Genomic DNA, 63,833 nt, shown 5'->3' with positions numbered 1-63,833 from the left:
CCAGGTGTCTGTAAATGTGTTTGAGCACCATCTTACAACTAAATTGCAGACAAGTGTGTGCAGGTGGACTAGAACTCACCAAGGATGGGTGGAAAGCTCTACTTATGTGGAGAACAGTCACCTGGTGAATTCAAGGGGATGAGTTACTATTCTGGGCTTGTCACAGGCTGAACATGTGTCAACAGCGCCAGGCAGAAGGAGCTGTACACCCATTAGGTGAACATTCTATTATATAAGAGATTATGCCAAGTTGTACTAAACAGATGTGCCACCTGGAAGACAGTAGGGAAATGTGATCTCTGAGGAAAGACAGGTTTGTCATGTCTCTTCCAAGTCATCTCTTTTCTGAACAAAACAGTCCCCAATTGCATAAAAGGCAACTGCGAAGATAAAGGGAACTATGTGTCCTTCACAGTAATGTAGGACAGATTTCGTTACTTCATAGTAATGTAGGACAGGAAGCACTGGAAAGGCTTCCACAATAGCTAGAAAAGGCTTGCACCCTATCTTAGATACCCCTAGAATCAGAGACACCATCTTTTTTCCCAGAGAACACCTTTTGTCAGAAGTGATACACATGTAATGATGCCAGCCTGCTCGAAGTGTTATGGATAAACAACTTCTTATAGCTGGAGGAAAACTCATTTTCCTGTGGGTCTAGCCACCTACAGTCCACAGCCTCACTGGCCAGTTATGTGTGAGGAAACCATTGCTTAGACACACAGGAAAAGCTTCATTTGCGGCAGTGTAAACCTGCCAGGTGGGAATAATGTTATTGATGATTGGTGTGCAGTGGAAGCCAGAGGCATCCTACTGCTTTCCAAGGCCTCCACCCCAGTATCAACCTGGGCCCTTCCACCGTGCTGTAAAGTACAAGTCTTGTTTCATCCCTCAGTGATGGAGAGGAAAAAGGACTGGGTAAAAGTAAAACCATTAAAAATCTTGCTAGTCAACTAACACATTTTGGATGCTGGTGTCCTAAAGCAATCGAGTTTCCTGTACGTGGAGTTTGAAGAATGTCTGACGTGAAATGTAGCTCCTCTTACAGTCTAGCATACTGTGGTCTGGTAGTTTTCTAATCTAGTGGACTTCCCTTGTGCCAGGTTGGATTTGTGGAAGGAGAGAAGTTCTCCTGGGAGCTCATGGTCACTTCCCTGAATTATTTCAATGTCCAGGAATCAGGCTGTGTATGAAAAGAATATTATAGCACAGAGCTATACAGTTGGAAGACCTACTCAGGATGCCTTATGTCTGAACAGAAGGTCCTTTTGGCTTGGTAGCATATGGTGTTTTCCAGGCTGTATTGCTTCACTGTTTATGTGTAAGCTGACATAAACAGGTATGGTGGCTGTATTAAAGGGTATGGAAAATGTATATGCTTTTGGGTTGTGATTTGGGAGCAGAAAAATTGCAAATGGGTGAAATATTCATATTGAATGGAAGCTGGCACTCTTCTGGATCCAGACCTCCCAAACACTCGCACTTGCATGAAATGTTCAAGATAAATGTTTTTGTTTGAAACATTTGTATGAAGACAAAGCAGTGTCCAACAGTGACACTCCAGGCTCAAAATATGAAAGATCCAAGCTCTGTTCTTTCCTCTGCATGCATGGTTTGAACCTTAACAAGCATATTTCCCCTTAACAAGGGGAAAGAATAAAGGATCCAAGTACTGAAGTTTATAGACGCAGAAGTGGAGAAATTGAGATAATATTGGTTAAGCAAAGCCAGGGCTGTGTAACTGCAGTGCAATTGAAACCACATAGGAATAGTGCATGGAAATCTACATCGTCTGTGCAAAGGGAGCCAGCAGTGTCAGAGCAGATCCCTTGGAAAAGGGTGATGTCCTGACGTACCCAGAATTTCAAGTGTGGTGCTGCAGGTGTTCCCCAGACATTCAGGGAAACACAGGTGGCATCATGAAAGCCATTGCTGGCATAACAATGATAACTGAGGTGGGTACAGTCTAAGCTTGCAATAGGATAATGTTCTTTGATTGGACTTAGGCAGACAATGGAGGATTTTGGAGGAGGATGAGGCTGCTATTTTAAGAAACTTGCACTAGGCTGTCACACAGCATAACATCTGAGCACGTGTGGTTGCACACATTTGGTTTTAATAGCTTTAAAACTGAATTGCAAAGTTGGCATAAGACCTCTGCCTTGTTGGGTGCTGGTGGACGTCCTTTAAACTGGGTTTGACATGGAAACCTCAGATGCTTAAACTGAATTGAAGGCTTGGCTCGTGGCTGGGGAGATGAGCTGGGATGTCTGAGACAAAATTCCTCCTCTCTCAATAACTCATGTCACAGCCTCTCCCCACTTCCATGACAAACACTACTGAAAATCTATCTGTGAAGTAAAGCCATCCAGCTAATGTCATGCAAAATATACTGCCCAAGAGAAGCAGTGCTGTTAGAGTCATTTATGTGTCCAAAGCAGATGGTGCAGATATTACCTTGCAAAGCAGAAAGGATGATGGCAAGCACTGGGGATGTGAGGTCTGAAGATGCTTCTGCCCCTCCTTCATGGGAACAATGTTTTCCTCCTAACCAAGAGGCTGTGGGGAGGGCAGCTGCAAGGGACTAATTTGATTAGACATTATCCGTACAGGATGCTGTATTGACAGCTACACTCAAACCTTTCTGGCCCACTCATCCGTTGGCATAACAAGATTGCAGCTTATCTGATTTGCTAAGTAATATTGTCATGCCACCTGCTTGTATCCACGAATAAGCTTTCCTGCCTGGAGCCATAGAAGCCCAGTGAGGATCAGAGCTGTGTCCCTCACTCCTCCTGGGACAGGGTCTTTTGCCCCTGATGTTCAGCTCACTCCTTCAGCCTCACAACAATTATTTCTTGCCATGCAGTAAACTAGTGTGCAAAAACTCAGGGCTCTGTCTCAGCACCCTCCGTTGGCTTTTCCTTCTTCTCCATGGCTGTCCAGGGGCCTTTAGATGGCACCACGGCATGACTGCATCTGGGCCTATCGCCCCCTGTGCCAGGCAGTTGGGACCCATTCCTGCCTGTGGTCCTGGCTAGCAGAGCTACCAGCGAGTGGCAAGCTGCAGCAGTTTCCTGCAGGCACCTGTGGGCAACGAGGTTGGAGATGGATGAGGGGTGAAGGGCACTAGGGAAGCTGTGGCTGTCCCCATCCCTGGCAGTGTTCAAGGCCAGGATGGACAGGGCTTTGAGCAACCCTGTCTAGTGTGAGGTGTTCCTGCCCATGTCAAGGGAGTTGGAACTGGATGAGCTTTAGGTTCTTTCCAACACAAACCATTCCATGATCTATAAGTCTGGGGATGGTTCAAACTGGGAGAGCAGAGGGCCCAGCTGCCTTTCAGAGGGACCTCAGGATGTAGAGAAATGGATCCTACAGCCCACCCTGGGCAAGCGCTGAGTCCTGCCCCTAGTGCAGGATGGCAGCAAGGAGACATGTGTCAGCTGGGGGATGTGCATGGGCACGGCCTGAGCTGCACCCTTGTTTTAATGAAATCTGTCTGTTACACAGGAATACAGCAGTGGAGCATAGGAGCACAGCTTAGTGACAATCCTAAGTTTGAAGAAGTCATAGCTTGAGCAGCAGCTTCTTATGCTAGAGCTCTGTTTTCTTGTTGGTTGGATAGGGGATATCTCAATTGTAGCAGGATCATTAAATGTTTATAATGAAGTATAAATCCCATGCACTACTGTGAACAGGGGAAAGCATGCTGCTGGCAGTTTGACTGCAAACTTTGAGTAATGTTTTAGAGTCAAAATTAGTACCTCGACACCCCTCATAAAATTTTGCTTGCATTTTGGCCAGAATGTTGTCTCCATCTTCTCATGACCATTAGCCCTCACCTTACTGATCCTTTTGGAGAATTACTTTTAAATTAGCACACTAATTTAAGTATTGCATTGGTGAGTTGCAGTAAACGGTCAAAGATTTGAACCTAAATGGTACTCACAGAGAGGAGGTGGTGCTATGGACACATGCATGAATACAGATTTTTACTTTATATAGTAGTGTGTTCAGAGTAAGCAACAATCAATAGGTATACTGGGTTAGCTTGCCAAATGGTTTTAAGCTCCATAACTTGACAAAACCCAGAAAGTACCTTTTCATGTTAACACTAGGCTAGTTCTCAGTTAACTGATTGATTTTATTTCTGAAATAAAAACCCCAAACAAAACAAAACCACCCCAAACCCAGCCCCTCCCTAAATGCAGAATCTTGCAAGCTTTAAAAATAAATGCATTTTTTGTTTGTGTGGTTTTTTATAAATAATCGCTGAGTGGTGTAACAGCACCTGCCATAATGGAGGTACTTCACTCAAGGAAATGGTACTGTGTGAGAGGCCGGTCCCTGCACTGCCCAGGGAAACTCCAGGATGAGTTCTGAGTTTCTGAAAGCGGCAATGCTTCCCTTGCACTCTAGCACGTAAGTCAGATTTGGATTTGGCAAGTCTGGCTGTTGCTTTTTAAGAGACATGTGAGAGAAAAGGCATCTATCTTTGCAATGACAGAAGACTGGAAATGTACTTAAGTAGCATTGAGGAAGTCCACCAGACCTGACATGGTGACGTGCCTTCTTGTCTTTATCCTCCTTATACACATTGTAAACATGGACAGATTCTCTTTCTTTTAATTTTATGGAGAGCTGCCTCAGTTAAAAAAACTATCACTGTACAGCAGCAATGACAATTTCTGCAGTAAGACTACATAAGTTTATTATCTTGCAACTGACAGATTGTATCCAAAGCTCTTAGCACAAATCACTGAACCTTGAATAAGAAGATTACTTAGCTGGTCAAATGTCCTGTGAAGCTGAAGAACAAAAAAGATCATTAAACTCTTCCCAAACTCTACCATGTGCAGTCCTTGTGAAGCCATCTTCCCACATACTGTGGGCATGGAATTAAGGAAAACATGATAGCAGGAGAGATGAAACTTTAATAAGGAGCATTAATAACACAATTATAGGTGCTCATATCTTCCCAGAAGTAGGTTTGCTCATGCAGTTACAGTGAGAAATGATAGAGAGAAAAGGCTCTGAAAAGGCTCTAAGAAAAGGTTTGCAGATGTCTGAAGAACAAAAGGGCAGCATCCAAAATTAGTGATTTATGGGAAACATGGCCACAATGGAAAAAAAAGAAGGCAGAGAATAGGATTGTTGAGCAGAAAAGAAATGGAACAGAGAAACTCACTCTAACTTCAAGAGTAAAGAAAGAGCAGAAGACATTATAAAGTAATGAGGAAGAAGAAAAGGGATATTGAGTCTATATGAAGCAGTGGAAACAGCCAAGTATTGAAACACATGAAGGAATATGGAAAGCATGGATAGTACAGTGACTAAAAAGAATGGTGATGAGCCATGAAGGCCATGAGGCAAATGCCAACAGAAAATGCCCTTCCATACTTTTGAAACTGAATATTGAGGAAAATCTTTGAGCCTCTCATTAGGGAAGATCCAGGGTACAGAAGCATTTCTGAAAGCCACGGGAGCTATTGGGTAGGGGGAAATCAAGGCTGAAAGGGTCCCATGGGAAGGATTTCAGTGTTTGCTTTTGGTTATTGAGATATGAACAGGTAGATGCCAAGTGATTCTCAACATAACTGCTCCACAACAACTAAACCAGGATGGGAAGGTACTCAGAGAAATACGTGTTCAAGTGAGTTTAGAAAGAGGCTGATGGCTTGCTGAGAATCATAGAACCATAGAATTATAGAATAATTAGGGTTGGAAAGGACCTTAAGATAATCTAGTTCCAAGCCCCCTGCCATGGGCAGGGACACCTCACACTAAACCATGCCACCCAAGGCCTCATCCAACCTGGCCTTGAACACCGCCAGGGATGGAGCATTCACAACCTCCCTGGGAAACCCATTCACAGTATCACAGTATCACAGTATGTTAGAGATTGGAAGGGACCTCAAGAGATCATCTAGTCCAATCCCCCTGCCAGAGCAGGAACACCTAGATAAGGTTACACAGGAATGTGTCCAGGCGGGTTTTGAATGTCTCCAGAGAAGGAGACTCCACAAACCCCCTGGGCAGCCTGTTCCAGTGTTCTGTCACCCTCACTGAGAAGAAGTTTCTTCTCAAGTTTAAGTGGAACCTCTTGTGTTCCAGTTTATACCCATTACCCCTTGTCTTATCATAGTTTGCCATTGAGAAGAGCTTGGCTCCATCCTCATGACACTCCCCCTTTATATATTTATATACACTAATAAGGTCCCCCCGCAGTCTCCTCTTCTCCAAACTATAGAGACCCAGCTCCCTCAGCCTTTCCTCATAAGGGAGATGCTCCACTCCCTTAATCATCTTAGTTGCCCTGCGCTGGACTCTCTCCAGCGGGTCCCTGTCCTTCTTGAACTGAGGGGCCCAGAACTGGACACAATATTCCAGATGCGGTCTCACCAGGGCAGAGTAGAGGGGAAGGAGGACCTCTCTCGACCTACTGATCACCCCCCTTCTAATACGCCCCAGGATGCCATTGGCCTTCTTGGCCACAAGGGCACAGTGTTGGCTCATGGTCATCCTGCTGTCCACTAGGACCCCCAGGTCCCTCTCCCCTACACTACTCTCTAACAGGTCGTTCCCCAACCTATACTGGAACCTGGGGTTGTTCCTGCCCAGATGCAGGACTCTACACTTTCCCTTGTTATATTTCATCAAGTTTCTCCCTGCCAACTCTCCAGCCTGTCCAGGTCCCGCTGGATGGCAGCACAGCCTTCTGGCGTGTCAGCCACTCCTCCCAGCTTAGTGTCATCAGCAAACTTGCTGACAGTACACTCAATTCCCTCATCTAAATCGTTGATGAATATATTAAATAATACTGGTCCCAATACTGACCCTTGAGGCACTCCACTAGATACAGGCCTCCAACTGGACTCCGCCCCATAGACTACATTCCAGTGCCTCACCACCCTCTCAGTAAAGAATTTCTTCCTTATATCCAATACAAACTTCCCCTGTTTCAGTTTTAACCCATTACCCCTCGTCCTGTCACTACAGTCCCTAATGAAGAGTCCATCTCCAGCATCCTTGTAGGCTCCCTTCAGATACTAGAAGGCTGCTATGAGGTCTCCACGCAGCCTTCTCTTCTCCAGGCTGAACAGCCCCAACTTTCTCAGCCTGTCTCCATACGGGAGGTGCTCCAGTCCCCTGATCATCCTCGTGGCCCTCCTCTGCACTTGTTCCAACAGTTCCATGTCCTTTTTATGTTGAGGACACCAGAACTGCACACAATACTCCAAGTGAGGTCTCACGAGAGCAGAGTAGAGGGGCAGGATCACCTCCTTCGACCTGCTGGTCACGCTCCTTTTGATGCAGCCCAGGATACGGTTGGCTTTCTGGGCTGCGAGCGCACACTGAAGCCGGCTCGTATTCATTTTCTCATCGACCAACACCCCCAAGTCCTTCTCTGCAGGGCTGCTCTGAATCTCTTCTCTGCCCAACCTGTAGCTGTGCCTGGGATTGCCCCAACCCAGGTGTAGGACCTTGCACTTGGCATGGTTAAACTTCATCAGGTTGGCATCAGCCCACCTCACAAGTGTGTTGAGGTCCCTCTGGATGGCATCCCTTCCCTCCAGTGTATCAACTGAACCACACAGCTTGGTGTCATCAGCAAACTTGCTGAGGGCGCACTCAATCCCCACTGTCCATGTCACCGACAAAGATGTTGAACAAGACCGGTCCCAACACCGATCCCTGAGGGACACCACTCATTACCGGTCTCCAGCCAGTAGAAGATGGAGGGGGCTCAGGGATAGCCCTTGACTGGATGTTGTTACAGTGCTGGGCACAGGGATGCACACACAGAAAGTGGCTTTAAATCAAAGAACAGACTACTGTGGAAAACTGGAGAACAAGAAGTGTGAGACTGAGCATAGCGGCCATGGGTAAGAAGAGATCAGGCCAAGAAATCATGAGAAGAAGCTGGGAGAGACTGGGTAGTCTCAGTGTACACAGCAGAACAGTGTAAAGAGGGGTGCAACATCGGCAGGTACAAGGCTGCAGCTTAGAGGAAGCAAGTACTCGTATTCCAGAAACCAGCAACAAGTTGGGTCATACAGGTGTTTACTGGTCATAAAGGGAGCAGCTGTAGCTCTTCACTTTGCTAAAGCGCCCTTAGCTGATGAGAAGCATGCCATGGTAAAAATAAGGAAGTTTCCTATCAATGGAAGATTTGTTCTATTGCAGTTTCAAAGAAAAAGAGCTGTTTAAAGCATAAAACAAACAAAACCCTTCATGAAATAAGTAGTAATAACTTAATCGTCTTTGATAGGTTAGAAACTTCATGGTTCTTTTCCCATTTGCAAAGCAATATAATGAAGTCCATCCTATTCCCCCACAGAGAAAGCTGAAATGCAGTAGTACGTGAGAGCCTTTGGCTTATTCCCTAGCTCTGTGACTCTCTAATAAGCTTCACATTCTCAACTGCCCTCTTCTTGAAGTTCAAAGAGCACTGACCTAAACCCTTCCTCCTTAGTCTGTTTCCGCCTTCTGTTGCAGATGGAAACTGTGTCCTCTAATGCTCAGAAAGGCTAGGCGCCTGACTAATGGCCTTTGGCTGTATGCGCATAAGATCCTCCTGGCTTTGTTAATTTGTGCTTCTGGTTTTAGCTTTTAAATCCATCATCAGGACTGGCAGGGGCAGCCTGGCTTACCCAGAACTACTCAAGCTCTGTGCTAGCAGTATCACTTTTGTAAAGCACCTTGAGATGCATGCCATGTGAAGGGCTGTAAACACCCCACTGAAGTAATCTGGAGCAATAATCTGGAGGCAGCACTTACTGTCTGCAATATGTAATGGAGGACACATATTCTACTGTTACATCATGCTTTGCAACAAGTTAGAACCTACAGATTTATTCCTGAGTATTTGGTGTTAAGATGCTTCTGTTGCATCAACGGAAAAGGAACCAGACTTAGACTACTACAAGCATTACTTACATCTTCAGGGATATTCACCTACCTTCTGTGCCTCTCGGTTTTTGAAGGCATCCTGGGAATAACACCAGGGATTAAATAAACTCCAGCCTGCTACCTCACTGCAAAACGTGTCAGGGAATACTGTCTGCCTCAAGGGAACAACACCCTTGCTCCTGCCTTCCCCAAAGAGTAGGATCAGCCCTTGGAAATACTCCGCAGCTGTCTTCACGTGCAAAGACCTTAGCTCCAGACAGCTGAACCCCTCTCATGTTTGCAGATGCCACCCTCCTTTCCCACTTGATAAAGGCAGGCTCTCCAGCCTGATCTCTGCCCTCCAGGAGCAGGTGGGTAGGCATGAAAAGACGAATACTGGATCTTTAACCAAATGCTGCAACTAAAATTAATAAACCTGCCAATGTCTGCAAATGGACCAGGCCAGTAGCAGTGAATGCTAGGTATGTATATAGATACAGCAACAGTACGCCTAGTAGTATGTACTAGAAAACAACCACCAAAATGTCCATCTCTTTATTTGATAGTCAAAAAAGGTCTTTTTTTCATCAGGTTGCCTCAGGCCTGGATGGTCTTGGTACAGAGGAGCAACAGGCCATTAGGGAAACTGTCATGGCTTGGAGAGGGATATCCAGCAGCTCACTGATCATTCTGCAACCATTGTCCATACAGTTGTGCAGATAACAGGAGGTGGCACAAAAGATGATCTTCCTTTTTGTCTGATGGGTCCCAGCATGCTAAAATCCCACTTCAGAAGAGATTTTAGTCAGCTTTGCATTCACCCTGTGCTGAATGGGAGAGAGACTAGAAGTTTTTTTTGCTGCCAGGCTCTTGTCAATGGCCCTGAGAAAATCATTTCTCCCTGTGCTGGCTACCCATAACAGCAGAGGCCCTGAGGCTCCTTGACTCTTCCATGCTTTGAGCAGCCTCACACTTTCGCTTGTGAGCTGGGGGGGACATGTGTGTCTGTCTGAGATGTGTTGTGTGCACGCATATGAGCCCTTGCTCTACCAATTGTCAGTCAAAGCATTGAGCAAGAAAGACACTATCACACTTCAGATGGGAAAGGTGCCTTTCAGTTTTTGTTATTTAAAGCTGTGAGGTATTTGAATGGCACCTTGAAAGCAATAAGGCAGTGATTTATGATACTTTCTTATCTAATAATGTAGCACACCCAAGAACCTTACCCTTGAACCACAGAGGAACAAACTGCAAATGATTTCCTCTTCATCTGTATTGAGTCACTCCCTTCACTGGGAAAGATCAGTATTTCTGAGCAGAAGTCGCAGAAACCCAGAACCTCTTAGTCAGTGACCTTCGAGTGGTGTGCAAGTCTTTTTGAGAAAGCCTTATTTCTCCTGCCTCCCATCCTCGTAAGGAAGTAGAACAGACTATTGCTGTCCTCTCAGTCCATGGGACGGGGACATAGGTCCTCCAGCAACACAGGCACATGTGTGTGACACCCCAGAAGGAAGCCCTGCATCCTCAGCCTCACAAATTAGATCTAAAGCTGGAGCAGGAAATCCTCCCAACTTACAGTGCAATAACCCCTACAAGAGATGCCAAAGGTGACTCAAAATGCACCTACACGTAGTTGTTCTCCAGCACCCTGGCAAACAAGCCCACAACTTGAGTGCCTACTGGACAGCAGGGAACTTAATGCCTAGTGCAGGAGGCTATTTAGTGTCCTGATACTGTGCCATCGGCTGCTGAGCTAGCACAGCTGAGTTGCCAGCAGTGCAATTGCAGTAATTCCCAGAGCAGTTTACCCATGCTTATTCCAATAATAAGGCAGAAGGGGAAGAGCTGCTGGGGGTAGGAAACCCAGAACTGCTGCTGCTGAATTTCGTATGTTAGAGCAGGTGATAAGATTAATTGTCTCGTCTGCATACCTGTTTTATTGCAGGCCATTGAAACTACCAGTTACTTTGATGCTGAGTCCAGTGCACTGAATACGTGCTTTATTTGGTCAGGACAAATCTTCTATTGAAAAACATCCAGTTTTGATAAGCAGGTCCAGAAAAGGCCCTTGGATACCTTCTTTGACAACTGGATCCTGCAGTGTACCTTTGTTTTTATACGATCTGTTTCACGTTACACCAAATTTAACAGGCCCACGAATATCCTTCAGTGCTTTTACACCTCCCTTTCTTTTTCTATGTGCAGCACAAATTACCATAATACTGTGAAAATGAAGATTAGTTTTATAGCTTTTTTGTTATTCCAAACAGCATATAATGCAGTGACAGATGTTATGGTCACCAACCAAAATCTTGTGTTGTGATTAGCTATTATTAGCATGCCTCTAATCCCCAGGGGATTAAGTAGTCACCTAAGCATGGCTTCCAGTGTCACCTATGTCTCACACGGACATAAACTAATCTGTCTTGTTGGAAACAGACAAAGCGATGAGTGTTTTGAAGCCCTTCAAATTCACAGAAAAGACTGCACTTCTTTCTCTCTCAAATCCCTGTGCCATTCTGCAAAAGCACACTTCTGCACTCAGATTCAGTGTCAGCAGGAAGATCTTTGAAAATATAGAGGGCATCTGGCATGCAAAAGCCAGTTTAAGAATTCATGTTTTAGGTCATTCTTTGAGTGGCCAAGTACTGTAAAGAAATCAAGTAGGCTTTCTGTTAGTTTCCTTTCACTAACTAAATAAACACTGTATATGTAAGTATAATATTAAATAAGTAAATGCTCTGGTGATGAAGACACAGTTCCAAGGAGTGAGTGCCAAGGGAGCTGAAAGTAGGCTGCACAGTGTGTGCTTAAGGCCATAGGGAATGAGCAGTGCTTGCATTGACAGAGCTGGTTATCTTCACACTCAGTGCAGGAGGCCACGAGCCCTGTTCAGTCCTTTCAGGGACCCTGCTCCCCACCGGAGCACGGTACATATGGTGAGCAGACAGCTGCAGCCCAAGGATTAGTCTGGCAAAAGGCTGTTTGGCATCCTTTCAGAAAATCAGGCCAAGGCAGGACGAGGTAGATCCACACTGCCCAGGACACAAAGCAGCTGGTACCTCTCCCCAGACCTCCAGGTCTGAGTGTTCCTGGATAAACCCAGACAAAACACCCAGGGGAAGAAGGGTCTTTGTGCATGACACTGGCCAGCCCAAAAGTGATCCACCTGCCCCAAAGCAAGCTACTCATAAAAGGACAAGAGCACAGGGTGTGGTGGTGTGGCCCCACCATGGCTGGAGAGGTGATGGAGACCTCATGCAGCCACTCCATCAGGCAGAGCAGGGCATGATGTGGCACTTGCTCCTGGTTTCCCCCAGCCTGGGATGGGTGCTGTCACCTTCTCATCCCAGTTACCAGCAGGTCACTCCCCTGTGAAGTTGCCCAGGTTGCCTTTGAAGCTGCAGATGGCATGAACAGGGTACGCTCAGTTTCTCTGCTAGACTTGTGCCTGCGAAGTGTCATTGCCCCATCTGAAGTGTAAGTAGAAGCTGTACACAGGCCAAATCAAAGTTTCCTCTGGCAGCAGGCAAGGACTGTCTTTCCATAATAATGGGCAACCCTAAACAAGTTGCCTGGAAAGCAACACAGTTCACACTAGTTACGGGGCAAGGTTGTGTGCTTCTGGTCAGGAATTCCTGGGCAAGTGGTTGCAAGTGATCTCTGCAGCAAGTCAAACACATCCAGAAGACTTCAGCCTTACTCTGAATGCCCAGATTGTTGGATCAGTACCAGCAGGTTCAGGACTCCCCGGGCTTACTCCATAGGAACTACAGGATCATGCCTAGTGGGTATGCCCAAGGCTCCCCAACACCCAGGAGCCTCATGGGAGAAGTAACTGCTAGTGCTGGCAACTGCTAGATGAGTGTCTGAAGTCTCAAATCCCTCAGGTGAGCCTGGGCAGAAAGAGTACATGAGCAGCCTTTGCAGTTGAGGAAATTACTTGGGCACCTGGGGAAATGCTAAGAATGGCAGGCACAGTTTCCCAGCAAAAATGTTTTTCTAGCCATTTCTGCCTTCTCATCCTTTTGTGCTTTATTGCATCCCCATTGAAGGCTTCTAGGAAGAACATACTGGGAACAAGAGAGCTACAGTATTTATGTAACTGGAAATGTTGACAGGATGAACTGGGAAGAATGTGTATTTCAGTGCACAGGAGAACTGGGGATTCCAAGATTTTGATGTCAACATGAAGACAAAATCTTTATTCTCTCGTCTTCACACCCCACACACGCACCTTGCCCTATAGATAATGCATAACGTCTTTCCGCTCTTTCAAGGATTACCTTAATTTGACAACGCAGATATTGGAGGAGCTAATTACATATCTACCCCATGTGAATTGTCAAATATGAACACGTGCTTATGCAGATGAGTACGTACAGTCCATGAGTTTCTCTGGTTAATGCTCTGTGCTTATTCTCGTAACACGTGTTAGTAGCAGAAAGACTTCAATGAGACAAAGGTGTGTTTCAATCACATCAGCAGATTTATTAGCTTTCTGGACAGCTTTTTTCCATTATGTAAAGCTGTGTTTGTATTAGGGTGGCAGTCAGACCCACCAGTGTGAGGATTACAGTTGGTTTTTACATAATGGATTATCCAAGATTAAGCGTTTTATTCAGGCACACGAGCAAAAATAACCAATTAGTGACTTTACAGATTCATTATTTAAAGGCAGCTGGAGGGCATTTGACACAAAACTCTCCTGCTGACTGCAACCCAAAGAAAGAAGCAGAGTGGTCTCAGGGATCTTGAGCACCTCTACTCCAACAGGTAGGTCTCTCTTCAGCAGAGGTGGGCCAGATTAGCATCTCTTGCAGCAGGGAAGTGCAGGCTGCAAGACAGCAGCTATAACAGAGTAGCTGCTTGGGTATTTGAAAGTCCTGGGTTGGTAGCTCACCTTGGATGCTGCAGGCAAGTTTCAGGTAACTGTGTTTTATCTTGGCATCAGAACAGATATTCAGGGTCAAATACTTTCCAAGAACCTATAATGCATATGCTCTCTCCTCAAAATGTGAGAAACACAAATATGCTGGGATACAGATGAGCTAGGATACCTGAGAAAAGCCATGGCCACCTTGTGGCTGTGCTGCAACGGCAGATCAAGCCTCTAGAAACTGAATATCATGTCATGTGTGTACAGGGAATGGTCTGAGGGCAAACAATACTCAGATGTATTCTGCCATTAGGGTAGGCAGCTAGGAAGAGCCTGTTTCGGTGATGAGAACTGGTCATAAGGAACACAGCTTTGCTAACTTACAAGCAAAGTGTACGCTCACGATCCTTTCAACCTGCAGTGCTTTACCAGAGCTCATTGCAACATCACTCTTCTTCTGACAAAAAAACCTAAAAAAAAATTAATTTTTTATCAATTCTTACCAACCTCATCCAGAGTCTGGTTTGATCTGCAATGTAAAAATATAACGAGCCACAATGCTATTACTGGCAAGCAAAACACTCTTATGAAGTAATCGCCACTGATGTCCAATTTTGGCTGGATTTAGGTACCACAATGCCCTAGCAGTTTCTCAGGGGATGAGTTGGTAGTCTACTCAGCATGGCAAAAACCTAGTTTTAAAATGAGAGGAATCTGTATCTGTAGGCACAGCACTAGCGACTCCACATCTGCTAGCTACATCTATTGCATGGAATAAACCCCCATGTTTGCTTTTGTCTTGCAGAATGAAATACACACAATACGTTTTCCTGGCCTCGATCTTTTCCACTGTTGAATACAGCCTGGCTCAGACCTGTGCAGTGGAGTCTTTTGCTGTGAAAGACAATTTTGATCCAAAAAGGGTAAGTATGGTTACTTCAACCATATATGTAAAGAAGCTCCATATATTAACTGGTTTTCCAGGTTGTTGTTGATGCTAATCTAAAGGAGTTCCTCACCAAGAAGTTAACTTCTTTTGTGTGGTGTCTCTCAAAGTTCCTGTAGTTCGTTTCTCTTACTACCGTTTAACTTTCTGAGCATACTAGTAAATTCAGCCTTGAAAGTCAGGGACACTATTCTGTTAGATGTCACCTTCTGTTAGCTCAAAGCTTGGTGCAGATCTCATCTTTGAGCGGTCCCATGAATGAAACAATTTAGACCAGAGAGAAAGCCCCAACACATGCCCAGGGGACTTGCATCCACCACCAGCCATTCCTGGGAGTCACAGCAAACTGCTGATTTAACTAGCTGGGTATCCTGAACATAGACAGACTCTTGTTTAAACACAGCATTTAATCTGCCTGCCTGCGAGGAGGAAATCAGGGCTACCTTAGTGTTGGAAAGGTCCAGAACAGTCCCTCAGGAAACACCGCTTGCAGCTGCAGCTGGAAAGGGGTCAGCACTTCCTGTATACAAGATTGGCTTTGCTGGAAACAAGCCCATCTCTGAGGACAGCTTTGGGAACAGCCGGGTTTTAAGAAGTCAGAGTGTTTCTCAGGCTCCCGTATTTGGGAATTTTGGAGCCTGTTTCAAGCTTAAGCACGTAACTTGCCGAGCATCTTTCATTAGCTTCTCTGGAGAATCAAATTTAACACAGCTAAGTTCTACTTTCCTCAGTATTTCTACTAATGATGTTAACTTTCAAGAGCCTCACTGTCTGTCAAGTGACCTGGTTGAATCTTGTTTTCATTTTACTAGATGCTGCTTGTGCATTTTCAGGGATTTGTGTTTTTCCTAGAGGTTTTCTTCCCCTTAATTCCATTTTATTTCCCCTGCTGCTAACCTCCCCAGCGCATCCTTTCCTCTTCAAAACGCAGAGTCGCTGCTTTCTGCTTTGCTGGTTTTTCATCATCAGCTGGTGAAAAGATCAACTGTGGCCCCTAGCAGCCACAAGAGTGTCTCCAGACTGCTTGCTGAGGTCTTCGTGGCTGCAGTTTGGCATCATTGATTGCATCTTCCATGGAAAAGCAGGGGCCTGAATGGGAAGAGGGAAGAACCAGCCTGACTCCCAAGCAGGCATCTCAGGATGGGAGAAGCTCTCAGCGTGGGGTCCCTTTTGATGGGGAACATCTCACACACCAATGAGTACATGCACACAGTAGTGCAGAGCTGCTACACCCACTCCTGGCACAGAAGCAAGGGTTCATCAGACAGCATAGCAGGACCTGTGTGCTACATACCCACCCAAACTCAGACTTTCTCCATAGGCTAGGCAATGGGTAGTTACAAAAATGGTGATTAATCCAGATATTTACAGTCTTTCATTTTAGTATGCAGGGAAATGGTATGCCCTGGCCAAGAAGGATCCAGAAGGCCTTTTCCTTCAGGACAACATCTCTGCTGAATACACCGTGGAGGAAGATGGCACAATGACAGCATCATCCAAAGGCCGAGTCAAGCTTTTTGGGTGAGTTATCTTGACTTTTAGCTCTGGTTGCTGCCATGAGGTACTAGAGGAGGGGGACATGGATGGTGTTCTACCCTGAGTACACAACATAGAATCGCAGAATCGTAGGATAGTTAGGGTTGGAAAGGACCTTAAGATCATCTAATTCTGGGCTTTACTCACCAGAAACGGAAGCTCAAACAAGGTAATGTATTATGGGCCAGAGGTTAGACACTTTTGAGTCCTGGTTACTTCTCAGCCTGGCTCTGGTCTGGGTCCATCACAGAATTACTGCATAAAGTCAATTATAAAGTCAAATCTTGAATGATGGAGTGGTTAGCTAAATAAATTGCAACCAAATGAGAAGAGCTAGCAAAGCCTGTGAGGCTGCAAGGTCAGGACAGCTCTCACTCCATTGAGAGGTTCAGAGGAAAGAAAGGAGTGTAAGTAGGCACTACTTTCACAGACCCTTCAACACAGTGTTGGATAGATTGCTGGGGAAAACACAGGGTTATAACTCTTGGATGCCACTGTGATGCCTGAATAGACAGATGTAAGGAAGCTTAAGAGTTTTGCCTGTTGGCCATGGTTACTATAGCAAATTACTGCATGTAAAAGGATTAAATAGCTTTCTGCGTGTGGAAAAGAAAATCTGGGGCTTCCAGTGGGCTAGCACCAGTGCTGTTGTGCATTAACTACCAAAAACTGTCTAACTGCATGAATAATGGAATAGAAGAGTGTCTGTGAAGGTCTCAACAGCACAGCAGTTCAGGATGTCTTGGAATGGGGCAAATTAAGGTCTGCAGGCATGCCATGCATTGTGGGTGGGAAGATTCCCGAAAGAACTCTTCAGAAACCAAGTGGGGTCTCAAAGCTGCCAGGGGTTTATTTCTGCAGCATCAGGGTAAAGGGGAAGCGTGGCCTGTGCAAGGAAGGTAATGCAGACCCTTCCACTGTTCCACATATCCAGGTAACACTTGACAAACAGTGCTAAGGCGCAGGTGGTATTCAAAGCAAACAGAGAAGGGCATTAGAAGAAATGGACGGCTAAGATAAGCACAGGATTCCCATAGCCTGTGTGAAGGCTTTTACCTAGCTTGGGCAGCGGAGTGGCTGCAATTATTTCTATGCTTGTAACAGGCATCCCTGTGCCAATAGAGCTAAGAAGGATTAGAGAGAGGATAGAAAACTTGCCACCTCCACCCGGGGACACAGCAAATGAGCCCAAATGCAGGTTAGCTCATGCTGCAAACTGCTAGCAGGGAGCCAAGAAATTATCTCCATCACATTGCTTGGTGGCTCTTTGCTTGTACAGAAATGGGCGGTAAAAAGCCTGCTGAGCTGAAGTGGGGTCAGGGCACTGCCCCAGCCACAGCATGCTTGCACGGCAGAGGAGGGGACCATATAGCAGCAATGCACTGTCACTGATGAGGGTATGTCATTACTTAGTGACAGTGACTGCAGCAAGAAAGGCCATGCCCATGCCTGAGGCAGTTGTGATGAACCATAGCCTGGTTCTTGCCCAAGTCCTGAGTGACTCTTGTTAGAAGCTCACATGCCACAGGGTTTTACCTCCAGTCTCATGGTTCTCGTTGCAGGTTCTGGGTGATCTGTGCTGACATGGCTGCTCAGTATACCGTACCTGACCCAGCCACTCCAGCAAAGATGTACATGACCTACCAGGGACTGGCCAGCTACCTCTCCAGCGGTGGTGAGTGAACTTCTCCAGCCCACCAGTGCTGGGCAATGGCTTACAGCTTCCTGAGCCTCACAGTGCTGAGGTGCTGTGAGGCAGTCATCCTTATACTCCTCATAGCTAATGGAGGCAACATGTGAACCCACATCTGCACTCCAGCAGCAAGGTTCAGTTCTTCTCAGGGAGACACAGCTGGAATGAACAAAATGGAGCTGTGAAATTAAGTCCTCCTTGCAGAAACTGCTGAACCTCACTTACGTACTCTGCATAACTCATACTTTGTGCCTGAGTCTCCATAGCTGTGGGACTTCAGCTGTGGAGGCTGGGCAGGATTCGGCACGTTAGTGCATAGGAAAGAAGTATATTCACCTAGTATTGGCAGATAAGCCACACCAAAACACACCTAGGTGAGCAAGGCTGCAAAACAGAAGGCATGTTTTGCTGAGGCTGCTTGTGTGGGAAATGCAATCTGTACGGCAAAAATTTAATGTGTATGCCCTGCCTCCCCATGCTTGAGCAAGCAACATAAAGCAATTTCTTGTTACTGAGATCCTGGAAGGTCCTAGTCCTTCTAATACTTTCAGCCTAAGACACCAAAGGCGAAAATGCACTGAGTTTCACGGGGAACAAAGATGCCCTGTGTTTGTCCAATTCTTCACTTCATGGGGTGGAGATAACCTGGATGGAGGAGGTGACTTTAGATACTTCCAGAAGCTATCCCTGCCATGTGCTGAAGTGAGGAGTCTCTCTGCAGGATGACTACATCCACCTCCGCTCTGTTTTAGCCACCGTGACCAACACATATGTTCTAATGTTTCAGGGGACAACTACTGGGTGATTGACACCGACTATGACAACTATGCCATTACCTATGCCTGCCGCAGTCTGAAGGAGGATGGCTCCTGCGATGATGGCTACTCCCTGATCTTCTCACGCAACCCCCGTGGCCTGCCCCCAGCCATCCAGCGCATCGTGCGCCAGAAGCAGGAAGAAATCTGCATGTCTGGCCAGTTCCAGCCCGTGCTTCAATCAGGTACTTTGGGCTCATGAGCAAACACAACAGAACTGTAGCAAACTACATTATTGTCTTTTAGCAAGCTTTTTTCATGTTATATCCAATAGGAAAATGGATGCAAAGGGAAGTTCATGCAACAGAGAAAGCATGTTACAGAGTGGTTCTGCAGCCTTAGGTCTGCCCTCATAGGAATCCTGTGTGCTGAAACACACACTACCAGAGGAAGACCAGCTTTGTTACTCTGATAGGATAGGGATGGGTGGAGCAACCTGGTGTTTCTGCACTTGGAGACGTTTGTCTTGGCCACCTGGGTAACAGCATCTTACCTTAGGTCTGTGCACTGTCCTCTAGGAAAGGAGGAGAAGCTGCCTTCAGCAATGAGCACCCTCCCTCTGCTTAGCTCCAGCATGATTTGTGTCCTGGCCAGTCTGAGCAGCAGACATGAGGGGCTCTGAGCAGCCATTCTGTGTCTGATGGCAGTGGCAGTCAGCAGTTGTGCCACATACATGCAAACAGAGCATGTCTAAAGCCCATTTTGAAAGAACTTTTTTTGTGGAGGCATGGGAGCTGATCTTCTAGCTCATATGTTGCCCATGAGACAGGCAGATGATGCTTTAAGGCTATGCTGGAAGTATAAATTCCTCTTTGTTGGTAGCTAATTGCTCATACCCTGCACATGCCCACAGCTTTGCCTGGAGATTGGCGCTTTACTAAGACAGGCCTGAGGACCTGGGGGTTGGTCTGGGGGGTTGCTGCAGTAACACATGTCCTGCACTGCTGGACAAGAAATACCAGCTAAAACCTTCTGAACTGCACACCATTGTGTGAGCCAGCCCTCCACCTCAGAGCAGGTCCTGTCATCACCTGAGGTTATGAGACTGGCAGGGGCATCCCTGACCCATGCCCCTCTGTATTGCTCACTGTAGCAGAGGAGGGGTAGCTGGGTGGTGGGCTCAAGCTGAAGTGCCTGAAAACTCCTGGCTGGCTGGGACTAGCAAAGGTTGCTGAAGTGCTTCACTAACACACACAGAGCAGACAGCATCTTTTGCACCCCCCATCCTAATCTTCATTCAGAAGTACCATAGGGAGGATGTGGCTACAGCTCCACTGAAGACTCAAAAGCTGTTAAAGCACATTGCAAATTTACTTGAAAGGACTAAAGTTTACTTTTCTTTCTTTCTTTCCAGGGGCCTGCTAAAAGTACTCTTAAGCACAGGAACCAGACCTCTTGGTCTTGAAGTTGCCACTCAGCTAATAAGAAAAGAAAATCATAGTATTGAGTAGTGTGTTTGTCCTGAAAAACACATGAAAATCTTGGGGATTCTGTAAATTGTGTGCAATGCAGTACACTGATAGCTGAATTTTCAAGGGAATACCGTGGCATTTGTCAATAAATGTTTTTAAAAAAACATCACTTGTTACCTGCTGTCCCATTGGGGAGCAGGAGTGGGGACACTCATGGAGGAGACGTCAGATGGTGGCCAAGGTGACCCCAGCACAGTGGGGGCAGTGTCCTTCCCCAGCACCAAGCAGGGGGAGCAGGGCAGGGCAGGTCACAGGGACAGGTCTCTGACAGTGCTGATCGTCAGACAAAGACACAGTGATGGGGCAGGTCTGGGTTCACTGGGGAGTCCATCAGGCAGTGAAGGCAGCAAGGCACAGCCATGCCTGCAAGGTGGCTATGGGCAGAAACAGCCCTGCAGAGGGACTCAGAAGCAGAGCTACCTGCAGCGAAAGGCTCCCAAGGGTGCAGGGGCCTGGGCTGAGCTGAAGAGGGTTTGTGGACCATGGGGTGTGCGGGTGCACAAAGCAACAAAGGCAGGCTCATAGGTGCCTGCGGTGCCCTGGCATGTGTGATGTACCTCTCCCACCTGTTCCATTTAAACACTGAAGCCTCTCAAACAAAAACCCAGGTGAGGCTGATAGTGACCCTTGCTGCCTGGTAATATCTTATGGTTATTTCTGGCTGAATACGCAAAAGTCTGCGTAGAGAATTTCTAACTAGCCCCTGAATCACAAACGCAGTAAAGCCTATTTTCCTTTCAGTGACACTGGGATATTGCTTTAAATGAGCAGTTACTAGTTCAAGCAGTGATTTACTCCCCACTGCCTGCATAATTCAGTCTCCAGTTGCCTAGAGGTATAGAACTGAAAGATACAGAACCAACAGGTCTTATGGCCACGAATTTCATGGAGGGAACCAAAAGAATAGTATCTAGACAACTCCATGTAGAAAAAGGGTAACCCAAGTCAGCATTTTTGGCATGTTTCCCGCTGCGATTAGTAAAATCACATTCACTCTGAATGTTTCTTATAAATAAACCTGCTGAACCCTGAAGTTTGTCAGCAACACAAACTTTTAGAAGCCATGATTACCAACTAAGCATGCAAGCGGAACAGCCCCTGCTCCTGAGACTTTCAAAAGGTATGTGTCACAAGGTCGATACTGAGTGAACATCTTCAGAGCACTACGCTATAAAACAGCTTCTGAAAGATGCTTGCACAATTTTACCTACAGTATGCAACGATTGCCAACTGCATCTGTTGGAATGAGAATAAAAAGCCACTGAAAGACTAAAGACTCTGCTCTGAGGCCAGAGACATTGCCACAGGGATGCAGGGAAGTCTCTCAGCCGGCATCAAATAAAGGTGTACCTTGATCTTCTGGTCTAGGGAAAGCTACCCTAGTGGGGAATAAGATGGTGAGCTACCATCTAAAGCTAAGGACAGAAACAGAAGACCAGCAGGAAGCAATGTAAACAAAAAATACATAGACAGAGATCACGGAGTGTTGAAAAAATATCAGCCTCTTGTGCCGAACTAAGTGCAAGGTCAGTGCGTTGACTGAATGCTCATGACTTGCCCCCCTCTCCCATGAGGAAGTATTGAGTGGAGATCTGTGAACTTAGGACTTGTATCACAAGTGATTAGACAACACTAACCCTTTGCTGGAAAACCTTGGCCTCTGGCCAGAATATTCAGACCAATTCTACCAGTCCTACAGAAGTGGAATTTTTAATGTCTATGGTTATAGTAACTGTATGAACAGAGCAGATGGGAGTTCTAGCAAGGTTCTATACGCAGGACCAAGTGCACCCTTATTGTGGTTGTTACAGTCTGTCTAGATGAGTTAGGCAGTGAAATCCCTCAGCCACACAAGCCTGTGCCTCCAGGTTTGTAGGAGGATAGTGGAGATTCTGGGAGAATACCATGGAGTTATACATGCCCCAGGAATCTGCCTTGTTCTTGGAGGAACACTACCTCATCAGGACCACAGGTAGGCCCTCACCATATGATCTGGTGAGCTAGTAAACAGATGAGAGTTAGCTCATATCCATTTCTGGACTGCACGAAACGTGAAAGAAGAGGTAGAGTAGGGCAGGCAGCTGTAAGCGTATTCTGATACTACTTACACTTCTCATTATTCCATTGAGTGCAACATAAAACACCTAGGGCATGTCTAGAAGCAGACACACTTCTGTCTGCTGTTTGAGCTGGCTAATGAGAACCAGACTATTATTCCTGGTTTGATGTGTGCGTATAGGTCCCAAGTCATTATTATCTCTGTCAAGCACAAACTTTCTACTAAGAAGAGAAAAGAAAAAGCTCTTTACGAATGAAAAGGACTGTTGTTTTGTCCTCAGAAGGTCCTTTAGTGCTGGCAGAAAGGCTACAACTGTGCAACAGCAGGAGGAACCCTGCAAGGATATTGTCCTTCACACACAAGTGAACCTCCTCCAAGCAAGGACACTGCTAGGCCTGAGATCTGACCCTATGATATCATGTTCAGTTAGACCAGTTTTCCCTGGGCTGTGGTAACTGAGGCAATCTATGTATGTAGTTAGGTTCCTACTTCAGCCTTCAAATTTCTTTGTCATACTCTCCTTCACGCTTCATTTTTATGTAATGTTGAAACTTGCACCAATCAAGCTTTTACACCTTTAGAACAGGGTTTACTTCCCAAGATTAAGTTGTTGACGCTAGATTTTTGAGCAGTTTCCAAAACACATTGCTCAGATCCTGTTTTTACAGGCTTCATGTGAAAGATTAAAACCTGGTTTTATTGAGTAGCACTAAAGATGGCAACAAATGCAGTATATACACCACCATAAAACACTCTTTCTGAAAGGTTTTTCCCTAGCATTCATTTTAACAAATACTTGAGAAACTGTTACTTAGACTTGGAAGCTTTTGCTTGAAGAGCAGGCAAACAATCTCACCTTGGAGCCACAGTTACACCTTTCTAGTTGGATTTATGGCCAGGAAGAGATATTACTGAGTGTTCTGCAGTCTTGCTCGGGTTTTGATGCTACAGAACTACTAAGCACCTGCTAGCACTTCTGAAAACTGAAATTGTGAGGAAGGGCTGATCCCTGCCCAGTAATGCAGATGTTAAGAGTTAAACACGCAGTTCTAGAAGCCTCATCTGACAGAATCAGCAACAGAAGGTTACAGAAAACTCACGTTTCAAATATTAAATACCAGTTATCTGTGACACGAAATTATAAAACAGACAACGGCAGCCCAAAACTTCTATACTTTGTTGGAAATAAATTCAAGCCTGGAAATACCAAATTCTCTGCTGCAACTGTTCAGACTCGCTCATTGCTGAAAGAAATAAACTTATACCAAAGCAGCAAAGAAGAAAAAAATTCTTGCTGAATATTCAAAACTGGTTTCTGAGCAGGCAGTGCACCATTTCTGGTCAGCTCTGCTTTGCAGGCATATTTACCACTGCCAAGAAAACACCTGAAAAAGCAGTGTGCCTTCCACACTCTGGAGGATGTTTAATGCAAAAGCCCTAAATGAGGGACCTACTGACAGACTTTCAAAGTGGCTGGACTTGACCTTAAGAAACTGGATTTTATTTGCACCTACAACATGTTAAGTTCTGCCCTTGCAAATACAAATTCTACTTTTTTTGTGGCTTCAACAGCTAATACAATATTGTAGGAAATTTCAACTTGAAACTTTAGGGAAACCAGAACTCTCACACTACTTTTTGACAAAACAAGAAAATTAGAAACCACTCAAAAAAGGCAGCCACAAGCCTCATGTCTGTCTCTGCTAAGCAGCAGAAATCATGGATCAACAGAACTCCCAGCAGCAAAAAGCTTCTAAGAGATGATAACTTGCTCCAAAGGAAATTACTTACCATAGGGATAGACTTCATTCAATACAGTGAAAGAGAAGTCAATCACCACTGTCTGTTCTGCACCTTTGCAAAAGCCAAATACTCCACCAGGACTCATCAGCTTTGCATCATTTGTGTCATATATGCCATTACAGACCTCACCTCTGAGAAGTATAATTTAAGTTTGTCTGCTAAATAAGCAGGGCAGTGATCTATTTTTTTGTGATCTACACACCTATACATTTTCCACTACATCCCTGCATAGCAAAATCAATACTCTTCATAACAGTTATGCTTTTTTTCATTTCAAACACCTGTGACGATTGCATAGCCATTGATTTGATAAAGACTGCTGTATTCTGATTGCCAGTGTGGGAAAATTTTTAAGCAGGTGGCTACTCAAATAGGACATCCTAACAAGGTAAATTGTTCTCTCAAGATGTATCTTCCCCTTCTTCAGATGCACTAAAATCTCTCAAGGATCTATACTTGAATATTTCTAGAAGTATTTTTAATTTTATGCTTTCACTTCATACTGATAAAACAAGCATGTCTTGACTGCTGGATTTTATTTAACTGCATATTCTGATTCTTCACTTAGGGGCAGTTATTATAACTTTGAAATATATTTTTACTATCTCTGTCCAAATAGAACTTCTCAATAACTTTTTCAGAGTTGAGAAAGTTATCAATTAAGCAGGCTCCAATGGCCCTTTTCTGCTGTGCACAAGCCTTTATGGGCAATGAACTGGCAGATTAGGATGTTACAAGTGCTCCTCATTCAAACTTCAGTGAGGCAGGAAATATTTCATCTGAATTCTGTGACAAAATGAATCGTTCAAGGCTAACTTTCAGCATAAGCACATGAACAAGTAACCAGAAATAAGGGGATATAAAGCCTTATCTCACATATACTGACTTTTTGTATATGTTTCTTTTCTGCGCTCTGTGTGTGAGGCCATTTGAGGTAGTTCTGCTGTCTCCTACTGCGCAAAGTTATTATTTTTGTGTGAGATCTGAATGTTTCACCAAATATGCAGTCTTTGTTATGTTGGTGAGGTGGCTGATGTCAGCAAAGAGAGCAGTAGGGGATTTGTTTGTGCAACAAAGTTGCTCCTCTTATGGAAAACACTCTGACTGTTTTCACTGGCATCATCCTTCCCTCTACAAGCATTTTAAAGGTGCAGTTCAAACTGTGCCAGTTGTGGAAAGGAGAGAGTAAAAAAACACCCTTGCAATTTCAGGGAACTTTGCTGTTACATAAAGTGTTTGGCAGCCGCAAGGACAGCCAGAGGTGCTCTGTAGCCCATGATCTGGGGCTATCACATGCTTGTGCACATGCCTTGCAAAGCACATGTGCTCCAAGTGTTCTTGTTTCATTTCCTAAGGGTTGTCAGTAGCAGCCCTGTTCCATCCAAGAGCGTGCTCTCCTGTAATATGGAAACACAAAAGCTCTGACTAGCATTTCAGCTTTTGGCTGCCCAAAGTTAAGCCTCAGGTCACTCACAGTTTGAGAAGAGATGCATGCTCGGGACAGACATTAGCTGTAAGCCTGCAGAAGGCCATGTTAGGTGACAGCAATGGAGAGAAGGAGAGGCTTTCAAGGGTTAAAGCCTCCGCCACAAAGAGGTAGCGGCTGGCAGCTACAGAGCAAACAGGCAAGTTGGGCAAAAGCAGAAAGCAGAAAAGACAGGCAAGTCTGGAGGCTAGAGTTTCCTGTGCCTTTTTCCCCTTTGAGGATGAGCTGCTGCCCCTTCCTATGCCAGTGTGAGGGAACAGCCCTGGTATCCAAATAACAGCTGCAAATGCAGAGAGAGCTCAGTGGAAAGCTCCCTGCGAGAGGACGAAGAGCCTCATACATCTGAAGACATGGCAAATACTCTGAAATAACCCACTGGAGCAGGTATGACTAATAGGCAGGGATGCAGGGATCCTTCACTCCATGTTCTGGATGTGTCCGGTTGCTGTGCACTTTTCCATCAAACTGCTATGTCAAGACAGCCTGGCAGCTGAGGCAGGCATTTCACTCTCAGACAGATCTTTCTTGTGCTTTTGCTGCCATTTTCACACAGCAAAGTGATGGTCCTGCTCCTGCTGGAGTTTGTGGCTATTAGTGTGAAATAGCGAATAATAAATATTTATTCCGATAATTCATAGTTATCAAACTGAATCCCAGCCATATAGCAGCCTCATACAATTGTACCAGCTGGACTGTCAGTTGTGGTTGCTTGATAACGCTGCCTTTTGAGCGCTGAATAGTTAATAGGGGCAGTTGCTTGTAATTTGCATTCCTAACTTGCTTCATCTGGGTCTTGATACTCCCTCCTCACCCTGGGAGGAGTTTATCTTTCTGGGGAGTTGGTGTTTGCAGGGAGCATATACCACCCAGCCATCAAGCCAGGCATTCCTCTTCGGAGTCACTTGAAAGCTTCGATGTACTCTACAGGAAGAGAAGACAGGCCAGCCTTCCCCCAGTAGTCAATGGCACGTACTCTGTAAAAGCCGGAGACTGAGCTTCCTGCAAATGGAAAGGTTAGAAATGTTCACTGTGCAAGGCTGACACCTGTGGTGCTTGCAGCATGTGGAGCAGGCACTACTCCCATACAATGTAGGTTTGCAGAATGGATTGGGGAAGCGATGAAAGAAGTTTTGCATCCTATGTGAATGTGTCTGTGCCTGTCTAACTAAAAATTATTACAAATTCTTCATGACCAAGTACTGGCTCTTTTCCTTTGTTGCACCAAGAACCTCATCTTTCCTCATTAGTATTTGCAAGTGCAGCTACAGGACTTCTGTCCTAACAGTTGTTTTTGAAGAAGGCTATGACATCTTCTGAATCCACAACTACTAACTTCCTTTTTTCTGACTGAGACTTTTCTGCCTGAATTGTGTCTTTGGAACAGGTTATGTGGTGACAGGATCAACAAACAGCAGCACAAGAAGCATGCAGGCTGACTGAAACCCGTCCGCTCAACTCAGGAAGCAGCACCACTTGCTCCAAAGGTGCGTTAGTTGATGTTCTGTGTCTCTTCTGGTTTTCACCCTTGATCTAGTTTGAAGAACACAGCCTTTGCTAGCAGAGTCTTTACCCTCACAAGTAATATAAATGTTTTTTCTCAGCTATTCACTTTAATTTTATGTGTGGTTTTGTTTTTGTTTTTATTAAACAAATGCCAGAAGTAATAAGTGAGAATTAAGTATGCAGCAATAAATGCTGCTGAGACGAGATTTCTGAGACTTTTTCAAGCAGTCTTTCTTTTGTTGTTGTTTGTTGAAACAAACAGTTAAATCTGGCAGGTTCCCCACATGTGCAGCACTAGATAGTAACAAATTCTTTTTTCAGAGATTTGCCTTAGCCATGATCTACGGTCTTTGCTTAACTGTGTAGCCTTTACATTGTGATAATAGCTCTGAACCTTACTATGCATCCACTGCTGATGCTAAGCTTTTCCAAGCTAAGATGAGCTTATGCTTCTGGCAAAAACCTCTCTGAACTGTTCTTTATTAGTATAACTCTGAGGCAAGGTCTGTCTGTGTTTTACACAGCTCTGATCAGTGCTTATTAGTAATACTCGTTGGAAGAGTCACATAGCCAAATGTGGTCTAATCTGCAAAAAAAAACCCCACAGAACACCAAAAAAATACCCAAAGAGAACATTGCTATTTTTTTTCAGCGTTTTTCATCTGGGTACGTTTCTATTGCATCCAGGCTGTACTTGAGGAGAAATGACCATAGGCTCTGAAAGAAGCTTTGCCTGTTGACAAAGATGAAACTTGATGCCCTACAAAGTGGAACTTCTAAAACACAGGCAGGTAGTTAGGGCTAAAAAGAAAGCTCTAGGAAATGAGAGGAGACAAGAGCCTCTCCTTTGTTTAGTGTTCAGATAGTCAGGAGGAACCATTCTATAGGAGGACTCTCCTCTTCTGACAAGGGAGAACCCAACAGCTTAAGATTGCCAAGCTATAACAGGGCTGGTCACAGGACAGACCCTCACAACAAGAGTAGAATTGCAACCTTCCCCTAGAGCAGCTCAGAACACTATAAATGCAAGACAACCAACCCTTAATGAAAGCTGGATGTGACCTCCCACTTATTTGTGTGTTGATGACGCATTCTTAGGCAGTCTAACACCTCAAGACGCAGTAGTACAAACCAAATGTTAACAAGACAATTTGCTCCTGCTGTCCTACTGCAAAAGCATTGTACAAATTCAGATCCATACCTGTAGGACTGAGCCCAGACTGGAGACATGCATTGCTGTAAGTCTACTAGTAAGAGCACAACACCAAGGTCTGGTCATGTGGAGCAATCACCAGCTACAAATAGAGACAAAAGTGCTGCTTTGCCTCTCAGAGAGCTTGCCAGGCCTGCACCTGGTCAACTGGTTTCCGTGGCAAGGAATTTACTCATGGCAATGAGCAATGAGTAGTCATGGCAAACTAATAATGTCCTCATGACCACTACTTGTCAATCATTGCTTGTCCTAAAGAATAAGGCTTTCACTTGAGAATGTGGCCCTAAAGGAAGGGTTGTGCTCTTATTTGTTATGGGAATGTATGCAACCAGCAAACTGAATACCTTTAGTAGTTACTAGATGATGTTTCATGCACTCATAAGTGGCACTGTTAACGTGACAGGTTAGATACTATGAGTATTCTTGCCTTACCTGGACTGTAGACCCAGAGAGTGAATATTGTGTCTTTGGCATTAATCCGCTTGTATGCTCTCCCATCTGGTGAGAACTCCACTTCAAATGTCTTTATACATCTGGAAAAGAAAACCAGACAGCTCAGTAAATACCACTGATAATGCGGTGAGCAATCAAATCCTAATCTCAGTCCTATTTCAACAAGAAGGCCAAAAATAGGAAATATTCAGTTGAATCATTCCTACCAAATACGGGATGCCATGAATTTGTAGTATTAGGAAGAACCAATGCTCCACCATACCACAGAATAACATCCAGACTGACTTGCTATACTGGGTACGTGCAGCATTCCAAACTGTTAAGCATCTTTTACTCTCAAACCAGGGTTGTCAAGGCAGAAGAGTCTAGGGAGACTGGCTTGAAAAGGGGCTATGTCAGTGCTTATTGAGGGAGTCTAGATGTACATGGGATTGCCTCTGACAGTTCACCTACAGAGGGTTTCCAGTCTTGTACAGCTTGCTGGAGTAAGGAAGCGGAGGTTTTCTCTTCCAGATAAAATTTCTTACAGAGACAGTCAAAATCCCACCTAGGCACCTGCTGCTAATATAACTTTCATTGTGGATTTTCCTGTCTGCTATGCTGAAGGCAAGTCCCTAAAAATGCCACTGGATGCTGGTAAGCAACAAGCAGATTCCCATGGCCAGACCACAAATCAGTCAGGGCTGCTCTCCATAGTTACTGCAGGTAGGTCCTACCATTCCCTTTGTCAGGCAAATACACTGCAGTATCTTGGGAAGCAAGTAATAATCAGTTTGTGAATTTGATGACAGGACTGGTGGCAAATTAGGGAGTAATGTGCTGGAAACTTGGTTATACCCATTGTATTTTAAAAGCTACTTACTTTGAATTTACACAGCCATCGTCCCAAAACACAATGACTTGCCCCTTTGTGAGAGGGATCAAACGGACATCAGTCACCTGTCCAAAGACACATGCCCATGTAAGAAAACTTACAAACCAGTCAGCCAAGCCATATTTCTGTGTTTATCCTTCATTACTAACCATTTGCTTTGATTCTTTCAATTGAGACCATGAGACAAATCCAAAATTTCTGGCTTTATGGCTTTGTAGCCTATGTCTCCATCCTGTCAACCTTGCAGAAGACCTTCAGAGGCTCTGGGCACAACTATGAATGTGGGTGGGACTGAATAAGGAGATACAGATGTCTAATCTAAACGAGCCATGATTCCATTTTAAGTTTAGTTATCAATTGGACAGAGCCTTGGGTGACATGGTTTAGTGTGAGGTGTCCCTGCCCATGGCAGGGGGGGTTGAAACTAGATGATCTTAAGGTCCTTTCCAACCCTAACTAGTCTATGATTCTGCGATTATTAACTGGAGAGCTGCCGTCAAGCTTGGTAGCACACGATGTGATTTTAAAAAAGATACTGCACTTTCCAGCACTGCATTATGATTTTCCCACTGTGGATAAGTTTGCATTTATCTCACTGATGGCTCCTATCACTTGTTGTGTAGTGCTTTATCCTGAATCATGCCTTGGAGAGAAGAACTTTACTACTTTTAATAAATTATAGGCTTAGGTGCTAGTCTGGCTCTACTTAGTGAGTTAAAGCAGGAATCACTTTCTAATTTGGTGAGTCTGACAGAAGAATACAATACATACTTGATCAGGAACAGATCTGGGTCTTGCACAGATATGGATAACAAAGACTGATGGAATGGGAAAGTCTTGCTTCAGTGTCAGGATGCCACCTTCAGGAAATGGGAATGGGCCTGTTACCACTGGATCCTGTGAAGCCAGAGTAATGTTGAGTAATCATCCATTACAGCACCTAAAGGCCAACTGTTAAATCAGTGTGAAATGACTGTGTGTTTACTTTGGGACTAAATTTCCAACACAGTTGGTGCTGATAACCAGCTTATAGCCATCAAAGTTCCTCCGGCTGGGAGACTTTTCTATCTTGCCTGTTTTCCAGCTCTTCAGGAAATGAAGGCTTTGTTCACCTCACAAACTGGGTTGATCAAAAATGCCCTTTAGCCAGGATCTGTCACTTTTAGTAACCTCCCATGGATACATTTCAGGCTAGTGGTCTTTACAAACCACACCCCTGTCTTTCTCCTAAGGATTCCCAGCGTGCAGTGAAAGCTATTGCTAGCTACAACAGCCACTCAGCTGGTCTGTGAGAATGAGGTTTCATCAGATGACAAGAGTACCTAAAACCCTGCTGCTGCCTCATGGAGGGAAGAGCTGATGGCTTCTATAGTATCCCACAGGCCTTAGCAAGAGTAGGTTATGGTGACTGGGAAAAGAAGACATAGTACTGGACACCAAACCCAGAAAACAATTACTGGCTGTGGGCCCTTCAGGGGATAAAGTTGGCTTTCCTTATTTTAACCCATAGGTCTGAATGCATAGGGGAACCTTGGGAGAAGGAGCTAAAGTGACAGGCTGCTCACATATTCTCACATATGGTAAGTAATCTGGGCATGGTTTTTCTCAGTAGAGAGGAGTCCTCAGAGAGGACTTACTCTTCAGTCCTCTCTGGGGTGCATTCAGAACCAGAGGATAAGGGGAAAATGCAGGCCCCACTTTCAGCCCTCAAGAGATGCCAAGTGTCTTCTGACCTTGCACTGGGTAATTTCCACTGGGAGTTGTTTGTTTTCTGATCCTGAGGGGGTCCATTTCAACTCCCTAATGCAGCAATTTGGCCATTCTGTATTATACACAGGGTCACATGACTTATTTGGGGATGTTGAACAGAAAAAGTCTCAAAGCTCACTGAAGTTCCAGAGAGACGGTAGAACTTGATCTGGAGCAATTCTGTCCCCTTAGTTAACTTTAGGCAATAGCAAAGAAGCTGGTCATCTACATTTAGTCTCTTGTATAAAATAAACGTGTACTAGCTACGTTTCTCTGTGTGACTGCAAGTGCATTTTCGTTTGTATGTAAGACGCACATGATTGTGGGCTAACAAAATCATGATGAGCTGATTTCATGTTCTCTTTAGCTGCAGTTAACCAATTCACGAGTATTTTACCCATACAACACTTCAAGCAAACACATGGTTGTACCTCAGCATCTCTTATTTCCTGGAACTGTTCTGGGAAAGGGAAGTCAGGGCTTCCTAGCTTTTTCCACTTCAGGTAGGGATTGGTTTGGTTGTTATCCAGATAATACGTCACATACACCAGCTCTTTAGGAACATAAAAAGAATAAACTGTTTACTTGGATTTAAGGATTAGCAAGAATAAATTTAGCAGAAGTTGCTTAAGACTACCTTCTCAAAAGTGATTTCAGAACTTCAGAGCCTGGCTTCCACTGGAAAGTCACCAGGCTCACACTCCTGCAAAATTCTATGATTAATTTGCCAAGTTTAGATTTCAAGCTATTACTTCCATAACCAGAATTGAAACCCTTTTATTTTTCACACATCTGCTGCACATATTTGTTGTATGTCACTGTGTAATCATGTGGTCATGTTGGCAATATCCAGCCAAAGACACTGAAATTAATAGCTTTCCAAAAAGGTAGCATTTGTAGCTGCCACTAAGGATAGGGTGAAAGCACAAGCATTAGGAAAGAACCTTTCCTAGAAGAACACCATCATATCTCAGAAAATCTGGGAGTGCCGAAAAGGTGAAATTTAGCAAATGAAACTCACTCTTGCAAAGAGAGTTTCACTCAACAGAAGTATTTCAGCTGATGTTCTGTCCTTAAGATCAATTATGTGAGTTGCCTACATGATGTTTGTTTACCTCTAAGTTTGGGAAAGTGGGTGCCATTCACTGTGACAGTGCTGATGTTGGATGAAGTCCTGTTATCCTCACTTGAATACATCAATACAGTAGCTTGCCAACTGTCCGAGGGTTGCATCTCATTTGGGTTGTGCACAGATGCCAGGACACCAATTGTGCTGTTTTCAGTGCTTTCCCCTTCACTGCTCTTCACTTCTGCAAGAATCTGTTTTTCTCCTTTAAAAAATGTGACAACTCTTAAGCATCACTGATAGTCAGTCCTGTATCAGCTTCTGATACAGGAAGGGTCAAAACATGGGGATCTATAGGTTGAGCTATATTCTAGCTTATTTTACCAGGTACAGCATTCAGTCAGGCTTATTTACAACAGCCGATCATGTGCATACTACAGAATTTCTTACCCTTAGCAGTTCAGCTAGCAGTATCTAAGCATATAACAGTGAATTAGAGTCTATGTTTAGTATGCGACCTGGGTCTTCCAGCTGTGGGAAATTCTTAAAGACATTTACAGTCTGATGTGATGGGACAAGGGGGAAGTACCAGTCAACAAAAAAGGAGTGGTTGGCATACAGAGGGTATAGACAAAACGGATAACAAACTGTCAGGTAAATCTGCTGAGCTATTAATTTCTCAGAGGAAATGAAGCTTCATTTTCATAACACGACTGGCAAACAGGGAGCAGGAGAAATCCTGCTTTTACAAATGGTGAGATGGCTGGAATAATCTCTCTTAAAGCAGGAAGCTTTTAGGTAGAAGAGGTTATATACGTGCATTTTAATCAGTGGTTACTATACCTAGCAGTGCCAGCAAGCCCATGACAGTCAGCACTGGTTTCCGCACCATCTGGACATGAGGTGGTGCGGTATTGTTCATCTGAAAGCGTGCTGTCAGAGTCCGCTGTGTGAAGTAATGGGGGTAGTAGCTCAAGAAGGCATTATCATTACTCAGCAGTGTGTAGTTGATGGTGTTGTTGGCTTTGGAAAAGAGCAGGTTTTGATGCTGGATGATTACCTGCAAAGTCATAGAGAAGATGGAACTTCACCCTGAGGAAAATCCAACAAACACACAATGTCTGTATTTTTATTATTTTTTTTTTTTTAATCTTTACAGCATAGTGAAAAGAGCTGTCAGTCTGCCATATAGAAAAGTTTGAAGAACTAAAATGTTCATTACAACTCTTGGGGAAACTATTTTTTAGGTGATCAATCACTAGAAAATTTGAAGCATCCACATAGTTTTGCAGGTAGAGTCTGTTAAGTAACTATTACTAATACTCTGCATAGATCATATTTTCTTGGCTACTACACTACAAATGATGCTTTTGTGTCTTGAATATTAAATCAATAATCAGGATTTACCACCTGAATTAAATCTAAATGGTTTTCCAATTCTGGAATTACTTTGTACCCATTACACAAGTGTCTGGGAGCTGTCCTGTATTCTGTTCCTCAATGAGTCATTTTACTCACTTGGTGCTAACATGGAATTAGTTCTTCCAGTATTTCACTGGTTGTTGTGCTGCCTTCCTGCAAAATGTCAGACCTGCCAAGCTTTGTTTACCAGATTGTGCCTATACGAACCAAACAGAACTTCAGAAGGCTGACAGCTGAAGGCTGAAAAAGTCTCATAATTGTGTTCCTGAAGGAACAGAGGCCTCCAGCTCCCATCCACCCAAGTATTAATTTACTGCTGGATATGTCTCTTTTTTTTTTCTCTCTTCATATCACCATGCCATTACAAACACTCATATTTGCACTCTCAAACTCTCTGCAATGCAGTCATTGAATTGTTGCTTTGGAGAAGACTGCTTCTGTATGAAGCCTAAAGGAGCTAGGAGCCTTTGTCTCCATCAGAGCAGCTAATAAGATTTATCTTGTTTCTGGGTGACATACATGCTCCCAGGTTTCAGAATTACTACTTTGCACAGGAGCACTTAGACTCCAGGTGCTGCATAAGGTAGTGGCTCACAGAGCAACAGGCTTTCAGTGGGAACTACTGCTATGGAGGACCGAGAGCTGTGCTTCCTCAGGGGCCAGGCTACTATGCCTGGAGGGGCAGGAGTACTGAGCATTCTTTTCTTCTTTTGCTTTTCTGATCAGCAGCAGTCATTACTAGCAGTAATTAATAATTATTCATCTGTACAGATATTGTAAAAAACCAGAGAATGGGCTTAAACTGAGAGTTAAAGGGACTTCTTAATTATAACTCTCTTGATGAGATAAACTTATGAAGGAACTGGGAAATATTGTCTCACATAAGTGAAAGCTAGTGGTAGTGAGATGATATCAGTAGTATTACATGGAGAAAGGATATGTGGGTATAGTCTTATCAGGTGGATCTGACTGGGAGACAGCATAAAGTATCACAGTATCACAGTATGTCAGAGATTGGAAGGGACCTCAAAAGATCATCTAGTCCAATCCCCCTGCTGGAGCAGGAATACCTAGATATAGTTACACAGGAATGTGTCCAGGCGGGTTTTGAATGTCTCCAAAGAAGGAGACTCCACAACCCCCTTGGGCAGCCTGTTCCCGTGTTCCGTCACCCTCAGTGAGAAGAAGTTTCTTCTCAAGTTTAAGTGGAACCTCTTGTGTTCCAGTTTGTACCCATTACCCCTTGTCCTATCATTGTTTGCCACTGAGAAGAGCCTGGCTCCATCCTCGTGACACTCCCCCTTTATATATTTATATACACTAATAAGGTCACCCTTCAGTCTTCTCTTCTCCAAACTATAGAGACCCAGCTCCCTCAGCCTTTCCTCATAAGGGAGATGCTCCACTCCCTTAATCATCTCAGTTGCCCTGCGCTGGACTCTCTCCAGCAGGTCCCTGTCCTTCTTGAACTGAGGGGCCCAGAACTGGACACAATATTCCAGATGCGGTCTCACCAGGGCAGAGTAGAGGGGAAGGAGGACCTCTCTCGACCTACTGACCACCCCCCTTCTAATACACCCCAGGATGCCATTGGCCTTCTTGGCCACAAGGGCACAGTGTTGGCTCATGGTCATCCTGCCGTCCACTAGGACCCCCAGGTCCCTCTCTCCTACACTACTCTCTAACAGGTCGTTCCCCAACCTATATTGGAAGCTGGGGTTGTTCCTGCCCAGATGCAGGACTCTACACTTTCCCTTGTTATATTTCATCAAGTTACTCCCTGCCCAACTCTCCAGCCTGTCCAGGTCCCGCTGGATGGCAGCACAGTATCTGAGACATTCTCCAGCACATAGAAGGCTAGTTCTTAGTTGCCAGGGGGGTTGCCTGTTTGTTTTTTAAACGGAAGATGAAAAAAACTAACACAAGCTAAATAAAGCTACTGATACCAGACTATTCAGGGAAATAGCAGCTGTATCAACAGGGAGCTCTCTTTTTATTGAATCTGTTATTCTGAGAAGCTGCTTAAAAATTGACTATAAGTTTGTTTTTGCAACTGCATTAATGCACCAGGAGACCGCACAAGACTGTCAATGAAGTGAGTTACCTTTACAACCATAGCTGCATAGGTCACATCAGCTCGCCACAGTTGCGGAATGGACCACCCAACCATTGGATCTGCTTCATCATTGTATATGGCAACAGAAGCAAAATTTGGAAACAACTTCTGAATTTGTTCAACTGCTTCCACTTCTTGTTGCAAGATGTAGAGAGAACTCCCACCTCCCTGCAACAATATTTCATACCTGCTTAGTGAAAGTGACTGAACACACAGATATAAACATATTCTGAAAATATGCTCCTGGAGTCCCTGAGAAGCTGTTAGCATTTTTACCTAATCCACTACAGCACGTGCTGTTTCCATATAAAGTGGAAAAGAGGTCGAGGAGATTATCTCCCTCTGGGAACTAAGCAATAGCAAATTCTCAGCTGAGTATCTTCAGAGATTCATTAGAATAGGTAGCCATGCTTCCTGCTTTATGCTGCACACTCATCTAGAAATCCACTTAATAAATAAGAATAAAATGTAACTTGGATTGAATTGATGAAAAAAAATAGCCTTAAGCTGAAATCTTGGACTGACCTTCTTATGGAGAGAGATGTAGTCCAGCCTTACACCAGTCTGCCCTGTGAAGAAGTTAGTTCCATTGTAGCAATGACACAGAAGACTCCAGCATATGGGTGACTTGGGTAAGGGGTGGAAAGAATCCCCAGGCCCTCCAAATTTTAGTAGAGGACTGGCTGCTCTTAATCCTTCTGAGCAAGCATCATAATAGTTGAGAAACCCTAAAGTCCAAGCAAATGCATATATCAGAGATGGTAACTCAAATTAAATTCTTGATCTAAAATAACAAATGGTATAATTATTATTGCATTTATTGGCAGAACCTCATAAACTAGGGCTACTCTTTCCTAGGAACTGACAACATGAAAAGATACTGAAACCTCAGCTGCATTCATGAACAGATGCATACTCTACCTCCTTACCCCCAATAACCTTACCTTATATACAAATAACAAACTGTGTTTTCATGTAGTTCCTGTTCTGCTTTCCCTGTTCTGCTATCCCTGTATTTACACTGATGTCCAAGCAGGAAACAAAGTATAGTCAGCCAAACAGACTTTCAGATTCCTTCTCTCTCCTGTCTACCTTATTTCTTTGCCAGTATCTCCTCTTTCTCACTGTCACCTTTTCACCCAACCCACAAACCTGTTTCATTTCACTACACCAGTTAAGTGCTCCAAAACATGCTTACCTTTCACTGTCATAGACACATTGTCAAAGTCATGATGGTCTGGTTCATTCCATGTTTCAAAATTCCATTTAGCAACATGCTCCAATCCATACCTATCTGTAGGAGAGACCTCATTTATCAGTGAGCTGCATATTCAGACAATCCTATTAATTAGTCACTGATCCAGACAATCTTATTCATTAGGGTTGCAGGTGAGGTTCAGCACCCACAGTAACAACAGGATATAAAAATTACCTATTTTCAATAATGGGGGAAATGAGATTTTGGCAGTTTCAAAATGACCTCTCATTTTCAACGAAATGCAGCAATATTTGAAAAAGATGAAAGGTGCGTAGCCTGAATTCAAATTGAGGCTTCTGACTCATTATAGAAAGTTGACGCTGCCATGTGGGAATTATTCAGGTTACCATGTCCTAGCACAAGCTGGTGGTTTGCAACCACAACAACATAATGAAGTTAAAAGTCATCAGAGGCAGGTCAATGTGCTACCCAGAACATACTACTCATTTAGGCAGCTGGTCATGGGTCATCAAAAAAACGGGGTTTTATCCCATTGTCTCCTGTTCTGTGCTGAAATCCATGATCTTAAAATCAATCACAATACACAGAACCTTTTGAGCTAGTTAGAACGGATTACAACAGAATAAATAACAGGTCTTTTGGGTCTTTTTTCTTCTTCGTTTTTTTTTTTTTTTTCTTAACTTACCTATGTATCTGCTGGCCAGAAGTGTAATTAAGTTTCTCCATCTTATTACCTGTTCTTTATCTTCAAAATCTAAAAAATATCCTGATGGATTCCCCATCAGTTCAAATCCTAAAAAAGACAGAAGGTTGGTGTCCTTTTTTTTGTGAATGCCATCTCCTTTTGCTTAATGAAGGGGTTATTGCATTATTTGAAACAAACTTGTTAATGAAGAAACGTCATTAAATGGGCTTTCTTTCCTGTTTCTACATGTCTCCACCAAGAATATTTCAGATTTGAGATTGTACATCCTTGTTACTTGTCAATAGCTATATAATCAATACTAATACTTAACATCATAAATTCAGGGCTCAGAGAGAAATTTGAATAGTGGATGTTTGCAGAAATTCAAGGGAAGCTGTTATTTGAGTATCTGCTTCTCTGGCTCTTTTACGTACATGTTAATGTGTCCAAAGCTTTCTCCTCTTCAAGAGATCTCACTTCTCAATTCATACATCTCAAACTTGTGGAAAGCAATGTAAAACCATTCGTGTTGTCTTAATTTCTGTAATAGTATTTTGCTCACACTGTTTACATTTACACAGCCATGAGGTAAAGTCAAGTAGGAAAAGAATGAATTTTTATCAAAATCAGCTTTGGCAAAGCTCTCCACTAATCTTCTGATGATTGCACAATATGGACAAACAAATGTGACAAGCTGTGAATGTATGGAGCTGTCCTTACCTGGAATCAGCTTATATTCCCACAGGCGATCCATAAGGTTATCCAAAGCAGTAAAATTGTAGTGAAGTTTTCCATTCATGACTCTAAAGAATACCAGTAACAAAAAGTAAAAATGTAAATATTACAGCAAAAGTGGCACTTGATTGCAGATGAGGGGTCAGATGGCTGCTGCCTTTTGGCTCTCAAAATTTACAGGTAACTAAAGTTCTTGGAATTGCATACGAACTTTCTTCCTCTAAAGTGATCACAAGCAAGTTATGCTTCTTGCATAATTCATGCCCTTTACCTATTCCAGCAGCAGCAACAGAAGCAATATAATGAGCTTCCTTGCTCAATTTTGAGGTTTTAACATGAAATTAATATGATATTAAGGTTTTTAACTCTGTGGAAGTGAAATTTACCCAGACAATTTACCCTTGGCTGTTTTTCAGTTTCCATTTGATTGCCTATTGTTAGGCCAGCTGTTTCCATATTGTCTCATATGCAGTCTTTCTTAATGTTTTCTTAATTTGCAATACATGACAGCTTGTTTTAGGAACGTTCCTTATGGATTTAGGTCTACCTGTATGGATTTGTTATCTTTCAAAGAATGCTGATTTTATGCACACAATGTCTGTAGCTTTTACTTCACTATTAGCATTTGCTAACACTGTACTCCCAGGATCTCAGGCTGCCATCCTGTTATCTAGCTTTGAATACATGTGTTCAAAGACTTAGGAGTAGCCCAGTGATGCATCCCTTTGTGTCAGTGAATCTTGCAGGAGCAATGGTAGTAAAATCTGGCAGGGGATGAAAACTGCCATTTGCAATTTTTCTGTGATACCTTTGAAGATATGCTTTAAATTCATGAAATGATTTTCTTGCCTCTATCCAGTGAAAACAAATATAATGTACTATGTGGGCTGGTTTATGATTTCCCATAACCTCTGAACTTGTGACCTGGTTTAACAGAAATCTGCCAGGGCAGGAGAATTTTTGCCAGTATGAAGTGCCTAACAGGAATTAAACATGAACTTCTGTTGGCAATATTCTGGTAGTGTGACTTACTAATTTTTGGCCTGACACCCAAACTCTGACCTCAGTATGCCTTGAGCAAAAGGCTTTGTAAGCACTCTTGGGGTCAGTCCAGCCCTGGTCGTATGGGAGAGCTGGTTAGGGTCTTGCCAGCCTTGCCAGAGTATACGCCTAATTTCTCTGTTACAGTGTAGCCTGGGATCTGCTTTGTTGTTTTGCCCCCTTCTTCCTAGGCACCTTGCCTCTGCTTGGGTGGAAAGCAAATGCAATGTCCTAGATATGATGGAAGGGTAGGAGACAATCACTTACAGTTCCTGTAACTGATCAGTGCTAGCAAGGCATGCTGGGCACATGGGATAACAAGTGAGAATGCGGCAGTTAGCAGATCTCTTCATTAATACTGGGCTCTGCTGTGATTCACAACTTCTTTCTTTCTGTCCTCTCCCATGCACTTCTGAGCCTCTTAGATTGAGGCTTTTCCTCTGTGCTTTCTTGCCAAAAGGGTTCCAGTGAATTGTAAAAGCAAGTCTGAAGTTCTTAGAGAATTAAGAAGCTGACAGAATTGCCTAGGAATAAAGATGGGAACTGTGCAACCTGAAGAGAATTAAGTGCCATCAACATCTCTGACTATGACCTAGAAGAGGAAAACTTGACAGGCAAAACAAATGTAAGTGTAAGTTATATCCACTGTACCAGCTCCATCTGTGATGCAGCCAAGCACATAATCTTGGCTGCAGCATGGTCATACTCTTTCACCAAAGACCTGAAGTTAGGTTTTCTCTGTGTCCTACCACCATGACAGAATTGCCATGTCTGCAGCCACTGACGGACTTAACAATTCCTGCCAGATCAAATGGTGCAATTCTGAAAGAAGAAAGTAGCCGAAAGATATTTACTTTAGTATCCACAAGATCATTTCAAAGGTTAAGTCTTGAACTCAACAATGGACATCCGGAACTAAGGGGGGTTTCTGGCTGAGACAGAGGCTATAAAAACAAACAAAAAAATCCTGACAGTCCTATTCCAAAGTTCAAAGACAAATATTTTGTTGCAAAAGGTAGCTCTGCTCCCTCAGATCCATTAACTATTTCCAGTTGTACCCTTTGTTCTACTGAAATATTTGCTTACATGCACACTTACAGTCAGGGAGCATAAGAATGATTAACTCTACTGTCTTGTAAAACCTTAATAACCATTTAGGTAATAGCAAATCAACAAGTCTTTTTCAAGTCCAGTCGAAGGTCTATGCAGTACTGCATGAAAATAGACAGGTAAATAGGCTTTCTATCTCATGTATGTACACTTAAGGTCCCATATTAAGATTAGATCAAAACTCTTACAGGCAGATTTACCCTGACCCAGGATAAATCCACTTGACATTGTCAAAGTTGTTCAAAACAGCTTTGAACACCTGGTGCAGCACTGTGTATTTACGATAGGGCTCCTGCTAGCAAGCTCACAGATATTTACAGCCTTCTACATTGGTTTTTTTTTGACTGCTTCTCTTGTGATCTCTCTGCCCTTAAGTCTTGGTTTCTAGACACCACTGTCTTAATTTTTGAACAGGCAGAAGGCTAGGTCCTTGCCATCCATTTGAGTACTTGTCAGACTGGGACTGCTCATTATCTGCTGTTGGGTATTTCTGATGTGGAGCAGCAATCGCTGTCCTGTCTGTGCTTGGTTTTCAAATGTTCCTCACCTGGCCTTTTTCTGGAAGACTTGCCAGAAAACGTCTTTCCCATCTTCAGTCATACCAAGCAGTTACACTAAAGCACGTTTACTGGCATTGTGGCATCAATGCTCTTATATGCCCCAGGCCTGAGCCTGCTATACTCCAGAGACTGCTGCCTGCTGGTGAGGTGTTTTTCCAGCCTTTGTCATGGTCATCTCAGTTCCAGACCCATTTTTACGTGCTGTCTCTTGAGATCAACAACTGTGCTGTGAACATGAAGAGCAGTGATGAGTATGCAAGGGAATCCACTGACCGTCACAAAATCTTGTTGCTGTCTTCCTTGGAAAGGCTTGCTTCATGGGCATCCTTTGCTGACTCAAAGGTTACATGTTCATGTTAACAGCTTTGAACAATTTCCCTTTACTGGAGTAAGATTTTTCCATTATGGAGGGAAATTCTTTTCAGGTACATAGGCAGCTAGTGGATAGCTCGCCAAAGTGCTCTAAGACAGTCATGCTGTACTTATCCATGCCACTTTCAGCCTACTCCCATTCACAAACTTGATCTTTTGGGAGGGCAGGGATAAAGTAGTTTTGGCTGTCATCCCCCTGCATCACAGCCAGATGTGATCCAGTTGGCACACCTGTCTTGCATTGTTCCTTAGCCTACAGCTACAGCTTTCTTCCTGTTCCCAGAATCTGCTTTCCTTCTGCCCTGGGTTGATCTTATCCAGGAATATAGTTGCACATCCTGGAGAGCACGCACACACATTTGACCAAATATCTACAGAGAAGAGAGTAAGAAAAACAGAGACAGGAAGTATCCATTATTATCCATTCTGGGTAATCTTCAGTGAAGTACTGAATCTCTGATTACACTTCAATTTCAGTTCATCAAACCTTATTGTAATGTACTGAACAAAATTTCTCATCCTGACATTCTGACTCAGCTAGCATGGCCTCCCTTTGCATTTCTGGTAGACAGTTACCATGCACATCAGAAGCTTGCTGTCACCAGTGTCTGAGAACAGTCTCTCTTCTGGTAGATTGGCCATACTGTCTGGCTAACACCACCCCCAAGGCAGCAGAGCTCACCGCTGGGAAAGATTGCTCCCCTAGTGCAAATGCAGCCAAGAAATAGGCTGAAAGTGTGGGCAGAGGAGAGGTTCAAATGACACTTTAAAAGTGAACAACATTTTTTCAGCAGGGTATTGGCCTACTTAAGACTTGAAAGGTGCACTCCATGAGGGAGTCACCTAAAAATGACCCTGCTCCATGGGAAGTTTTCTTTGTACAGTCTTAGACAGAAGTAAAAGTGTAGTCTAAGATACTACCCTGCTCTGGTGTCTGCTGAGATAATGGTATTAGGTACCACTATCCATTTGACAGAGATGCTTAGCTACGTGCCAGACCATCAGCTGCAGTTTCTGCAAACATACGCTCCCTTGGCCACAGTGCCACAACACAGATCAGTGGTAACACTGACACTGTTATTCTGATGAATATAAGTATGCATGATAATTAAATTCCCCCTCTCAAGAGTAAATCAAGAGTAAACAGTTGTTGCAGTAGGTGACTGCTATCAGAAGCACTCTTAGATACAGTCCCAAGGAACTGCTCACTGTCTTTCTAGAGTCCATAATGCCATTTTAGGGATCATAAAACTCCAGAACAGACACAAATGCGCATCTAACCTGGAGAGGAGCTCAGTGTCCAAGGCCAAGATATTCACTGGAAAGATGTAAGAACAAACACCGACAGACTATACCAGTTCAAATTCATGCTACCAGGTCCTCCAGAAGGAACTGTATTCAGAAGTAACTGTTTTATTTCTTTAGCCAGAAGAGCAGGGTGTTGAAGTGACAACGAAGCACACAAGCTGTGAGCACAGCATTTTCAAGATGAAGGTCAAAAGCTCTGGATAGGATATGTCAGCAAGTTTATCTTTTCCAAGAGGGCAACTTGTTGGCCTCCAAGCGTCTCTTACAACACAAAAGGATCCTGCCTCCTTGTTTTTTACTTACTCTTGCAGTTATGAGGATGAAATTAAGCCAGTTTAAAGTTCAGGCTGTTACAAGGACCTTGTTTGCTCCAAAACCACCGTCTGCATAAGTTTCCTGTTCTGCTGAGTACTTAAAAACTTCGGGACCTTACAAGCAGGTCCTAAGGACTGTAAGCACTATGGAAATAATGCCTCAGAGTATAAGAAGGGCAGAATAGCCCTCATTAGCATTCACCTTTCCAGAGGCTACTTTCTCAGCAGCTACTGCTCCAGGTTTCTCCAACGTCAACCAAAAACCCCCTACATTGGTACTTCAGGTTTAAGCACAAGATCATTAATGATAACTATGAAATCAGCAGGCTCCTGGGTTATTAATAAACAACACTTCCCCCTTCTGAATTTAGTGGAAACTGACAATACAGAACTCATTCACATCAGAGCTGCTCCTATCATGTTCTTGCTGCACTTGCTCTTGCTTTCTATGATCACTCAGATAGGGTAAATCTGCTCCCTTCCATGAAATCGCCATATCCCAAAACAACTACAATCACTTTAACTTTTGCAGGTTCATGAACACTGATTCTTCCTCTCTGTCAGTCCCTAGGCAAAACACAGCCTGTGCTTTTCCACATGCTTTGCAGACCAAAAACCTCATCCAGAAGCTTTTTCAAAGCTGCAAGGCCAAACTACTGCACCCATGCTAAAGAACTGGCATATTTTACCACTTCCAGGCTTATTTGTTACTATTAATACTCTTTTCCATTTGCCTCTCAGCTATACCATCCATGTAAGCTAAAAATCTGCTTGCTCTATAATTATGGCACAGCTTCTGCACAGAAGCACAATGCTGAAGACTTCAGTCCATGCTGTGCCCATACGATGCATAATTCACTCACCCTATAGCGTGAATGAGTCTGCCCAGCAGTAATGGCAGGACGCATTACAAAACCACACAGCCAGGCAGCAGCCAGCCCTTGCTGATGTCAGAGCTTGTCATAGTTAATCCATCCACACAATCAACTGGCGTGAAACATGCGCAAAAGGAAGGATGGGTACGAATCTTGTGGTTTACGAAAAAACTGGCTTCAAAAATGCAAAATACATAATCTGTGATTTATTGGAAATCACTGCCTCTTCTACAAGCCAGCCAGGAGACTGCGCATTCAGCTGAATCTTTTTATTTTTTTAAATACATAAAAATAGAATTGACTTTGATTTATACAGCATCTTAATTAGCTTCTCTCCTCTTTGAAATTGGCGTCATTTGACCTTTACCTTTCAAAGCAACACACAAAATCCTTGCTGTGATCTGGCTAAAACTCACATGCAGAGAAGTGCAAGCAAACAATGAATGCCTTCAAGCTGATGCTAATCACGGCCTATGATTTTCCATTTCTTACTCAGCCTGCTTTTGTGAGCACAGCCTCAGTCCTACTCTCAGCAATGAGCATGCTGTGTGTGAAGGGAAGAGAGAGAGAGGCAGACAAAGCATCAACAGCTTCCTGTGACGAGGTGAGTTAGCTTGCTAGGAAAATATTGTTAAGACTGTTGCGACTCTTCCCCCCCCACTTTCCCCTTTTAAAACAAATTCAAGGTGTAAAACGGTAAACAAGCAAAGAAAGCATAGTGATTTAGGAAAAGGCATCAGGCATTTTAGTATCTAGCCTCTCCAGACATGCAAATATATATGATCAGATCATCTAGGCATGGATAATTTAGACTGTTGTGAGATCTTGTTGTGATCCCTTGTTGAGACCTGTTGTGTGAACATTAATTCAGGAAGGGAAGTAATCAAATAATGATAAGGTGAATTTTGTAACAGAAAATGCTTTCAACTGATTCATCACTACAAATTCAAAGGCTCAGTCAGTGACTGAAAGGTAGGCTCACTCACCATATATGAGCGGGGCTGAGACAGGATACCTTCATTTCTGATGGGAGTTTGATATATGGTAGTGATTTCCTCCTGTTTAACACATGGCTACAAGAAAAATGTCATTGTGTTTTTATGCTGTCCTTGACAATGGAACTCCAAATGATATCATATATAAGCAAAAGTTTTGGCAAGAGGGGACAGGAAGACTAAATCAATAACAAATTTTAAAGGGTGACTTTTCAGATGCTCAAGGAAGAGAAATTATGATCAAGTGCTAAAACTAGCTTACTTCAAGCACGTAACTCCTTTTGGCACTGCCTGGGAAAGCTGTCACTGAACTTTTCTTTCCAAACAGCTGCAAAACTGTTCTCTGTATGTATCCAGCATTCTAATTCAAGCACTCAGCCTAATACTGCGTCTTCAGTAACAAGTCTCAATGGTACATATCTAACTTACTGGTTTTATTTCATAGCCCTGCTATTGTCACGCCTCCATTTTCACGTCTTTATTTTTCTGTTTATGCTCCTTCTATTCTCTTGCCTTTTAGCTGTATGCAGAAATAGTCGTCCAAATTCTGTGAATCCAACTATAGCACAGGACCCAGCTTAATTACTGTTGTGCAATATCACAATAAGGAGTTGGAGTGATTGTCCTCCGTGATGCCAACACAAGAACCAAATTCAACAATGTTCTACTTAGTCTTCTTTGTACCTCTTGCAAGCTCTCAGGCTGCTCACAGTCACCACTCAGATGCCGCAATTGCACCTGAAATTCAGCATTAATACACAGTGTGGTACTTCTATCAGGTGTTTAACTTTTTCCAACTTACAGTTCTCAAAACTTGTTTCTATTTGGTGAGATCTGTGTTGAAAAGCATGCAAAAGGGCAACTAACAAACAGTCTAAGAAATGAAAAATTATGCAAAGATTTGCAGCTAGATTTCTCAGCTGATGTACTTCATTAATGTCGAAAGTACAGCTAGCACATGGTGTTTGACCAAGTACAGCTGCTCCTGGATCTATATGCATGGCAGATGTATTTGCAGGTGTGTCTTTCTCTATCAGCCCTTGCCTGTCCACTGTATGTCTAAACTTGAATATATCACTTATTTGCAAAATGAAAAATAGAAGTGGTCTTCATTAAATGATACCTAGTTCATTTCCTAATTTACTGATGCTTAACAACTTACGATGATGAAAAGGCAAAGTCATACACTGTCTTGCTCTTAATCTTTCAGAATTTTTTGATGAGTGGTTTCTGAATACTTCAGAACTGCCAAATGAGCACTGTAACCCAGTCTGGAAAGAGCAGCCCTTTAAATGGCATTCCAGTGTCTGCTCTTGGCTCTTGAATATAAAATATGGCAAATCATCTTTCAATTAAGGAGGTAAAACTAACCAACTGCATTTACAGACAATTTTCAATGGGATGCAAACCTACAGTCTCTCCAAACTGAAAGACGATAATTCTACTCAGAACCTAGTTTTGGCACTACTACTTACGCTAGTGGGGTATTATTAAATATGGCAGCGATAACTCTTTCACTCCATGGTCTTCATGTTCATGTATAACCTTTTTTGTTCTTTCTTCCCACATCCCAAACAACTTCCAGTAATAAGACAAACAGTATATTATATTCTGTGCTTACAAACATGAAATTTTACCTCACAATGCAGGAAGAAATCCTCGTCTTTTCTTTGCACATAGAAACGGGATTTGGATATCTAGTTATGATTATACATGAATGCAAGGAATGGGTGAAGAAGCCTCAGCATTCCTGAGGGACTATCCTTGCCACAGTAAACTTGCCTCTAAAATTTACAAATATCAGTGGCAATGTTCGTACTAAACCAATCAACAAGCAGGCTTTGGTTTCACAGTTCTGGCTATTTAGGGATGAAAAAGCAGGCAGTTTTGTTTACAAGGCAGACAAACTCAACTCCATTACACTCAATTGCAGCTGAAGGTACATGAAGTCTTCCTAGACATTAAGATTCATTAGCCAAGCCCTCTCCATGATGTATTTAAATAAAAATCTTTTTTAAAAGGACATAACTCCACTAATGACAGCTCAATATTGTCTAGGACTGCAATACTATTGGGCCCCATGTAGTGCCACTGGTTCTATTAAAACAGAATAACAGGGATTAATAAGAAGGCAGAGATTACCAGCCCCTATAATGTAATGATTTTACGTTTATCTTCTACCTATGATTACACTCTACAGGACAAAGATTTTTGCCAGTGCTACTATTTATTTATGTTATCTCACTGTGAACACCACTGGAGTAATATCATTGGACAGACCCAGACTATATCACAACACAACTTCTAATCTATACTTGCAGAAAGCTGTGCTCCTGAGGAACTGTGCTACTGTGTACTGATAAGAAATCTGTTGTGGAACTACTGCAGCTACTTTATGCCTCTGGTAAGTGCTAATCAATTGGTTCTATGTTCGGACTGGGAAACAAGAGGGATTCATAGTAAAGCACAGTTTTATTCAGTTTTGAATACACACATTTGCACTGAACTTTCTCTCTAGCAGCAGGAACAATCAATGTCTCTCCCCTCTCATATACACATAATTTTTAGGTGCAACGCACACTTGCCACAGCTAGAGAAGGAATGTTAGGTGTAGCACACAGGGGCTTCTAAAAGAATGGATGCTTATTTTTAGTGCTCCTGTTTTTCCTATTAAATAGCAACCAAATGTGTGCTTTTCAGGCACCACCTGGTCACTATAGTATAAAGGTAAGACTGTAGACTAACTGAGGCTTTAGGGTATTTTAAATAATGCAGATATTCAGCTTAAGTGTTAGTTTTATAATGTACTGAATTTTTGAATTTCAAACATTTGCATAGAAGAAAGAACAAGACTATTACATTTGTACTATGTACTTTAGAAGATTTGATGCTATTGATTGTAACCAAGTATGTAAACACTTTTAGCTATGATTCTGTGATTCTACAATTAATTATCCCTGTGTGACTAATTTAGCATTATTTTTTAACTATATAATCAGGTTATGTACACATGAATTGTATGTAATAATGTCATAAATTCTTCTGAAACCTTCTGAAATCCTAAGGAAACATGACAACAAAGCCAAATGCATTTAATCTCTTTACAGCATCTATTTAATAAATATCTTCAGGTGGATTTCTTAATCCAGTTAATATGAGGAATCTGTTCATACGGATAAATAGTACGTCACACAAAGGAAATTAATCTATAAAGTCTCAACTCCTGGTCAATGGTCATCTTTTTTTTTTTTTTTTTTTAATGTAGTTTCTACTCTTAAAGATAGGTGTTTCACTCTAGCACGTTTTGGGGTTATTTTGGCCAATTACCATTGTTTCTTAAATACACAGTTGAGCATTTGACATGAAAGGCAGTCCTTCTAGAAAATAGTACTGCTTTGTTAGTCTCAATGGAAGTCAACAAGGATGCCAGAAACTGCCCATGCAGAATTGTTGTTGGACTGAAGCCTTGATGGTTTCACGTTATGGCGTATGAACTGTTATCTCCATTATTAAAGCACTGAAGACTCTTCTGCTCAGTACTTCTGTATGTTAAGTAAAGCTTGTTTGTTATAGTATGTAGTTTCTTCAAAACTAGATTATATCCACAAGTCCTAGTGATAGAATAAAGGAATACTTCATATCTTTTCCCCACATGCAATTGTCCCATCCAGAGACCTTTAGCCTCACTTGAATGAAGCTGTGCCTAAACCGTGTTCACATAGTTCTGAATTACAATTTAAAATTTCTATCTTTTAAAATTTCAGAAAGTGTTATTTTTAGGTTAGCTTGAGGCAAAACAAAATTATGACCAAATCTACATGCTGTGTTCAAGTGATAACCTAAACATCCTGTAGTACTCTTAGAAGCCTGATACTGGGAAAAGCTCTGTTGGAGAGAGATGCAGAGAGGTCTCTTTCAAAAAAATGTTAAGTGAGGCAAAACCCAATCATTCTACAACTTTCAGGATTAAAAATACTGGAAGTTGCAGTTGCCAAATACTGGAAACATGCTGTAAAACAGAATAGATTAGGCAAGGTTGCCTTGGTCCTGAAGCAGATGACATGCACATTTTAAGAGGCCATCAGGGAAGATGACTCTCAGTGCTAAGAATTAGGTAGTAAAATGGATGAAAGAGCAAATTTGAGAGACTGTGTTTAAGTCACTTGATTTTGAAGAAACAAATGCTGCAGGCCTGAAAAGAAATTAAGAGAAGCAATAAAGTCATCTTCTATTCTGTGGTGCACAAGACCAGAGAGACACGCTGTCCTACTGCCACTAGTGTGCACAATTCATTTCAGATTAAATGCACTACTGCTTCCCTTTTATTCTAAGAGCTACCTTGGGAATGGCAAAGGGACAGGAATGCTTGACAAGACTTTCTACAGGAAAGGGGCAGGAAAGAGGATTTTACTAAGACTTAAATGACCTTCTTTAGCTTTTGAGATTAGAATGTCACAACTACCACTACCAAGTTTGAGTTCTTGGTAATAGCCGCTAGTTTTAAGAATCCATGACTATTTTAGCATCACAGAGGTAGGATGTGCTTCTCTTTCTATTCCACCCTCATGCTGGTGTTTTGACATTTAATTTCCGTAATTTTCATGTTTTCTTTTTAAAGAACAGCAAGCAACTTTTTGCAATGGGATAGAAAACAATGCTGGAATATAGCCCTCTGTAGACATGCTTGTGCACTGCATCACCCTGCAAGCACACGTGCTAGCAGGAAAGCTTGAACCATCTCTGTCTATCCAGCAACAGAGCCTGTTCTCAGTCCTTGCACTTTCCATCTCAGATTCTTACTATATGCATGCTCACGTCTTCCCTTGGCTGAGAAGCATACATATATCCTAATCCCTTAGTTTGTAGGCTAACTGAATGCAGTTCCTCTGAGTGCCAGCCACATGCTCAATCTGTTTATCTACACTGCTTAGTAACCATTAAACATTATCAATCACCTCTGTTGAGAGGAGGAGATGGATGATTATTTGCCATCTGAATAGGTCTGCACCTATCCAAAGAATTAAGGTAACATAGGGGATTAGGTCATTTATATACCTTACAAGAATGCACAGAAAGTCTTTGTCCTGCTGTCTTTGGTTTGTACAAAAGCAACAGATATCTTGAGATTTTAATGCACTGACGTGTAGGAATGGAACTCTGACCTCCAGCAATCCCATCCTATGCGCTGAGCAGAACAGTACTTATTCTATCCTGCAAAATGCACAAATCTCAGGCAAGACTGCAGTTCTATTCTTATATTTTGATTATGTAAAATCAAAACCTAATGCTAGATGAGGATACATAAACAAGATCAAACCTCAGATAAGAAGCAGCCTCAAAGGTCAGAGAGGTACTAGCCTGAACTCAGCACAATTTTTGGATCAACATTAGTTAATTAATAATCTTACACATTATTTAAACTCAAATCCTCAGTGAGTGCTGCATATATATCCAAGTTTTCAGAGCAGTAAAAATGATAACACACTACCAAGCTCAAGATCCCATAACTCCCCATTAGTCCCTTGAGGAATATTTAGCTAATAATTATCCTTTATGTAAATAGTACAGTGCCTAACTGAAGACTTTCATTCATTCCAACGTTCAAAAACAGAGCTGAACATTCCTGTCAAAAAGCTATCCAGGTAAGAGATTTGTGTCCCCTCCCACACTTCTGAACTCAGGTTTTATTTGTTCTTTGTTTTCAAAGGTGCAAAACTGCCTCTTTGCAGTTATTTTACACACTGTTGTTGTTTTTTAAGTGCTTTCATTATTCTGTTCTTCATAAATATTGCTTATAAAGGTAGATACTGGGCAAAGGTTCGTAAAACATGTAGTCAGCAGCAACTGGTATGGAAGTAATCTTTCTTGCAAACCCTGGTCTGAGAGCTCAAGACCATTTGGCTAGTTTTTATTCGTACTTAAGAAAAGTGGCCTAAATGAAGCTTATCTGGTTCTCGAAGTATTGAATTATTATTAAAACTGAGCATTTTCTTAGTGATTAAATATGAAAGAGGGTTTCCAAAATATTGTCCTGACTTCATAAACCCAAAGTACCATGGAATTCAACAGGAAAAGACATGAAAATGGGATACCTATAAGTTTTTCTCTACAACAGCTTGATGTGACTAAATAAAGTGCAGCAAAACAACAGGGCAGACAACAGTTTAGTGTTTAGCTTTGTGACTGATGGCTAAGGTCTTAGAAAGCTGTCTTGAAAGATTTTTAAAAAAAAATAAATACAGACTTTCACTTTGGATCAGCTGCCTTTCCAAAAACAAGAAGTGTGATTTTTAGGAATGTTCTTTGATCCCACAGAAAATATCTTTTTAGTGGTCATGCTTTAGGACTCTCCAAAAAAATAACACTGTCTTTCCATCAAGTGGATGCCATTTTGACCAGCATGTTCTGGAACCCCTGAACAAAACCAGTCCCTGGAGAAACTACCTGATCATGTATTTCCGGGGTCCAATCATTCTCAAGCATGATCTGATAGGCCAGCCTTAACAACAGCTGCTGGCTGGCTGTGTGAGTTCTGCTGTAGCTTGCTCATCACCTCTGGGATTGTTACATGTCAGTGGCTGTTATTTTACTCACTGAGACACTGGACAGAGAATCCTCAGGAAAATAAGAATTGAATAACGGCTGGTGTTGAATGCAGGCATTTGGAAAAGAGCCTAACCTGCCTTGGAAATACTAGATCGATTGATAGCTGGAAGTAGAGGTTCTGAATTGGAGATTTTAATTAGAAATACATATATCTAAAAGATTGCTTGACTCTCAGAATACCTGCTTAGTATAGTAGTGTTAATTTGTAGAGGATTTAAGACTCATGTTTTATCTTTCCTGGCTCACAGAAACCAACAAAGGGCAATATTTTTTCCATTTTTACCTTTTTACTTTTGGATTAGCATAACATTGAAACTCAACAGAAAAATGCTTTGAAGTCAGAATACTTTGCCCACATGTAATTAAAAAAAAATATAAATAATTGAGCCCATCAAGTTTCATGTGATTTTCCTAAAAAACACTGTAATATTCTTCATCTATAGCCTGAAAGGTTGCTTGGCCAGTGTTTAAATAAATGGCTTGGGTTGCTGACACCTTGCTTATGTCTGCTTCCAAGTACATCTAGGTCCTGGTGCTATAAAGCTGAAAAGACAAAAACATTCATTTCACTTGTTCTGTTTTCTCACTTCATCCTTTCTAAAACTCAGGTTATGTCGACATTTCTAAGTGATTCTGCACAACAAAAGCAGACAAATAAACCAAAACAGTAGATGATGAAGAAGTATTATATTATATGTATTTCACGGTATTTTATTTCACACTAGTCATGTCCCACAGACTAAATGTCATCATCAGACCTGTTCAAGTCCAATCAAAGAACCAATGGCTGGCTTGGAATTTTATGCCACAATAAAGAATCAGAGTGCCCTGGGGCAGTGCTTCTGGGTACTTTCTTCTGAAAAAAGTCTGGTTTTGCAAGCATGCCTCTGTACATTGAATCTATGCACCACAAATGAGGCTAATCAGGGATTTTTTTCAAACTCTGTTAACACTCAAAACCAGAACCATAATGTAGTCGTAGCCATTAGAGATCAAGAGTTTTCTTAAAGGCAGAAGGGGTTGCTCATATGGAAGATGAGTAACGTGAACAGTTTAACTAAACACCTACAAGTGTTTTAAATCAAATGCTTAACTATGCTGGTGTCCCTAAAGTTTTCCTGTGATTTAAGCAACAAAAAACCAATGAAACTTCAGATAAATACAAAACCTGCTCTACCTACATTAGGTTTTAGCTGATTTTCCCTAGCTCAAAATAGAGAAAATTGCAAGCACCATTTGGCATGAACTGTGTGAAGGGCTCTGAAATCACTATTTCAGCAAAAGTGAACAATTCTGCTGTACAGTCATGACATATTGTCTGATTTCCACCCTAAATACAGCATTTAAGAGATCTCCTTAACATAGTAAGGCAGGCTTACTCTGCCTACATCCTGTTGGGCTTTCTAGACATACAGCTGCAGATTTTCTGGTGGACAATCACGATATGGAGACAAAAGGATGCATCAGAATAAACGTTTTTTGGGTTGTGCTGTTTCACAAAGAACAATTCATCCAGCTAGAATGGTTACGTGTGTACCAGCAGAAACTGCTTGCCAAGGAATCTGCAAAGAGAAGTCCCACTGAACATATTGTGATGAATGTTTCCTCTCCTGCAGAGAGATTTTGTCAGGTCAGGGGCATGGTGAAAAGACAGGAAGAAAGGTGGGACTAAGGCCAAATGGAAAGTCAGCAATTTTTTGGGCTCGAATGCTCTTTGCTTTAGTTCTCTTTTTCACAAGATAAACTGAGTCACTGCATTTAACTTAAAAGAATGACTGGCTCAGACAGTGGTTCTGCTCAAGCAGGAGGAAAAAAAAAAAAAGCAAAACCTTTTTGCTTTTGCTCATATGGTCAAAGGCAACTTCAAAAATCTTAACCATGAAGATTCCAAACATCACAATACAATTAAAAATAACCAAGATTAGTTTTCATTGTAACATAGATCATACATATATATATATGAATGTGCACACCAGTAACTTTCATTTGTATTAAACAGTTGAAAAAGTTTCAATATCAAAGTCAAATGCAACGAATAGACATGTTCTATGCTATATGCTTCTTCATCTGTATATCCTCGCTACAAACAGCTCATTCAGCAATTGATAGGAAGCCTTCACTTGAATGAAGTGCAAACATAATGTTCTGGGAAGCTCTGGGGAATGACGGAGAGCCTGAAATAGGGCTTGTCCCTTCTAAACCACTTAGTATGGACTAAGCTGAAAATGGGTTAGTTTGGTGAACCAGTATAGGAATCTATTTGCTGACACCCCCAGGGCTCCTGAATATTGCTGAAGTATTACCATTGCGGAAGGATGGTGGAGTATCTCAGTGCCAGAATCAGAAGGCTGGAGTCTAGTCCTGTGCACAGGAGTAGCCAGATCTGCTCTCCATCCTTCTGTCTTTGGAGCTGGCAAGAGCATTGGAAGCTCACAGGTCCCTGCTAAGCTGCACAAATATACAGGGGATAGCACTCAGCCATGGTGGAATCTCATTTCCTTCAAGTGAAGCAACTAAGTAATTACTGAGCTATAGGCATCAAAGCCTGAGAATTCCTGGGTTACACAGAAGAGTGTTTCACTGGTAACAACATCCCTTCCACTACGTATGTAGTATGGCTTTACTAATTTATAAAAACAAAAAACTAAACACTGTTTCTGTAAACCAATAGCATCTCATTTAGAGCTGAGTGTTTTACAGCTAGCATGTTCATTCGATATGGATTCTGAAAATGTATCTAGGAGAATTACTGGTTATTTATAGGAAGGAAGCCCTATTTTCAGGAGAAAAAAAGAATTGAAGAAAATGACCTTCTGACAGTACTTTGCTGCATTTTAGCTTGAACATATTTATTCTATCAGGAAAGTTTTTGACCTTTGTCTAAAATGCATCAAACCTGCTGAAAAGATACATACTCGATGTCATGGCTGAACCGAGGACACTTCATCGCAACTAGCTCTCTTTTTTTTATCTTTTACAAAAACCTACTGTTCTGATTACCCAGTAAGGCAGTACAGCCAAGATATAAATTACTAACTTATAATTAATACATGATCTCTTAACACATTTCCAGACAAATTATATCCTGGTAATTTTATGTATGAAAAACTATTATAACCCCTCAGGAAGCTGCACAAACAAAGCAAATATGCGAATATTAATGTTTCAGGGTTGTTTTTTTTTGTAAACACAAATTTATTTGCAAGTAAACCACATGAATTTAGACAGAGGCATATAACTGTGTAACTAAATATACAAACCTACTGCACAGAAGCCAATGCAGTCTTTCTTATGTAGCCTATTAAAAGTACTCACTGAATACTGAAGTACCCACTAGATTTCAAGTAAGTGGAATACAGGCAAAGTATTTATTTCTTGGCTGTCTAAATACACTTGGCTGTTAGAAGTGGGTGGCATTCAAATAGGACTTGCCGTCCCGAAGCACAAGCCTCTTATTCTCCAAACTAAATTAGGTAAGACAGAAGTGTTGCAGTTTTTTCCATCTGAAAAATTAGTGTCTTTGTTACAGCTGCTAGCTTTCCTTATTTGATAGACTTTATAATTACAATGTCTTATATATTTATCTTGGTGTTGTAACTTCTTTTATTTTTCTCACCTTTGTGTTCTAGCAAAGACTAGATCCAACCTATTTCCTGTCCAAGCAGATCTTGCCTAGCATAACCAGACAATACATTAGAGTCGAAAGTAAATTTAGCATTGCTGATAACAAATAGGCATCAGTCTTTCTAAGTAATAACACTAAATTGTAATTGATTTTCACTTATGACGGAAATAAACCTTACTTATAAACATACAGAAAATTATACTGTGGGAGCTGAAAACTGTTTAATGTAACAGGGAAGGATAGAAATCTACTGATTATTAAAAATATATTTAGACTACTATGCAGTTCATTTTCAACTTGAACAATCAGTCTATGCATTTCTAACAAGAATCTCTTTTCTGCCTTTTACCAAATTATGAATTATGTACCTGGAACACTTAAATATCCTGTTTCAACTTGTGGTTAAACTTTGCATGGCCTTAGAAATCATGTTGTGTCATTTACAATAATACCCGGAAACTTGTTTAGGACTTTTGCACTCATTACAGATATGTATCTTCCTATCATTTAAAATTTGCTGGCAAAAGGTATTTCTAAAATCTTAAAAAAAAAATCTCAGCAGGATAGACAGCAGACTTTATAATAAGCCACTTCCTATTTGGAAGGCTACAGATCAAAAGCTTACAGGCTGTTGGACATCTATTCTTTTGCATATCAATTATGTTTCCAGTTGGACTCGTAAGACCTTTGTTTTTAATCAGTTTGGAATTCTACTCTTTAACTGGGTGTTACCAAACATTAACAAATCAAAATACTCTTCTTATCAACAACAAAAATGTATGAAATTTACACAGAGAATGATGACTTCTGTCACTGGAGTCTAAACCTCTTATTGACTGTTAAAATTGTTAAAAGAGAATATTGTGCCAGTGAGTGTACTTCAAGTTTTAGAAAAGCGATAGATATGGCTTCTGTTGCTAGATACTAAAAGGAGGAAGAAATAGTTTTTATTTGTAAGTGAAGACAAGCTTTGACATTATACTGCAATGTCACACCTGGCACCAAAATCTTTGTTACAGAGATCCTGGCTGTATGACACTGGGAGAGGCTGAGCTTCAGAAGTTCTTTCCTAGAGGTTTTGCATACTGTTGTACTAGCAGATATTCTCTTCTTCTAGGTCAATGAGTCTTCCTTATCGCTCAGTGCTTACACATGAGCATCCACTCCTGGAAGTCTCTTCTTTCTTCCCACTGCAAACCAGAAGACGCTATTTGCCACTTGGCATAATCTTTTTGACATTTTCCACATTCCTGCTCCTACTTTCATTTTTAAACTGTTTGAGGTAGGGTACTTGCATGTTACACTGTTTTGCCTCTCAGTCATGTCCCCACCTACCCCTAAATGATTTATGAATACACTAAGCTAACATCAACTTTATTTGACAATTGAGTAAAAATGCAGAGATTGAGTCTGGTGAAAACAGTTGTGTTCATAGAGGCAAGAGACACCAAAACCACCTGCATCTGAAACACACAATTTTTGCCAGTCTTTATGTATCAGAAAACTGACATGCAGGAGAACCATAGGAAACACTGCAGTGCTTGCTCTGCTGCCCACAGGATTATTCATTATATCTGAGATGCTGGAGGCAAAGCTAGGGTAACTATGGGTTTAAACCTGGAAATACTAACACGCAGCACTCTTCTGAGATGGTAACAGATTCCATCATGGTGCATGGTCCATATGCTCCCAAAGTGGTAGTTGTGAGGAGATGCTTATTAATTAGGCACATCATAACAATCTGCAATTCAATAGGTTTGTGTTATGCAGCAGTTTCTAAGAGTACATCAATGGTTGTGTACAAATTTTTGCATAAGTCTAAATTGTTGCTCTCCAGAAAACTCTGCTTTACAGGTTCTACCAGCAATTTTTTTCTCCTGTGCACTGAGGACACCTGCAGTGACAAATCACTATACCACACGTGAGTTCCACATCAATGCCTACAAGATGCACTATTAGAAAGTCCATAATCTACCTCACTAGTGTACGTTTATTTCATATCATCAAGTGCTGCCTTTGATCACAGAGACCTCTATAATGGAGCATTTGGAAGAGCTGTTGGAAATACTTGTTGTACAAAGAAATTATTAATTTAACTCAGATTTTTCTTAGTAAAACAAATTGGATTCAATCGAATGTATTCTTAAATGTCTGCAAGACAGGGTCAATCTGTAGATTTACTTCTTATGCTTCACTGGAGCCCTGTGGTGGTGTTCCTATTGGGATGGTGCTTCCTTAAAAGCACAACCAGGTGACAAACTTTTAGCATTAAGCATCTGTGCTAGAAAAGCTTCATGACTTGCAACCTAACACCCATTTTCTTCACACGGCAGGAACATATACATGAAGTAAACACTGGGACAATGGAAAGACCACTTGAGGCTACCAGGATGGAGAACACCACTTCTGCCTGTGTTCTCATGGAAAGAAAGACTCGTGTCAAGATTAACAGGAAACAAGTAATGCTAGCCAAACTGAGGAAGAGCTGCTCCTGTACCCCACAGAAACTGAAGAACTTTTTCATGGACTTCCTTCCTGTTTTACGATGGCTTCCCAAATACAAATGCAAAGAATACATTTGGGGGGACGTTATGTCTGGCTTAGTGATTGGCATCATTTTGGTGCCCCAAGCAATTGCATACTCACTGCTGGCAGGTCTGAAGCCCATTTACAGTCTGTACACATCATTCTTTGCCAACATCATCTATTTCTTAATGGGTACATCCCGTCATGTCTCAGTTGGCATTTTCAGCTTGATAAGCTTAATGGTAGGACAAGTTGTGGACCGAGAACTTCTCTTGGCTGGGTTTGACTTGAATGATGATGCCTCACCAGCCCTGGGGGATGGCTCTCTACAGAATGACACTCAGTCCAACACAACTGCCTTCAACCTCACAATTGCAGGGATGAATGCTGAATGTGGGAAAGAATGCTATGCTATTGGCATCGCTACAGCCTTGACATTTGTAGCTGGAGTGTATCAGGTAAGTTCTTGCTGACATCCAGAGGCAAGGTCTGAAGTTCCTAAATCTTCTTTGCAGGGCTTAAGCTTTGCTTTGACTCTCTTTCAATGGGAGATGCAACACCACCTCATCTGAATGACCCTGAACTGTTTCCTCCAGGAAGCCTAACCATAGGCAACTCAGAGAATGCATGAGGTAGGCAGTTTCCCCGGCTACTAGCAGGCATAGGTAGAAAAAAAAGTCTTCTGCAAGACCATTAACACTGTTTTGATACTCTGCTGCATCTTGCTCTTGCTGTCTTTGTGGGACCATGAATCCAATACAGCTCTTATTGTAAGGGAAACTCCCAGGTACCTGTGTACTTCAAAAATGGAGAAATAATTCTGGTTTCTAGACACTTTATTAAAGGTGCAGACCCACTCATCTACCTCTACACAGGTTCAGAATGTGCTGCTGTGTTTTGCTAGTGTGTAAGATGTCCTACGAAACTGCTGCTCAAAGATAATTCAGAAGCAGAAAGGACAAGAGAGTAAATAGATTGACTAACCTACTTTTCAGACAATATCTGTGCTGGACTTTTTGAGACTTACCAATGTGCTGCCTATCACAAAGGTAACAAGAGAACACAGAAGAAAGCATGACAAACATACTTACCTAGTAATCGTATATATTTGTAGTTATAGATTAATTAAGAAAGAGCTAGCTATCTTCCTTTTTACTAAGATCACATTTATGAATACCACCTTGTGAAGCTGTACTTTCCAAAGCCATCAAGGGAAGACAAAGCAACTAGTTAGGCACAGTATCCTGGGAAAGTTTGTGATTTCTTCTGACACTTCTGACCTTAGGCATGCCACAAAGGCTGTCAGTGTTCCATTTTTCCTTCTGTTCACAGGACTAAAATTACAAGCTGCTTTATATAACAGCACTTCAGTGCCAATAAAGTAGGCACTTAGCTGTTCTTATTCAAGTTGGCACAACCCTTAGCTGTTGTCATTCTAGTTCTCTTTACAAAAGATGGCCATTAAGGCTTAACTTTATTCACTTTAAGACAGGGGAAAAAAAAAGAAAATTTGCTTTGGTATAACAGAAGCATCTTTTGATCCACTGCTTTTTTACACTGGAAATAAGATTCAGACTAGTCACTTCAGAGGAGTCACTTCAGAAAAAAGCTTGATTGACCCTGCCTTAAACTCCTCATTCACTTCTTGGGTTTGTAGTATCCCACAACAGTAAAAGGAATCACATGTTTTAAAAGCAGACTGGAAACATCAAGAATAATTCCTGTTTTGGGACTCAAATTGTCAAATGCTATCTGCCTCCAGCTAGTTCTCTTCCATCTTCATGTAATTATTTGCAGCACCATTTAAGGCTCATCTGTTTTGTTTGTTTGTTTTTTGTGTCTCCTCAGGTTCTAATGGGAATCTTTCGTCTGGGTTTCATATCTATGTACCTATCTGAGGCTATTCTAGATGGCTTTGCAACTGGTGCTTCCTTAACCATTTTAACAGCTCAAGTGAAGTATCTGATTGGAATAAAAATCCCACGTAGCCAAGGGCATGGGATGCTTGTTATTACCTGGATTAATGTTTTGCGGAACATTTCTCAGGCTAATATTTGTGATGTCATCACAAGCGCTATTTGTATCATGGTGCTGGTTACTGCTAAGGAACTGGGAGACCGGTATAAGCATAAGCTGAAATTTCCTCTTCCCACAGAGCTAGTAGTTATTGTTGTGGCAACACTGGTGTCACACTACGGGAAGTTAAATGAAGTGTATGCATCCAGTGTTTCTGGAGCTATTCCTACTGGATTTATTCCTCCCAAGGTACCACCTTTCAACTTAATGCTCAGAGTCGCTGTTGATGCTTTGCCTCTTGCCATAGTCAGCTTTGTCTTCACTGTATCCCTTTCTGAAATGTGTGCAAAGAAATATGCTTACTCTATCAAAGCCAATCAGGAAATGTTTGCTGTGGGGTTCTGCAACATCATTCCTTCTTTCTTCCACTCTTTCGCAACCAGTGCAGCTCTGGCAAAAACACTTGTCAAAACATCTACAGGCTGCCAGACTCAAGTCTCTGGAGTAATTAGTGCAATGGTGGTTTTGCTGGTGCTGCTCTTCTTGGCACCTCTCTTCTACTCCTTGCAGAAGTGTGTCCTGGCTTGTATCATCATTGTCAGCCTCCGAGGAGCCTTGAGGAAGTTCCGAGATGTGCCATCAAGGTACCAGGTGAATAAGGTGGACACATTTGTTTGGATTGTTACCATGTCTGCCTCTGCCTTGATCAGCACAGAAATAGGGCTGTTGGTTGGCATTGTTTTCTCCCTGTTATGCATCATTGTTCGGACACAGAGGCCACGGACAGCCCTGCTTGGTCAGATCCAAGACACCAACTTTTATGAGGATGATTTAGAATATGAAAATCTCTCTTCTGTTCCAAAGGTCAAAATATTCCGTTTTGAGGCCCCACTTTACTATGCAAATAAAGACTACTTCCTCAAGTCTCTGTACAGATTGACTAACTTGGATCCTAACCTCGAAGTTGCTAGAAGGAAGAAATATGAGAAGAAGGAAAAGCGGCATCTGAAAAAGGGAGATCACACAACTGCTAATGGACTGGGCATTGGAGAAACCACTCTGCAACTAGTTCCTAAGCAAACTGACTTCCAAGCCCTTGTTGTAGATTGCTCATCCATCTTGTTTTTGGACACCACTGGAGTTAATACTCTAAAGGAAATCCTGAAAGACTACAAGGTCTTCAACATTTCTGTTCTCCTGGCTTGCTGCAATCCCTCAGTGATAGACTCTCTGAAAAGAGGAGGTTACTTTGGGAAAGACTTTGGAAGTATGCAGGAAATGCTGTTCTACAGTATACATAATGCTGTACAGTTTGCAAAAGACCAAAAGATTCCAGCAGATTGCTCAGTTTAATTCTGTGTCTTCCCAGACGCCTCACTACAAAAGTGAGAGAGAAGGGCAGTTTGCAATAATTAAATTATCAGACACACTGTTCGCTGTGTACAGCAATGGGCCTACAAGCCACTCTTCCCTGAAGAGGTCTGCTGTTTGCCAGATGCCACACAGAACAGCCACTGGGGATGCAGTGGAGGACCAGGATGGAACAGGTTGGATTATATTATCTGCACCTTCATTTTAAAATGCAGGTGGTGTGCAATACGGCAGTTTGGGATTGACTTCCCCCTTGTGCCACGAAGTGTGTGTGACCCAGCACATACTTCAGGAGGCTGCTGTGCTGGAAGGTCTGCCCAGTGCCTGCTGACTCTCACAGCGTTTCAATGGCTGGTGTGTTTTAGGAGGGCTAAACCATTTCCATGAAAACGCAATTAATCCAGCATCTTGGACACCTAACAGTTTAAATTCTGTGTTGCAAGGTCTTGCCCCTTCCAGCATTCGCGGTGTGCTCCTGAACAACTCCCACTATTTAGATACAAATAAAATGCATAAAATATTGTGGAATGTAGCATGTCTCGCCACCTTGATTACATAGGCTTACACAACCTGCCAAAGAAGAAATGATGATCCATCACTGGTTCATCTCAAAACCATCATTTCCAAAAATTACTGCTGGAGTCACTTGTGCTATTGGCTTCCACTTGTGGTAATTAGTTACTAAAGGCTGTGAAACCCTTAATGATGCTGGAAGATGTATGACTCTGCTGCACAATTTTGTAACTAGTAAGGGGATAAACAGAAAAATTAATGGTTTTATCTGGCAGTCACACAGTTACCCACGTCGTTGTACCATCCCGTAAAAATAAGTTGCCTTTGGTGGGCATATGTAACTCCAGGGACAAATAAGGACTATCAAACAAAACTTCAGAACTGTGATTCATCTTAGTATGTTTGTTTTCCTACCACTGCCTGCCTGGGTGCAAACAGAAAAAGGAGAAAACAGGGTGGGGTGGGAAGGTAAATCTGTGATCTGCCTAAAAGGGGATTGATGGGTCAGTCAGAACTGCCTGGCTGGTCTTCTCTAATGAAGTGCTAATGAAGATTCATAATAGCATACCTGGGCCAAGTAAAGGAAAAATTCCACCACTGCTTGTACATAATACAGATTTTTTTTTTTTTTTCTTTCTATCATCATTCTCTGATTGGAGGTCCACTAAACCATGTTTTACAGGGCTGGGTGACTTTCTATCATAATTTGCACTAACTGTTGTTAATTCTGCTTTGTGTCAAATGATACCCCCAGAGTCAGTTTTGCTGTTACATATACATGTTCTCTATCTACAAATATGCATGTACTTAGATTTTGATTGTAACACAGTTAGTACTCGGTGTTACAGCCTACAGCATTGGCAGAATATCGTCTCTCATATTCAAACTTGTAATTACCTGCACAAAAGGTAGGACAGCTGCCCTATCTTACTCTCCTTATTCACAGCTGGTTCATACACAGCACCAAGCACAGAAGGGAATTCTACCACAGCTGTGCCTCTTACAAACAGCAGACTCTAGAACAGGCTCCATGTATGCAAAAGCCATTTCTCTGCTGTGCCATTTAAAATAACAAGTCAGGTCAACATAGCATGTGACTTGTTTATTCCAACTTTTCAGGTCACTGAATGAAAGAACACTCAAACTGAGGCTCTCCAGGTGCCCTACAGCCTGTCTGGCTCTCAAGAACAAATACTTTGTTAAAGTAAAAGACAAAATAAAAAATCTCTTCACAGGTATTGAGAAAAACACAAAATTAGGCAAGTGATTCAATGCTGACACTTCCATCCACTCATTATAAAAAAGCCTATCAATCAGCTGCACACCATTAGTACTGCCAGAGCAGTAAAACTTGACAGAAATGTCTGTCAAGAGATTAAAGGATTGAAGATTGCCAGCATTTTTCTCCCATAAAAGATTCTAATTCCATTACTCTTTAAATCACTGACATGGTATAACTACCTTCTCTCTGTTAAACAAGGAAGTGGGCAGAGCCGAAGAAAAAGTATTGCTTTGAGTTCGCTTTTGTTTGTAACAATTCTTTGATCAGGGAATATCTCTTTAAAGGTCCTGTTAGGGCCTAGCATGAGGAAGTGGGTTTGCAGGCGTTACTGCCACACAACATCAATATAGACACTCTTAGGCTGTTAAGCCAAAGCGAGCTGTTGTTGGAAGTCAAATAAAATTGTTTCAGTACAAAAGAACGTATATCCTAGCAATCTAGACTTCTTTTACCTTCATGGATCAAGCAATAAGCTTACAATATAAAGGAAAAAAAGCAAAAACCAGACAACTCTAGATGATTCTCATTTTAAAAGATGGGGGGAAAAAAAGAGATTCCAGTGCTAATGAAGGTGTACCTTGCAACAGTTTGTGCAGAAAAGTGAAGAGAGGCTGCCTTTTTCTTATCCAGCAGGCTGACAAATTAAATGTCAAAAGTCTCTTTTTCATCATATTTATTGTAAGAAGGGCACCAAAGGATACCT

The 63,833-nt window shown here is 42.3% G+C and overlaps 3 protein-coding genes across 3 annotated transcripts; 2 read left to right on the top strand and 1 right to left on the bottom strand.

The window, feature by feature from the left end:
- Positions 1-14,577: 14,577 nt before the first annotated feature.
- On the top strand, positions 14,578-20,126 carry LOC308232245 (purpurin; the record flags this gene model as incomplete). The annotated part of the gene is made up of 5 exons (XM_080638322.1): positions 14,578-14,694; positions 16,102-16,238; positions 17,816-17,928; positions 18,734-18,946; positions 20,116-20,126. The coding sequence occupies 5 exons, from the start codon at positions 14,578-14,580 to the stop codon at positions 20,124-20,126; spliced, it is 591 nt and encodes a 196-aa protein (XP_080494448.1).
- Positions 20,127-26,479: 6,353 nt separating this feature from the next.
- Positions 26,480-37,989, bottom strand: IDUA (alpha-L-iduronidase; the record flags this gene model as incomplete). The annotated part of the gene is made up of 11 exons (XM_080637707.1): positions 37,882-37,989; positions 37,176-37,271; positions 36,503-36,705; positions 35,966-36,145; positions 33,283-33,499; positions 32,489-32,704; positions 31,805-31,926; positions 30,396-30,521; positions 29,613-29,689; positions 28,730-28,830; positions 26,480-26,580 (listed from the first exon to the last, which is right to left on the bottom strand). Exons 1-11 carry the CDS (start codon positions 37,976-37,978, stop codon positions 26,480-26,482), a joined length of 1,536 nt encoding a protein of 511 aa, XP_080493833.1. The 5' UTR covers positions 37,979-37,989.
- On the top strand, positions 31,147-61,317 carry SLC26A1 (solute carrier family 26 member 1; the record flags this gene model as incomplete). Its single annotated transcript, XM_080637706.1, has 4 exons — positions 31,147-31,204; positions 47,513-47,595; positions 57,756-58,406; positions 59,797-61,317. The coding sequence occupies exons 2-4, from the start codon at positions 47,587-47,589 to the stop codon at positions 61,315-61,317; spliced, it is 2,181 nt and encodes a 726-aa protein (XP_080493832.1). The 5' UTR covers positions 31,147-31,204; positions 47,513-47,586.
- Between the last annotated feature and the right edge of the window lie 2,516 nt (positions 61,318-63,833).

This window comes from Psittacula echo (assembly GCF_963264785.1).
Source record: "Psittacula echo genome assembly, chromosome: Z".
Lineage (NCBI taxonomy): Eukaryota > Metazoa > Chordata > Aves > Psittaciformes > Psittacidae > Psittacula > Psittacula echo.
Note: the sequence above shows the minus strand (reverse complement) of the source record. Positions and strands in the feature narration are given on the sequence as shown.